The 64,693-nt window shown below is 37.5% G+C and overlaps 3 non-coding genes and 2 gene segments (V, D, J or C); 4 read left to right on the top strand and 1 right to left on the bottom strand.

Moving 5' to 3' along the window:
* Window positions 1-12,415: 12,415 nt before the first annotated feature.
* LOC131349994 (T cell receptor alpha variable 5-like) lies at window positions 12,416-13,195 on the top strand. The segment is given in 3 exon segments: window positions 12,416-12,455; window positions 12,608-12,897; window positions 13,190-13,195. Coding segments are annotated over 3 exon segments (336 nt in total).
* Window positions 13,196-31,009: 17,814 nt separating this feature from the next.
* Window positions 31,010-36,782, top strand: LOC131349993 (T cell receptor alpha variable 41-like; the record flags this gene model as incomplete). The annotated part of the segment is given in 3 exon segments: window positions 31,010-31,028; window positions 31,149-31,453; window positions 36,624-36,782. Coding segments are annotated over 3 exon segments (483 nt in total), but the record flags the coding sequence as incomplete, so codon positions are not given.
* Window positions 34,350-34,421, top strand: trnac-gca (transfer RNA cysteine (anticodon GCA)). Its single transcript has one exon. It is a non-coding gene; the product is annotated as a tRNA-Cys (tRNA).
* A 21,472-nt stretch (window positions 36,783-58,254) lies between the features above and the next one.
* Window positions 58,255-58,326, top strand: trnap-ugg (transfer RNA proline (anticodon UGG)). Its single transcript has one exon. It is a non-coding gene; the product is annotated as a tRNA-Pro (tRNA).
* A 2,892-nt stretch (window positions 58,327-61,218) lies between these two features.
* Window positions 61,219-61,300, bottom strand: trnal-aag (transfer RNA leucine (anticodon AAG)). Its single transcript has one exon. It is a non-coding gene; the product is annotated as a tRNA-Leu (tRNA).
* Window positions 61,301-64,693: the final 3,393 nt, after the last annotated feature.

Below are 64,693 nucleotides of genomic sequence, written 5' to 3'. Positions count from 1 at the left end.
AACTACACTTTAGAAAATATACTACACATGATTAATCAATTCTGTGGAAATGCTTTCTTTATATTTTGATGGTAGATAATCTAGCCATGGGGTCACAGTCCAGTGACTTCTGTGCCAGTCCCAAGCCTGGATAAATAGAGAGGGTTGCATCAGGAAGGACAACTGGCGTAAAACCGAATTTAATCATACGAATTGTCAGTGAATTTCATACCGGGTTGGTCGAGACCCGGGTTAACAACGACCAACCGCCATTGACCTACAGGGAAATTGAAAATTGGGCTACTGTTGGTCGAAGAAGTAGAGGAGGGAGGAGAGTGCGTATACAGAGAGAGAAGAGGAAAGGTAAGAGTGTAGAACTGAGAATAGGAAATCTGAATGTTGGTACTATGACAGGGAAAGGTAGAGAGCTGGCTGATATGATGGAGAGAAGGAAGGTGGATATACTGTGTGTACAGGGGACCAGCTGGAAGGATAGCAAGGCTCGCAGTATAGAAGCAGGATTCTGTTATGGTGTGGATAGTAAGAGAAATGGGGTAGGTGTGGTCCTGAAGGACAAGTTTGTGAGGAATGTTCTGGAGGTGAAGAGAGTGTCAGACAGGGTGATGAGTCTGAAGTTAGAGGTTGAAGGGGTGATGTTGAATGTTGTTAGTGGTTATGTCCCACAGGTAGGTTGTGAGTTAGAGGAGAAAGAGAGATTCTGGAGTGAATTAGATGAGGTGACAGAGAGTATTCCCACAGGTGAGAGAGTGGTGATAGGAGCAGATTTTAATGGACATGTTGGTGAGGGGAACACAGGTGATGAAGAGGTGATGGGCAAGTTTGAATTTTGGAATTTTTATCTAGTCTGTTTAACAGGGTTTTAGAGAGTGAGAAGATGCCTGAGGAATGGAGAAGAAGTGTATTAGTGCCGTTCTTTAAGAATAAGGGTGACGTGCAGAGTTACAGCAACTATAGGGGGATAAAGTTGATGAGCCATACAATGAAGCTATGGGAAAGAGTAGTGGAAGCTAGGTTAAGGAAGGTAGTGGAAATTTGTGAGCAGCAGTATGGCTTCATGCCCAAAAAGATGCAATTTTTACTCTGAGAATGTTGATGGAGAAGTATAGGGATGGTCAGAGAGAGTTGCACTGTGTGTTTATAGACTTGGAGAAAGCGTATGACAGGGTGCCAAGAGAAGAGCTGTGGTACTGTATGAGGAAGTCAGGAGTAGCAGAGAAGTATGTCAGAGTGGTGCAGGACATGTATGAGAGGAGCAGGACAGTGGTGAGGTGTGCTGTAGGTCAGACAGAGGAGTTCAAAGTGGAGGTGGGACTGCATCAGGGATCGGCTCTGAGCCCCTTCCTGTTTGCTATGGTGATGGACCAGTTGTCAGAGGAGGTCAGACAGGAGTCTGTAGTGAGAGCAGGGTGGAGAAAAACCTGGAGAGGTGGAGGTTTGCGCTGGAGAGAAAAAAAAAAAAAAACATGGAAATGACAAATTCAGCAATATGTGAAAGAGAAATATATGGGGGCTATGAAGACATAGGTATTTGTATAAATATTTCTTCCATATTCCAAAATCAGTGTCACACAGTGCAATCCCAAAAACCACCTACTAAAGAAAGGACTTATTTCATATTATTACAATTCCTCTATGTTTCTCCATTCAAATATTCTTATTTTTGTAATGTGTGTGTGTGTGTGTGTGTGAGAGAGAGAGAGAGAGAGACGAAAAAACAAGTGTTGTAACTTTTAATGTCAAAATATCGCAGAAAAAATGAGTAAATGGTACGAGTGAATCCACTGTTTCTCAAAACCACATTGTTTTATTAATACAAAAATATTTCTACAAGCTTTATATAAACAGTATTCAGAACAGCAGATCTGTCATGAATATACATAAATACAAGTAGGTGGAGCTAGAGGTGGAGATGTACATCAAATAGTAACACTGACATTCATTTCTAAAGCTAGAGGTTTGAACTAAACACTCAGGAAAACAATGTTGTTCCTCTTCGTGGTGTTTTTCACTCTTGCTGATGTTGGTAAGTCATATACACTGCACACAAAATATTATTTTTTCTAATTAAGAAGACACAATTTTCCATGTGAAATGTGTCATTTATGATTAAAATATCACAATATTGTTGTGTGTTTGAGTTATGGTGTAGTATATGTACTACATGTGTAGCTTCTGAGAAAATCCATCAGATATTACTGTGAATAAACTCTGGAAAACACTCAAACATTATGAAAAAGATTGTGCTTGATAAAGACCCATATTAACAAATCTAGCAGTAAATGCAGTCAGTCTGCCTAAAGATGTCTAAAACCTGGTTAGTTATGCTGCATTTCTTCAGTAAAGACTTTATCCTGATCAGGGTCACGGTGGCTCCAGAATCTATCATGGACACACTAGGCACAAGGAGGAAACACACCATATCACAGGAGTGGAAAAAGTACTGAGAATCAAGCACATGGACACTAACACACATCATGAAGCCTTGTACATTGTAACTATTTGTGTACACCTATTTTATGTTGGCTACTAGAACCAGTGCTAGTCTATAGCATTAGCAATGAAAATGGATTAACTTGTAACCAGTTAATTTTGGCCGAGTTTGTGAACACTGCAAGACTTTTGTCAAAGTTAGATGGTGTTTATACCTTCTGAGACAAATAGGACTCATTTTTCAAGTACTTGTTTACTTCAGCATCGTGAAACATTTTATTTGGGGGTGTTAGGGAGGCTCATTATCAGGGTAGATACTGCAGTCTGTCTTCATTGTGTAGCATGTAGCAGTACAGAATAATTTTAATTAATTTGAATATATGACTGAATGCTGTACAGACACAATCATACACAATATGTAGGCAATTATTGAAGAAGTTTTTATTCTATTGAACTGTTAATTGTATTATCGCTAAATGTATCAAAAATCAGCCTTAACGGATTGAAACATGACATAAAATATATTTTAAACGTTTACTGCTTTTTTCATTCAATTAATTTAAACAATAGATTTATTACATATGATACCAGAACTGACATGACTATGAGTAAAAGTGGGTGGAGCTAGATGTGGTAAGATACAGTTTAGAAAGGTTCACAGAGATCCTGCCATTTATACCTACTGCAAGAGAGACACAACAGTCATGTTACTCTTCTTTATTTTCATAGTTGTTAAAAACATTGGTAAGTCATTTATATTATACACAAACTTTAGGTGAATGTTGGAGATTTGAGTTGATACCTAAACATGATGATTCAGTTGTGGAAAAAAAATTGTTTATTTTGTTGTAATGTTTTACAGCAGGTGCTGTTGACAGCAGCATTACACCAGAACAAACCATCATATCTTCAAGTGAAGGCAGCAACATCACACTGACCTGCACATATGATGATTCAGCTTACTATCTCCACTGGTATCGACAAAAACCTCAATCAGGACCAGAGTTTCTTCTGCTAATTTTTGAATCCACAAAAAGTGTCACTAAATCTGAACATGACCCACGACTATCCACCAAAGTTCGTAAAAATGAGAACAAAGTAGATCTGGAGATCTTTCCTGCTGCAGTATCAGACTCTGCACTGTACTACTGCACCATGGAGCCCACAGTGACACAAAACTCAAACAGACTGTACAAAAAGTCAAGCTGCATGTTTTCCTCAGCAGGGGGAGATGTTTACCTGTTTCATTCAAGTACAGATTTCTGTCTTAGTTCTCAGACTTCACTGTTTATTGGTTGAACAACCAGACAAGATATCAGTTTAAAAGAAATGTTAATCTTTAATCAAAAATAATTATTTCATGCTGTTATTCCCTCGATGTAATAACAGTGTTAAACAAAGTTCAACATGCATTCAAATAATTTAAGATACTGAGTTTTAATGTAACACTAGTGAACTAAAGACTTCACTCTTCGTTATTTAGCAGTTTATAAAATAGCACTTGATCCAGCACTGATATTAGCCAGTCAGCTTTCTTAGGCAGCTGTGTGCTCCTTCTGTCTGTTAGTGTTGGTGTTACATGTTATTTGTGATCAGTCAAGAGCTGACAGCACAAGTTAGCAAGTTCATTAAAACACAAGGCCATGTTGAACAGAAAAGACTTCTCTGCTCTAACCCCTTTGAGCAGACAGAAAGATATTCAGCCAAAAATATCTTGCTAAATTACAGAATGGAAGAAATGGTTGCTCCACTCCAGACTCTCACTGTGCTGCCACGTTTTATATATATATATATATATATATATATATATATATATATATATATATATATATATATATATATATATATATATATAGTAATTGGTTAGTTTAGTTATAGTAATTATAGTAATATATAGTAATTGGTTAGTTTAGTTATAGTAATTGGTTAGTTTCTCTCTTGTGGTGATTGTCATGTATTTTGGAGGTGATGCAAAACTGCACACAAACTGACAGTAACCTGAACTCATCATCAAACTGGGGACCCTGAAGCTGTGATGCAGCAACACTACCTGCTGTGTCACTGTGCTATCACACTGTTAAAATCCTTCTGCTTAAAGTGTTTCTTGTAGTGTGGTGTTGTGTCATTGTTATTATAAAGAAAGATTTCTACCCTCATGGTACAATTCCATATTGACTGATAACAAGTGCACTAAAGACAAGGCTCAGGTCAATCCTCATAGCAGAATTCCACAATGCCAGTGGACTCATGATCCTCTCTGTTCTGTCTGGAGTAATTACACTGCAGATGAAGGGCATTTTATTGTCTAAGTGTAGTAACTTCAAATATATAATAGTCAAACTAATCAGTGATATCCCGATTTTCATCAAGAAAAATCTCAACAGATTGAGATCATCTCCAAAACTAAGGATTATCTTATTATCATCAAACCAATTCCTCATATTTTCAAACAAGTAACTAGAAACATCTTATTCATTAGTGCATTGTTGTCTTCTGCTCTTCTGCAGTGTTCAGTGTGAGAAAGAATCATTTCGTAAAAGTATGTTGGTTTAAAATATTATGTTGTGATTAATGATCAAGCATGTTTATAAGGTAATTTACATTAGTCATCACTGTATTGCATTTCATTCCTGCCACAATGCCAAATACAAAGTTTTTATTATTTATAAAACGTATCAAAAATTAAAAGGTCATCTTAAAATATTTTTTAATTGATTCCAACCTAATGGAATTGAAATATTTTTTTATTTGCAAACTAATGTCGTATCTTGCTAATAATTGTCTTTTGTTGTCATAAATTTTCCAGTAACACAACTAAATGATTATCATCATTATCATTATCAATGATTATATTTAATGTTTGGGAAAAAAGAAAGAAAAAAGAAATGTTTGAAACATTCCAAATACAACATTCTATGTTTTTGTTGTAAAATAAACATTGTTGTGGTCAGTAAATTGCCATAAATTCCCAGTGTATCAAATATGATACAAAAAAATTGTAATAGAATTGTAATAGGTATTGCTCCACATTTATCACCTTGAACTATATATAGCATCTAAGACCATTCACTCAGACCAGCAATGAGGAAATAAGGAAATCTCCAGAACTAAGGAATAAGTTTTAGGCTTTGCAGGAAATAAGAATTAGACCTCACATGTTTTGTCAATTCTGTTGTGATGGAATATATCTGTGTAATTTAACATGTTTAAAATGTTGTTGCTTCATTTTATGTGATGTGTGTACTTTAATTTGTTTGTATTAAAGCTTGACACAGGAAACAGACTTATTTATTAGTGCATCATTTGTTTTCTGCTCTTTTGCACAGTGTTCAGTGTAAAAAACTTTAACAATGCAAACAAGGAGACCATTTGCGTGCGGTGCTGCATGTGCCATTGTCACACCTTTATATACTTTTATTTAGGAATAAATATTTTACAATGATAAAATAACACATCTGATGCAATGGTTTGTGAAGTAACAGTGTTTTTGTTGTGTGTTGTACTGGTTACTCAGTTCACTGTCACTGATATTGTTAAGTGATGATCTGTAAAAAGTTTTGCTCCAACAGCATCACTTCCTGGGTGTGTCCTTCTAGAGACGTGTAAAGTTCAGCACATACAGCACTATTATACAGAATCCTCACAGAGCTGTGTTCAGAAATGGATCAACTATACAACTTACTGTACATAGTGAGATACATACCACTGATTCTCACTCTAGTTACAGGTAATCGTTGTTTTATTAACTAATACTCATGTCTTAAAGAATTAAAAAATAATACTTCATTATTGTTTTTATATTGTTTTTATATTTGTATTATATTTTTATAAATATTTTCATCTATACACAGACAGTTTTGCAGATAAAATCTGGCCGAAGGATGAAAACATTGCCATGAAAGAAAAAGACCCTATTACTCTGAGATGTTCATATGAGTCAAGCAGTGATTATGTTTGGCTTTACTGGTACAAACAATATCCTAACAGCGCACCACAGTTTTTACTGTATAAAGGTGCGAGGTCAAGAGCTTCTGATGGTTACAACCCCTCTGGCTCTCGATTCAATGCAGAAACATCCCCAGACTCTACTGAACTTACTATCAAAGATCTGCAGATCTCAGATTCTGCACTCTATCACTGTGCTCTTAGAGTAGTAGCACAGTGATACAGAGTCACTGAGAGACTGAACAAAAACCTATATAATAATTCATTTGAAGTTCAACGTTTAATATCAAAGATACTTCCTTTACCAACTTATCAGTTAACCACAGACACAAAAGACAGTTGTGGTAACATATGCAGCTGAAGAAAGAGAAAATAATAAAGAGGCATTGTATCACTTGTTGCTGGTGTGTACTGTTTTATATTCATTGTACTTTGCTGGCCAGTTTTTCCCCATGATTTATTTAAATTAATTTTTATTTAGTTAAATGTATAAACACAAACTAGGACAAATGTCAAATGTTCTAATAAAACAATTTTGTACAACTTGTTTGTGGAAATATTGTCAATATTTCACAACATTCAGAAGTGTCTGAATCAAAAGGTGTAGTATAATCTAGTGAATAAGAATATATTTTTTAAGTTATCATAAAGTAACATTGCCAATCTTTCAGAAAATCACTCAGTGTGGTGCAGTAATTGCAACTAAAAAATTACAACTACAAACCCTGGCATCACTCTGCCCCCTGGTGAGACATATTCTGATCAACAGTGTCAGCTGCAGGAAGTGTGGAGCTCCACACGCTATCACAGTAAACTCCACTCCTTCAGCTTTATCTTTTAGCAGATTACCATCTCTCGCCTACCAACACAATGGTGTATTCATATCCACACAATGTCACAGCCCATCTTTGAATGCGTGGTGAGGCCATTTGTGGCACTTCCCTCTGTTCATTGAACAATGAGATCAGTGGTTTGTGATCTGTGACAATGGAGAAATGTCTCCCGTACAAATGTGTGGAACTTTTTGACTCCAAAAATTATAGTGAGACCCTCCTTCTTTATTTGAGAATCATTTTTCTCAGCTGTATTCAGGGTACGTGACACAAACCCAATCGGGTGGTCTGTTCCATCCTCCATCCTGTATGAGAACACTGCCCCCAACCCATATGGGGACGCATCACAAGCCAAAATGAGTGGCTTATTGATGTCATAGTGCACTAATATAGCAGAAGACTGCAGAACACTGCAGAAGACTTTTTGAGTTTTTGAAAGCTTCTTGTTGCTCACAGTCGCAAGTCCAAGATGGTGGCACATGTGGATGCAGCGGCTCGGAGTTCCCGGACATACAGCAGCATTTTTATTTTATTTACTATTTTAAGTTTACTTTTCCAGGCACTCAGTCAGAGAATGATGGACGAGCTGCAGTGCACCCTCAGAGACCTTAATTCTATCCCCCCTGAGATTCTGCACCCCAAAGAGCTCAGTGGAATGATTATCATCCCGCCCGTGAGGCGCCGGAGGCAGTTTAGAGACAGGAAAAAAAAGCTAGGCTACAGGCTCATCCACACAGACCAACGCTGCCGAGTCTCTTCCTTACAAAATCCCGGTCACTCGTCAACAAGATGGATGAAATACGACTAAGGATTACTTCTCACTGCATGAACAGCTGCATGATGGTAATCACTGAGACTTGGCTGGATAGTGCTGTCCCCACCTGGATAGTGCTGGTAAGAACAAAGATGGAGGATTGTGTATATATGTTAACAATGACTGGTGTACATCTGCAGACATTATTAGCACACACTGCTCTCTTGATATAGAATATCTGGCTCTAAAATTCAGGCCATTCTACGTACCTAGAGAGTTTACTGATATTCTGGTCACAGCTGTTTACATCCCACCACAGGCTAATGCCAAGCTAGCCTTGAAGGAGCTGCATGAAGCTATTAACAGCCAGCTTAATGCTTATCCAGAAGGAGCTGTGATTATAGCAGGAGACTTTAATTATGCAGACCTAAAAACTGTGATGCCAAGACTATGTACACCAATGTACACTTCCCAACCAGACAGCAGAGTATACTGGATCAAGTGTACACAAATATTCCATGAGCCTACAAAGCTGCACCATCTCCACACCTTGGCTCTTCAGACCACATCTTCATAAAGGTGACTCCATCCTACAGACCTCTCATCTGCAGAACACAACCATCCTTCAAAATTGTCCAAGTATGGAGTGAGGAGTCTACTTCACAACTGCAGGACTATTTTGAAAACATGGACTGGGAGTTGTTTGCAAAGAGTGGAGACCTGAAAGAATACAGCTCATCCGTTTTGGCCTTCTGCACCAACACCGTGCTAACCACCAAGACTATCAAGGTGTTCCCCAACCAGAAAACATGGCTTGAAAGGAATGTGTGTACTCTGCTGAAGGCGAGAGACACTGTCTACAGGTCAGAGGACAGACTGGCTAATAGTAATGCCCAGAGAGAGCTGAAAATAGGCATCAAAGAAGCCAAGCAGAGATATCAGCAGCGAATCGAGGGCCACTTCATAAACAACAATCCCCACAGCATGTGGACGGTTATCAAAGCCATAACTAACTATAAGAGTAGCACCCCACTGACCAGCGATGACACCACACTTCCTGACACCATGAATGAGTTTTTGTGTGCTTTGATAATCAGACCAGCCAGCAGACAACACCACTGCCCAGAGATGAGCCAGCACTCGTCCTCGAGAACCATCAGATGAGATCCACGCTGAGAAAGATTAACATCACCAAAGCAGCAGGACCAAACAGGGTGCCAGGGTGCACACTGAAGTCATGTGCCGACCAGCTAGCAGGCGTGTTTACCAATATATTCAACCTGTCCCTGCAGCAGGCTGTAGTCCCCACATGTCTCAAATCCACCACCATCGTCCCTGTGCCCAAGAAATAAGTCAGGTGTCTCAATGACTATCGCCTCGTCGCCCTGAAACCAATTATCATGAAGTGCTTTGAGAGGCTGATTCTCCCCCACATCAAGGTCTGCATCCCTTTTGATTTGGACAGCCACCAGTTTGCCTACTGGGAGAACAGGTTAACAGAGGATGCAGTCGCAACCGCACTTCTTCCTAAGAAAACTCAGAAAAGCCAAAGTACCATCTCAGCTCCTAGTAAATTTCCACAGGAGTACAATAGAGAGCATTCTTTGTTTGTAATCTCCACAAATGAGAATTGAACCATCTAGCTTTCTCACTGGCACAATAGGAGCTGCCCATTCTGAGAACTGTACTGGTTTTATAACCTTCTCATCTACCAGTCTCTGAAGCTCTGCCTCCACCAGGGGTTTGACAGCAAAAGTTATTCATCAAGGCTTATAGAATCATGGCTTGGCCTTTGGGTTAACATGAATCTTTGCTGTGTTGCCTCTAAGCTGTCCCAGCATTCCTCTCTAGAACATCTTCCAATTTCAGTGCTGGCATGGCTTTTGATTTATTTACCAACTGTGGCAACAAGTTTAAATCTCTTAGCCAGCTACGCCCCAATAAATTTGGCCCTGCCCCTTCTACCACTATCATGGCCATTTTTTTTACATCCTTGCACTGCACTGCTCATGCTTTATTGTTTTTTACAGATCTTGTCTAATTTATTTTTTTACGTCTGATGACAGACCTCACACCTGGGACCTGTTACACTAGCACACACATTTTGGAAATACCCTGTCATTTATAACAACTGGAATTTAATCTTTAAATCACTGTCACACATCATAGGAAGATCACTCAATCCAGAGCCAATACAGGCAATACAGTATCTTTGGCGTCAAAAATCATAACCTAGAGTTGTCAAACAAAAAATCTAATATCATTGCATTTATCATTCTATTAGCACAAAGATTGATAAAACGTAATCGTAAACTCATTGTGCCCTGATGACAAATGTTATACAGTATAATACCTTCCTCCCATTGTTTATTTATTTATTTATTTATTTATTTTTAATTTATTTATTTATTTATTTATTAACTTAGTTAGTTAGTTATTTAATTGGTTAATTAATTATATTGCTTTTTACATTGCTCATTTTACTATGAACTGTTTAAAAAAGTAAAATAAAACAGTCTTTGCTATATGTTGTGCCTATACAGTAATTTCTTATTTGCCTGGAAAGTAGTTTGAGTTTCAAAAAGTAATGATGGACAGCAGAAGCTGGAGAGTAAACTTCAGCAAAACAACATCAAGTAGATGTGGATGGGCATGAAGCAGATCACAGGCTCCAGTATGAAGGACCATCAGCAGGGGGCAGATTGGACAGAGCCAACAAACTGAATTTGTTTTTTAAGTCTGATGCAGGAAAGGGTACCGGTACTGTGGAAAACACCTTGTCTAGTACCAATATCTAAGAAAGCCACCCCATCTGGCCTCAGAGACTACAGACCAGTTGCTTTGATGTCACATGTCATGAAGGTGTTGAAGAGAATAGTTTTAGCCCACATGGTACCCTCATGGTACAATTCCATATTCACTGATAACAAGTGCACTAAAGACAAGGCTCGGCTCAATCCTCATAGCAGAATTCCACAATGCCATGTGCCTCTTTGTTCTAACTGGAGTAATTACACTGTAGATGTCTTGTTAATACAATCTGAATATAGGTTGAACGTAAAATGTATAATAAAAAGTATATATGTTTGGCTGTCTGGGAAAACATGTCAGATATCACTGTGGCTGAATTCTGAATTCTGTTGTTTATTTTAAGTGTTATGTTTTTGACACCTCAACTTTAAAAAGCCATGAACTTATTTCACCAAAACAATGTTTAAATCTTTTAATTTCCTTTATAATAATGCCTAGGCTGTTGTCACTGACCCTTTCATACTACACAATTGTAATTGCATGTGATAAGTTTATTGGTGTAATAGGGGTGTGTTCACTACATGCTCACTTACAGATAATGTTCATACACTACACTATCTTTTACCTGCTGAAGTGTGTCTGACCTTTAAATCCCACTTTCTCATGGAAATGTGTGTGTGAGAGAGAGAGAGAGAGAGAGAGAGAGAGAGAGAAAGAGAATAAACAATGAATATTTCTACAAATATATTAATTTGCTAAATTAAAAAACTGTTTATTATTGTGTTTAGTTTTTTCTCTTCAGTGAACACAAGATGGCGCAGTCACTTATCTTATTGTGGGTCTAGAACTAGAGCACCACACAACCTGCTCACATTCTCTGAGATGATGGAAGCTACTTTTCACAGGAAAACCTTTGTGACATAGAGTTTACTTGTTCTTCTATCATACATACTGCTGATATAATATCCTAACCCCTGCCCTGGTTACTCTTAGTGCCTAAGATAATTTCAGAGAAGAAATACTAAACTGTTATAGGAATAAATACTCATTTTATCTAATTTTACATCATCTTGAGTACAGTAAAAAGTTTAATTTTTCATATTTAACTGTTAGCTGGTATTAGGTTAATTAAGCCCTAATAATCAAATTTTAGAGAAATTCTTATTCTCAAATAAATCTTATTCTCTTCCACTTAGTGGTTCTAACATTAATCTGCCTGCTGGTGTCTACACAACAATTGTCTAATTTAGAGACATCACTAACATATATAGTTAAACCGTCAAGAATCTAATTATTAGAATATATTTTACTAAAATAAATTATTCATTTTCATCTGGACAGGTTTCCCATATGAGGCTGAATGTAAAGCCAGGATGTTTCAGTAAGAATCAACAATCTGACAACAACATTGGTGACACTGTCATGTGATGCTGTGGGGTGGAGCAAAATTGAAGCTTTATGGTGTTAACATATTAGATTACAGAAAGATCTCTACTGTAATCTACTACTACTGTAGTATTTTTTATATGTAACTACCTTTAACATTGTGTTGTTAGAGCCTTCCAGTCCACCTCACTCCTGAATGTAAAGCCACACACTGGTGACACTGTCATGTGATGCTGTGGGGTGGAGCTTCATGAACTTAACATATCAGTCTTCATAAAGACTTCAAAATATTTTCATTCAGTGAAAACCAGTCATCATGTTTACTGTTATCTTCATGTGTCTGTGGCTTTCACTAGGTGAGTTTTGAATTTTTGTTATTTTAAAAATATTTGTTGAATTAGTGATTAATTAGTCTGTGTGTTGTAAAGGCAAAATATGAGTCAGATTTATGCAATTCTGGCTTTATTATGTAAAGCTTAAAAACAATATATTCTCTTCTCCATGACAGGTGACTCCATGGCAGATTCAATAAAGCCACTTTTCCCTCATGAAGTTGTAAATGAAGGTGATGATGTTACTCTGTCCTGCAGCTACAAAGACTTCAGTGGTACTGTACAGAATCTGCAGTGGTACAGGCAATATCCAAAATCTAAACCTGAGTTCCTTCTTTATATTTTTGAAAATGGAGATCTAAGTCCCAACACTCCCCCAAGAATGTCTGTTAAAGTTCATGATGATAAGAAAGTGGATCTGAACATCTCCTCTGCTGCTGTATCAGACTCTGCTCTATACTACTGTGCTCTGAGGGCCACAGTGACAGGAAATCCAGCTGCACTGTACAAAAACACTGACACAGTTTTGTTATATTGAAAGCAGTTCTACTGATAATTTCGACTTCACAGGCCATATTTGGGGAAAATCTATTTCTATTGTGATTTATGAAGAGTTTATATTTTGAGACATGTTAGATTATTACTTGCTATCCTCAGTGATCAATCTGTTGCTGATTTTTTTTATTTTATATTACTATACTGTATGATAACTTTCAAGTTGCTAATCTTTACAAGTTTTCTGTTTCCACGATTCGTAGGTATGAACTGCTTAATCTGTCTGAATATCATAAAAACTTTGCTGAAGCACAAATCTGCTATAAAGCACAGCGAAAATATATCAAGTATGCTGATGGCAATACAGTGTTAAGTCTCATCAGCAAAATATTGAGTTTACAAAGAGAGAGAAGGTGGAGAAGTGCGAGGACAAGTGTAGAAGGATTAATCCATAGGCGGAACTCTTAATTTCCTGGAGACATGTACGAGAGAAAACATAAAGAAAAGAAATAAAAGGCATCCTGTGCAGCTGAACCATTGTATTATATAAAAAGTACATGCTGTCTCAATGCCCAAGGCACTACAGCAGATAGTGAAAATCACTGAAAAAAAAGAAGAAGCCATCTTGCAGAAGGTATAAGAACATGTGGACAAAAGATGATGTGGAAATTTCCAACCTGAAGTTTTGATCTCTGTAGCTAATGTATTTTTTATTCACTTTAATAATTAAATAGGACAGATTAGTTAAATTGCAGGTTAAATTTAATTCAATATTTATTTATTGTTCTTAGCAAACCAAGATTTCATCCTGAACATCAGCACTTCCTGGGTGTGGCCTTCTAGAGAGGTGTAAAGTTCAGCACATACAGCACTATTATACAGAATCCTCACAGAGCTGTGTTAAATGTTGAAAAAGACGTGTTATTCTCATGTAAAGATATGCTGAAATGCTGTAATTATTACAAATGAAACTGTAAACTATTCCCAGCGTGGTGAGCAATACTTTTGTTTTAAATACAGTATATTGATGGTTCTTGATGTAAACAATGTATATGTCTATTTAAATTTAGCTCCTGCAGATGGCAGAACATGACATGAAAAGACTCTAGAACTGAACCTGATTGGACCTGGACACAACAGAACCATGTGGAGTGTTAAAGTAGCCATGAACATTAAACCTGAACAAAGCTTCAGCACAGATACATGGTGTGTGGAGTGTGGAGTTAGGTGTGTGTTTCAAGAAGCCACATGTTCACTCACTCTGCAGTTCACTCACTGACTCTTCACTGTTCACATATATCACTCAGATTCCTAACTGCTCACACTATTTCACACAACAGAAAATGTCTAAGAACAGAAAATATCAAGAAATAGCAACACTTCCAATAATTCACAGTAAATACAAATATCTGGTTTCTACAAAGTGCAAATATTTGTCATCTATTATCTAGCTCTTAGTAATCACACAAGCTGGCAAACTGTTAGATTATAACACATAGAGGGCAAGTGTTTCAATGCAAAGGAGTGTGGAGAGAGAGAGAGAGAGAGAGAGAGAGAGAGAATAGATTCTTACAACCACAGTTTTTGTTAACACAAAACAGGGACGTAATTTCCACTGGGGACAGAGGGGACATGTCCCCCCACTTTTCAAACTTTTTGTTTTCAGTAACGTCGCGTGCACACTCTAAAAATATCTGACTGAAAGGTGTAATGAACAGGTATCACGGTTGCTGCACAGTCAGCGATGAAACACTAGAAGCAGCAACAGATGACTTTAATGTCATCATGGATGGACAGAAAGAAAAGAGATGTGAGTTGTGGTTGATTCAGTAAATTAATCAGGATAATCATATTTTCATAAACATTCTGTGTAGCATAAAAACGAGTTGACTTTAAACCAGGCATTTTCTCTCAGCAATGTATGACAAGCAGACTCTGGATGCTAGTTTAATGTTAGACTTAATATGATCATAACTCAGTGGTTTTCATATCAGAGGACAGATGAGGTGGACAGTTATGATGCATGGAAAGATGTGATTGAATGGATAGATGGAGAACAATGAAAAATCTTCTTTGTATATATATATATATATATGTATATATATATGTTTGTGATTCCTACCCTGGTGTAGTACAGTGTTGGAGACATAAAAATGATTTACCTTAGGTATTTGTGCTGCACAGAAAATAAGCACAAGGAATGTAAATATTTTAATTTATTCATTAACTAAGGGTGGTGGTTTATGCATGAAAGACAATTATTAAAGTAATCATCAACATCTTCATATAAGTACATATTAATTTTACTGCTGTCTATCTGCACCTGATATTACACAATAATGCTGTAACACACACAGTTCATAAAAGCTTTCTGCTTTTTCTATTCTAAACCCCTGAGGTTTGGTGGATGTGTCTCTGACAGACGTCCTGTTAAACAAGTCATTTATTTTACATTTTCAGGTACAGCAGTCAGTTTAAAATAAAAGTTTCTTTAACAGAGGAAATTGAGTCTCACATTATTTACATTTTATTCACACATAAAACATTAATGATGAACATTTTTGACTTTATAAAATGATTTTCTCAAGTCTTGGTGATCAGCCCCTATTAAACAATAAAGAAAGTAAGACATCTTTTTATATACACAGTTTAGTAGCCTACTATTCTTTTTGGCCGAATTTATCATTATAATCAACTTCATTATTTCCTGGATTTTGTATCACCAAAGTCTCTAAATGTATGTAAATGCAGGAAATGGGATTCAAATCAAAAATATTTTCCCCCATTTTGTGCCCCCCCCCCTTCTCAAATCCAAGTTACACCCTTGATGCAAAAACATTTCTACAGATTTATATAAACAGTATACAGAACAGTACAGTTATCATGAATATACATAAATACAAGTAGGTGGAGCTAGAGGTGGAGATGTACATCAAATAGTAACACTGACATTCATTTCTAAAGCTAGAGGTTTGAACTAAACACTCAGGAAAACAATGTTGTTCCTCTTCGTGGTGTTTTTCACTCTTGCTGATGTTGGTAAGTCATATACACTGCACACAAAATATTATTTTTTTCTAAATAAGAAGACACAATTTTCCATGTGAAATGTGTCATTTATGATTAAAATATCACAATATTGTTGTAATATTTTTATAGCAGAGGCTGCTGACAATAACATTAAACCAGATCAAACCAATGTATTTTCAATGGAAGGCGGCAACATCTCACTGTCCTGCACATATACTGGATCAGTTGACAGACTCCACTGGTATCGACAAAAACCTGGATCAAGACCTGAGTTTCTGCTGCTAACTGATGAAAGTGGTAGTTATGTCACTGAGGCTCAACCACCTCATCCACGATTGTCCATAAAACCAGATAAAACGAGTAAGAAAGTGGATCTGATCATCTCCTCTGCTGCTGTATCAGACTCCGCTCTATACTACTGTGCTCTGAGGCCCACAGTGACAGGAAATCCAGCTGCACTGTACAAAAACTTTCACACAGTTTTGTTATATTGAAAGAAGTTTTGCCAATGATTTAGAGAAAGTTACATGTCCTTTTGGGGGGATTCTCTCTTTCTCTCTACTGATCAGGGTCATGGTTGATATGGAGTCTGTCCCACACATGAGGTAGGAAACACCCTGAATGGGATGTCAGTCCTTTGCAGAGCTCCATACACAAACCCTTTCACATACTTATTTACACATAGTGAATTTATTAGTAAATTTACTACTGTCATGTTTTTTGGAGGTGATGCAAAACTGCACACAAACTGACAGTAACCTGAACTCATCATCAAACTGGGGATCCTGAAGCTGTGATGCAGCAACACTACCTGCTGTGTCACTGTGCTATCACACTGTTAAAATCCTTCTGCTTAAAGTGTTTTCTTGTAGTGTGGTGTTGTGTCATTGCTATTATAAAGAAAGATTTCTACTCTCATGGTACAATTCCATATTGACTGATAACAAGTGCACTAAAGACAAGGCTCAGGTCAATCCTCATAGCAGAATTCCACAATGCCAGTGGACTCATGATCCTCTCTGTTCTGTCTGGAGTAATTACACTGCAGATGGCTTGTAAATGAAATTTAAATATAAGGTATATTTATATATTTATCTATAATTTTATATTATATATTAAATTATTAATCCAGAGCATATGTGTGGCTCTCAGGGAAAACATGACAGATATCACTTTGGCTGAATTCTGGGGTTTATTTTAAGTTTTATGTATTTTGACACCTCAACTTTAACAAGCCATAAACATATTTCACCAAGCAATATTTAAATCTTTTATTTACTTTATAATCTTGCATAGGCTGTTGTCACTGAACCTTTCATACTACACAATTGTAATTGCATGTGATCAGTTTATTGGTGTAATAGGGGTGTGTTCACTACATGCTCACTCACAGATAATGTTCACACACTACACTATCTTTTACCTGCTGAAGTGTGTCTCTCCCTTAAATCCCTTTTTTTCATGAAAATGTGTGTGTGTGTGTGTGACAGAGAGAGAGAGAGAGAGAGAGAGAGAGAGAGAGATTTTAAATTGCTAAATTAAAAGCATATAAAAGTATTATTAATGTGTTGTGTTTTTCTCTTCAGTGAACACAAGATGGCGCAGTCACTTATCTTATTGTGGGTCTAGAACTAGAGCACCACACAACCTGCTCACATTCTCTGAGATGATGGAAGCTACTTTTCACAGTAAAACCTTTGTGACATAGAGTATACTTGTTCTTCTATCATACATACTGCTGATATAATATCCTAACCCCTGCCCTGGTTACTCTTAGTGCCTAAGATAATTTCAGAGAAGAAATACTAAAGTGTTATAAGAACAAATACAGTAAAAGGTTTTATTTGTCATATTTAACAATTGCAGCTGAGTATTAACTTAAGCTTAATTAAGCCTTAATAATCAACAATCAGTCATGTGATGCTGTGGGGTGGAGCAATTTTATAGCTTTATGGTGTTAACATATTAAATATTAACATATTAAAATGAACACTATAGCTTTATGGTGTTAACATATTAATCTAGCCATGGGGGTCACAGTCCAGTGACTTCTGTGCTGGTCCCAGATAAATAAAGTGTCATAAAAAAACATAAAGCATCAGGAAGGGCATCCAGCGTAAAACATTGCCAAATTTAATGATGGAACGGTTCTTGGGTATGAATTGTAAACTGATCAATCTGTCTGAATATCATAAAAACTTTGCTGAAGCACAAATCTTCTTTAAAACACAGCATGAATCATATCTTCAAGTATGCTGATGACAATACAGTGTTGAGTCTCATCAGCAAAATATTGAGTTTACATACAGAGAGAAGGTGGAGGAGTGCGAGGACAAGTGTAGAAGGATTAATCCATAGGGGGAACTCTTAATTTCCTGCAGACATATATGAGAGAAAACATAAAAAAGAAATAAAAAGCATCCTGTGCGGCTGTACCATTGTTTAATATGAAAAGAGTATTCTGTCTCAGAGCACAAGACACTACAACAGATGAAACAGATGAGGTGAAAAACACAAAAAACTTCATCACTCTTACTTCAATCAAGGATCCTTACCAGAAAGTGTACAATAAATACAGTTTAAAATAATAAAGTTTGTGCATCGAGCCACTAGCTTTGTTTGTTTATTGATTTAATGTTTTCAACTATCTAACTGAGTATTAAACTTTTACTCACCGTGTTTGTGCTTTCTTGGGAAATGTCCGTCATGTTCGGACACGTGCTTTTACGGTCATGTGACCTGAATATATTTGCATACATAATGGTGGTTGGGCGGGGTATTCAAATAAATGAGCTTGTTTCATGTTTGTGTTATTGTTTTATATTGAAATGTCTCAAAAAGACTTTTTATGTCCTGACACTTACATCTGACTATAAAAAATCAACAATTAACATATCATTTTTTTCAGTGGGAGTACATATATTACTTTAAAGGTCCTGGTCATGGCTTGAACCCCATTCTGCCATTCAACAAACCAGCAACCCTTAACTACTTGAACCACCACAGCTGACAGAGTCCTTTCAACATACAACAGACTTCTGTACAGGATCACAACACAAAGGAAAGAAACCAGTGTCAGAAGTGGGATTTGAACCCACACCGCCAGGGGAGACTGCAACCTAAATGGAGTTCAGTTCTGAGTGAATGAGCATTTATTAGGCTGCAGCTACAGGTCAGGGTTGAGTGTGTTTCTGTGTGATCATATACTGTCTGATAGATTTAAATTTACGCTTCCAGCAGTATCCATAACCACAGGTAATGAGGTAATAAATAAAATAAGCTACAAATATAACAAAAACACAAAATACCTGAATTTAAGGGTACAAAATATAACAAAAAAATATAACAAATATATAACAAAATATAAAAAAAACCTATAATAAAATAAATATAACAAAAAATACTAAACACAGATTTAAAGGTATATGAGATAAGGATTGTGGAAAAACATGATTCTGAAAGTACAGACATAATGAGGTAATGTACAAAAACTGGGTATGTGCAAAAACAGCATGTTTATAGGTCCTGTGCAAATTTATCTATCTATCTATCTATCTATCTATCTATCTATCTATCTATCTATCTATCTATCTATCTATCTATCTATCTATCTATCTATCCATCCATCTATCTATCTGCAGATGTTAAAGGACGCCAGCCTTCTAAGGAAGTCCAGGCGGCTCTGTCCTCTCCTGCACAGAGTTTCTGTGTTGGCAGTCCAGTCCATTTGATCATCCAGCTGTACTCCAAGGTATCTGTAGGTCTTGACAAACTCCACACAGTCACCGTTGATGGTCACAGGCTCCGGTTGAGGCCTGGGCCTCCTGAAGTCCACCACCATCTCCATGGTCTTTGTTGTGTAGAGGTGCAGATGGTTACAGTCGCACCATGCAACGAAGTCCTGTATCAGTTTTCTGTCCTCCTCCACCTCATAGCAAGGTTGGGGATTTTTCAGGGTGGATCTGGGGCTTGGTTCCACAAGGTTTAAAGCTGTAGTTTTTTTCATTCTAGGCTGTGCTAATGGTGTAGTAGATGAGTGAAATATTACATTGCAGTATGTAATAAATATGAATAAATATGAGTGGGCAGAGCTACATTTGGAGACATCTGAGATCCTACATACATAGTGCTAGACCTATATGTAGAATTTGCAGTTATTACATACAATATCATTAAAAATGTTTGTCTTATATTTGTGATATATTTGTCTCCAGCAAGGACAAGCACATTACAGCTGCATTGAATAAAATGGGCTCTGGACAGATTCTCTCATCATAGGATAAGAAACTTTACCCTTTCTTTATAAACACAGTTTCATGTTTAAATGACCAATCAGCAGATATGAGATCAAGTCAACTAGTTTTACACAGCGGTTTTATTAAGCAATGAGTTAAATGTCAATAAAGAATAATAGATAACAGAATGAAAAGAGCCTGGTTTGTTCCTCACATAATAAAATACCACCCCATGAAAATGTAATCCTATTTAATAAACATGCTTTCAAATACCTTATTGTCCAGACACCACTTATAAAATATAAACAATAATAAAATAAAATATATTTACTCATTTTAATTATTAGTATTATTTTTTCTTGCTGTCAGTTTTTGTTTGTTTACAATGTGAAGAGTTTCAGCACAGTTTCCAAACAAGGCTTAATGTAAAGCCAGGATGTTTCACTGTCATCAACACTGGAGACACTGTCATGTGATGCTGGGGGGTGGAGCTTCCTGAACATTTATCATGGTAATATATTAGAGTACAGAAAGAGCTTTTTCATTCAGCTAAAACCAGTCATCATGTTCACTGTTATATTCATGTGTCTGTGGCTTTCACTAGGTGAGTTAACACCTTTTGTTAGTTTAGATATTATGTATTGTTTATTAATTGTCTGGTGTTATAGAAAGCATGATTTCTGTGTGTAATTCTGGCTTGATTGTGTTAAACTTTATGTTCTCTTCTCTATGACAGGTGACTCCATGGCAGATTCAATAAAGCCACTTTTCACCCATGAAGTTGTAGATGAAGGTGATGATGTTACTCTGTCCTGTGAATATGAAACAAGTGATACAGGATTCTCCCTGCACTGGTACAGACAATATCCAAAATCTAAACCTGAGTTCCTTCTTTATATTCACCAATATGGAGATCTAAGTGCTAACATTCCCCCAAGAATGAATGCTACACTTAAAGATAAGAAAGTGGATCTGATCATCTCCTCTGCTGCTGTATCAGACTCTGCACTATATTACTGTGCTCTGGCGCCCACAGTGACAGGAAATCCAGCTGCACTGTACAAAAACATTCACACTGTTTTCTTTCTCTCTCAAAATGTATATTTTTAATTTAGTTTATATTACTGGTAAATGTTGTATTATTTAGAGACAGCTCCTTTCTTGATGGGATGCCAGTCTTTCACAGTGCATCATGCACACACATTCACAATCTCCTTCACTCTTAGGAGCAATTTCTAATTAAATTAGTGCACTAAAGACAAGCTATGGCTCCAGATATATAACATTGAACTATATATAGCATCTAGGATAATTCACTCAGACCAGTGATGAGGTAATGAGGAAATCTCCAGAACTAAGGAATGAGTTTGAGGCTTTGCAGGATATAAGAATTAGACCTCTCATGCTTTGTTGCTTCTATTGGGATGGAGTATATCTGTGTAATTTAACACTGCAGTGTTTTGTCGATTCATTTTATATGTTGTGTGTACTTTAATCTGTTTGTGTTAAAGCATTACACAGGAAACCTGCACTTCACATAGAATTATCTCTTCAGATGGTATAACCACTACAGACCAATTCCTGGTATTTTTACACAAGTGACTAGAACTGCCTTATTTATTAGTCCATCTTTTTTTTTTCTCTTGTGCACAGTGTCCAGTTTGAGTTCAGTTCAATTCAATTCAGTTTTAACTCTGAACTCTGTTACAAACCCAGAGACCACAGATATTAGGTATGCTCTTGTCATGTAATGTTTCTGAAACAACCAATACAGTTTAGTTATTGAGGTTTATCACTGTTTTCAACAACTCTTTAAAACAATAACATGCCCAAATACAAACTCAGCAACATTTCAGATAGAAATACATTGGGAATTATAAATCCATCACACACTACCCAGTGCTGTAAATGCAATTTAAATATATGATCTAATATAAAATAATACAAATACAGAAGATCTGGATGACGTGGATGACCAGAAAAAAATGAACCATGTCAAGCATGTCATATAAACATTCATACATATATGAATATGTCTAGGGATGTAGTTTCTTTACAGTTTATACGATTCATTGTAACAAATGTTTATTCATCTATTCAGACAGTCATTATGCATGTACACACAACTGCATGTTACTTTGCTGCATTTAAGCTAAGACAATGTCCTGATAATATTTGACCTGATTATAATACTAGTACTCAGGCTTTACTGACAACATATTTTCATCCGCTAACATTTTTAAGCTGCAGTTGCAGCTTAAAAACAGTAAGCAGCTGCTTATATTGTTTATGAAACAATAAAACAATTTATTGAAACAAAAGCCAACAACAGTGGTGGGTATACCACAACAAAAAATGTCAGTGTCTCAATAATTTGTCATGTGCCCTTGACCATCAATTACAGCTTGACAACGAAGTCTCATGCTGTTCACGAGTCGACTTCTTGTCTGCTGAGGCATGGCATTCCACTCTTCTTGAAGGGCGGCCCTCAGGTCATTGAGGTTCTGGGGTGCAGGGTTACGAGCCTCTACATGGTGACTCAGATGATCCCATAGGTTTTCTATGGGATTCAGGTCTGGAGAAAGTGCAGGCCACTCCATTTGAGGTACCCCAGCCTCCAGCAGTAGTTTCCTAATGATGCGACCTCGATGAGCTGGAGCATTGTCATCCATGAAGATGAAATTAGGCCTGTGTTGTTCATGCAGGGGCACAATGACTGAATTAATGATGTTATTCATTTAGTATTGGCTTGTCACTGTACTATTCACAAGATGTAGGGCAGTTCTGTATTGAGTAGACACACCTGCCCAGACTGTAACACCACCACAACAGTGGCTGATGCATAGCGCTCTCCTTGAAGTATCCAACATCATTGGCAGCCATCATTTCTGCTCAACGTGAATTGACTTTCATCAGAGAACAGCACTGAGGCCCACTGGTCCCTCGTCCAGCATAAATGCTTCCTGGCCCATGAAAGACGATGACGCCTGTGCCTGGTGGTGTGGTCAGGTACTCTTGCAGGTCGTCTAGCACGCAGACCACGCTGATGTAAACGGTTTTGAATGGTCTGATGCGACACATGGGTGTCTCTCACCTCCCTTAAATGTGCCTGGAGTTGAGTGGCATTCATCATCTGGTTCCGCAGGGCACTCTTCACAATGAAGTGGTCATCAACGTGTGGGATGTGGCCAAAGGACGTCCACTTCTATGCCTTTCTGTGACTCTTCCAGTCTCTCTGTATCTCTGTCGCAACCTGCTGATGACACTCTGTGACACTCTAAGCTCAGTGGCCACTTCCCTCTGAGAACATCCTGTTTGAAGCCTCGCAATGGTGATCAATTGTTGATCACTTGTTGAAAACTGTTGATCAATTGTTAGGTGTGGTCTTGGTCTCATGATGTCAAAATGTGAACAGCATGATGAAGAGGACTGTTTAAATACCAATTCTAATTGAACCAGAAAATTTATTGGTCGATTCATGGATCAAACACCAGTTGTGAATTTTGCCATTAAGCACCTTGTTAGAGAACAGCAAGTTCTGCAAAAAGTACTGAAACACTGAACAGTTGGACATGTACATTCAAAAGTGTAGAGAAGGTCAAATTAAGTTCACCTGTAAAGGTTATAGTGCATTTTAGGTGCATCCTGAAATTTCACCCGGAAACTGTATATCCTTAATTTTTTGTGAGTAGTGTATATGAGCCCTTGTGTGCCTGCCTTTGCCAGTCATTGTTTGTTTGTTTGTTTTATCATGTTTCCACGTTTGCTGGTCCGTATGATGGACCGTTCATGGTTTGTTTAGTTTGTTTTCTGTTTTGTTTAGTCCTGTCTCCCCCCTGTGAATAAAGCAGTGCTTTGTTTAATCCTGCACATGGGTCTGCTTTTCATGGTGTGCGGGGGCATGTGGTGTCCACAGAGATCCAGGTTCGAGCCCTGTTGGTAGGCGGGGCACACGGATGTTACAGGTAGGTCATTTATATTATTCATTATATTTTTATATTAAATAAAATGTTTCTTTGCAACAGTGAATGTAGATATAAATCTGTCATTTATATAAGAGAGTTCTGTGCTGACAAAACAATGTTACTTATCCACCCTGTTATAACAGCTGTTATTAATATCAATAAATCTATATTAACAAGATGTACTAATTTCTATTTGAATGTTTTGAAGTGATTCATATTGTATGTGTATATTCATGTGTAAACAAGATTCAGACAAATTCATCTGAAATGCATTTAAATACAGACAAATATTTTAATAAGAGAAGCTCTTAGAAAGCATACTACAGAATACATGAGCAAAGAATTGTGTTTAATAGAGAAAATGTATTCAGTCATAGCTTTATTAACTGCTGTTTATATTCTTATTGTATTATCTGACTGCAAATGAAAGAGAAAAGAACAATAATTCCCGACTGTGGTTATTCAGCTATACTGGAATAATGTTGTATTGTGTTGGTGACAGTTCAGTGATACTGTGTGAAGTGGTGATCTGTATACAGTTACAGCACAACAGTGTCACTTCCTGGGTGTGGCCTTCTAGCGACGTGTAAAGTTCAGCACATACAGCACTATTATACAGAATCCTCACAGAGCTGTGTTCAGAAATGGATCAACTATACAACTTACTGTACATAGTGAGATACATACCACTGATTCTCACTCTAGTTACAGGTAATTCATTTCATCACTTACTTAATTGTATTAAATAATATTTATGTTTTTAGAGTATATAGTAATTTTCTGATTTTCAGGTCAATATCTGTTTTTGTAAAATGCCTTACAGTTTTCTTCTTAATGTTCTTTACAACAGGTAGTTTTGCAGATAAAATTTGGCCAACAAATGAAGATACCATCGTTAGGAAGGAAACAGAGACTGTTACTCTGAAATGTTCATATGAGTCAAGCAGTGAAAATATTCGGCTTTACTGGTACAAACAATAACCTAACAGAGCACCACAGTTTTTACTGTATAAAGGCGCAAGGTCATTTTCAAGAGAGCACAAACCCACTGATACTCGATTAGAGACTCAAACAAGCAGAGACTCTACTGAACTTACTATCAGAGGACTAAAGCTCTCAGATTCTGCACTCTATCATTGTGCTCTAAGAGTTGGAACACAGTGATACAGAGTCACTGAAAGGCTTTACAAAAACGTATAAACCAGTATAAATGAAGATTCTAAAACCACATCAAAGATCCTTCCTTTACCAACCTGTTATCAGATAACCACAGACACAAACAATGTTTGTAGTAATTCTGTGGTATAAATGAATAAATAAAAAAGTAAGCAAGCAAGCAAACTAATAAATAAAAATAAAATGTGTTTAAAAACCACATAAGCCGCATTGTTATGAACAAACAGTATTTTATAGACACAGATCCATTGTTTTGGATGTTTGGGTGCATATGACATGAAATTAAGTTTATTGATCTTTTCTTGCCAGTTTTTTCCATGACTCACTGTAATTAATAGTCATTTAAAACAAACAAATAAACAAATAAATAAATAAAATGGTAGATTCATTTATTCCTTCAGTCTTGTGTGTTTTATGTTTGTACAGATCACTGTTACTTTGTTGGATGTGAGCTAGAGCAATGACCTTTTACAAACCCCTCAGAACAGATGTGAGTGATTGTAGAACAATGAGATTAATTGTACAGATACAGTTGTACAAATGAAATGGATAAATAAAAAAACTCCTATAGAGAATAGAACGTTCAGTAGAAAGTTCATTGTCACATTAACTGCATGTACATTTGATTAATAAAGCTTAATGTGTCTTTTACTGTATATATACTAAAACATGACTGTGGGATTATGGATGTCTCTGACATTTGAGTTAACTCTATTCTGTTCCCACTAGAACTGTGACATTCAGGATTTCCTGAACAGATTCTTATCAGCCAGTATTTGTTATGTTGCAGCTGCAGGACACTAAGCACCTGTTTATGATGTTTAGAAGGTAAAGTGGGTTTATATGTGATTATATAATATGTTTATGTAGTTTTATTAATGTCAGAGACACACTGATAGAAATTAAGCTACACATCTAATATGTTTAAGATAAAATAACTTACTTTTGAGGAAATACTTGACACAGTTATGTACATTTGTCAATTTCCAACAAACAGTACCACTAATTGACCTCTTATAGCCAGCAGTGAATAAAGTCTTAGGGTTTAACAGAAGTCAGACAATAGTATGATGTTAAGGGTGACTTTATGAAACAGCTGAAAGGACAGTGTTCTGTACTGATACATTGTGGCTCTGGTGTAGTGGGATATCTTTATTGCTCTGGTAACTGCATCCATTCAAAGGTGAAACTATATTATTGCTCAGTACATGTTGAATTGTATTCATCAAGAAAAACTATTTTCCATTATGTGCGACAGAATGAATAGAAAATTATGGACACCCATAATTTTATATCATACACCTATAATCAATTCCAATCCTTCTTTTCTCCTGAGTGAACAAAGTTATCTTGTCCACCATGTAATCCTTTGGACACAGTGGTTTAAAGTAATATTTTGAGTTTAATGTGAAATAAAAATATTTGTAAAAATATGCTTCAAGTGTCCTGTATTGATCATTTATTTTTCATATAAAACCTCAGATGGAGTGGTGAGTGAGCCTGTTGGTCACATTAGGTGTTTTCAGGGTAAAATAATGAACAAAGCCTGCTACTGCTTTCAGGTCAGCTGTGTTGAGCAAAGCTATCACCCCACTCAAAATACCAGTGACTGCCTTGTCACACTCAGTGGACTTGGGGCCGTCAAATTTATAAATGATAAAACCCACCCCATTTTTCTTTGTGTTTAGAAAATGCTTAAGACTGGTTGTGTGGTGCAGTAATTACAGTTAATAAACCCTGGTGTCCCTCTGCCCCCTGGTGACACATATTCTGATCAACAGTGTCAGCTGCAGGAAGTGTGGAGCTCCACAGGCTATGACAGTAAACTCCTTCAGCTTTATCTTTCAGCAGATTACCATCTCTATCGTGCTGCTCTTTAATCTTATTCTCTTAATACTTCTACTAGGTATGTTTGTTTTAATAGAATAATTACATTTTTTAATATTTCATTCAGTTTTTACATTTTTCTTTTCTCTTTTTTCCACAGGGAGCACATCAATGTAAATGACTGAGCATCTTATAGCAGAAGAGCATGTCTTGGAAGATAATTATGTCATTCTGTCCTGCAATTTCACTGCTACTGCAGGTGATTATATACCAGAGTTTTGTGTCTCCATCCATGTATTTGATTCTGGAAAGCAGTCAAAGCTGAGAGATTGTGATTTTTTTTTGACATTGATATTTTTTAAATAAATAACGTACTTGTAAACATATTCTGTATTTTAATTTTGTTATTCAGTGTAAAGAATGTAAACTCACTTTTATGCTGATGTATGCCAGGCAGCTGTGGAATTGTGTAAATAATACCTTACTTTGGATAAAATTAAAGGAAAGTTGAATAAAAGAAAACTGCAGTTTACCAATGCATGAGTTATGGTGTAGTATATGTACTACATGTGTAGCTTCTGAGAAAATCCATCAGATATTACTGTGAATAAACTCTGGAAAACACTCAAACATTATGAAAAAGATTGTGCTTGATAAAGACCCATATTAACAAATCTAGTAGTAAATGCAGTCAGTCTGCCTAAAGATGTCTAAAACCTGGTTAGTTATGCTGCATTTCTTCAGTAAAGACTTTATCCTGATCAGGGTCACGGTGGCTCCAGAATCTATCATGGACACACTAGGCACAAGGAGGAAACACACCATATCACAGGAGTGGAAAAAGTGCTGAGAATCAAGCACATGGACACTAACACACATCATGAAGCCTTGTACATTGTTACTCTTTGTGTACGCCTATTTTTTATGCTGGCTACTGGAACCAGTGCTAGTCTATAGCATTAATGATGAAAAGAAACTTTTTTCAGTTATTTGTTAGCTGAATTTGTACATATTGTAAGACTTTTTCAAATTTAGATGGTATTCATACCTTCTGAGACAAATGGGACTCATTTAGTCAAGTATTTGTTTACTCCAGCATAGTGAAACATTTTATTTATGGAGTGCTTTATCAAGGGGAGGCTCATAGCATTAATTACATTGTGTAGCATGTAGCACTACAGAATAACTTAAATTAATTTAAATATATGGTTGAATGCAGTTATTAAATACAGACACAATATGAGATTAATAAAGGGTGTCTTATTCTAGTGAACTGCTTAAAATTATCATTAAATTTAGCAAAAATCAGCCTTAACAGATTTAAACATGACATAAAATATATTATGAACATTCATTGCTTGTTTCAGTCAATTAACTTAAACAATGGATTTATTACATATGATACCAGAACTGACATGACTATGAGTAAAAGTGGGTGGAGCTAGATGTGGTAAGATACAGTTTAGAAAGTTTCACAGAGATCCTGCCATTTATACCTACTGCAAGAGAGACACAACAGTCATGTTACTCTTCTTTATTTTCATAGTTGTTAAAAACATTGGTAAGTCATTTATATTATACACAAACTTTAGATGAATGCTGGAAATGAGCTGATACCTAAACATGATTAATTAACTTACACAATGAAAGTAGAAATGTTTATGTTGTTGTAATGTTTTACAGCAGGTGCTGTTGACAGCAGCATTACACCAGAACAAACCATCATATCTTCAAGTGAAGGCAGCAACATCACACTGACCTGCACATATGATGACTCAGCAGACTATCTCCACTGGTATCGACAAAAACCTCAATCAGGACCCGAATATCTCCTGCAGATTCATAAATCCACAGATGGTGTCACTAAATCTGAACATGACCCACGACTATCCACCAAAGTTCATAAAAAGGACGAGAAAGTAGATCTGGAGATCTTTCCTGCTGCAGTATCAGACTCTGCACTGTACTACTGCACCATGGAGCCCACAGAGACACAAAACTCATACAGACTGTACAAAAAGTCAAGCTGCATTTGTTTTTTTTCTCAGCAAGGGGAGATGTTTACCTGTTTCATTCAAATACACTTTTCTTTCTTAATTCTCAGACTTTGACGTTCATTTGCTTGAATATCAACAATGATCGTCTTGGATATGTTGCTAATGCTTATTGGTTGAATAACCAGAGAAGAATAGATCCGTTAAAAATAAATGTTAATATTTAATAAAAAAAATATTTTTGCTAATGCTCATGGTGTTATTTTGTTATTCTCCTGATGTAATAAAATATAACACAAGGTTTACTAACAATATGTATTTAAGTATTTTAAGGTGCTGATTTTTAATGTAACACTAGTGAACTGAAGACTTCACTCTTCATTATTTGGCAGATTATAAAATAGCACTTGAAATCACAAGTTGTGGTTGAAATGGAAATGGTTGCTCCACTCCAGACTCTCACTGTGCTGCCACATGTTCACTCAGTCTCCACAGCACTAAGTGCAGTTCTCATAGTCAGTGGTGGCAGCTTTATTAATATTAATTCTAAAATATGAATTCTTTGATGAACAGTTATTTCTGTGTTTATTGTGCTTGAGATCTGACGTGTTCAACATATGTTCCTGTGCAGGTTTACTTTGGTCTTGAGTCTTGAATAATAAGAATGTCCACAAGTTTGATTTCCCAGTGTGTTTTTGACATTGATTGAAATACTTCAGCACTTAATTGTTGTGGGTTTTGGGAATATGTCTGTTACCCTCTGAGACCCTGCATCTGCAGAACTTGTAAAAAAAAAAACCTGTCTGTTTAGGAAACTCAGTCAGATTTTTGTTTCAGGCCCCAAGTCACAGATGATCCTAATTATATTTGATAATAAATCTGTACTACTGTTAATAATTAGGGGTGAATCAATACTTTTCTGTGAACTGCAAAGTGCAGCTGCTGTGCCTGGATCCATCAGCTAAACAAATTTTTTCACAGTGGCTTTATTAAGCAGATGTCTATATCAATTACATTAAAATCAAAGTCAGATCAGAGTCAAATGACATTCTTAATGGCCAATTCAGTGGAGTTGAGTTTTATAGCTGCTTTCAAACATGAAAATGACAAATTCAGCAGTATTTAAAGAGAAATATATGGGGGTTATGAAGACATACTTTTGTGTGAATATTTCTTCTGTATTCTCAAATAAACCTTATTCTTTTAATGGTTCTAACAATAAGCCACCTTCTGCTGCACAAATGACACACAGAGGAAGGTAAATACACAAAACAGATTTCTACACATAGAACCAATAAATACCACTGCTAAGGACATTTAATCCAGTAAAACTGTCTTAGATAGAATTTCACAGAACAATTAGGCAATAGAACAATCTGTAAAATTACAAATGGAAAGTAACACTATGTAAAAGACACTGTGAGAACCGTGTGACCCAGTGATGGGTTTAGTTTACACACCAACAAAACCAGTGTCACACAGTGCAGTCACAAACACCACCTACTAAAGAAAGGACTTTACTGAATGTCCATCTCCTTTTATTAATGAGAGAGAGGGAGAGAGAGAGAGAGAGATCCAAAAACAAGTGATGTAACTAACAATGTCAAAATATCACAGGAAAATTGAGTAAATGGTACGAGTGAATCCATGGCTTAGGACCTTAATACAAAAACATTTGTACAGATTTATATAAACAGTATACAGTATAGAACAGTTATCATGAATATACATAAATACAAGTAGGTGGAGCTAGAGGTGGAGATGTACATCAAATAGTAACACTGACATTCATTTCTAAAGCTAGAGGTTTGAACTAAACACTCAGGAAAACAATGTTGTTCCTCTTCGTGGTGTTTTTCACTCTTGCTGATGTTGGTAAGTCATATACACTGCACACAAAATATTATTTTTTCTAAATAAGAAGACACAATTTTTCATGTGAAATGTGTCATTTATGATTAAAATAATCAAAATATTGTTGTAATGTTTTTATAGCAGAGGCTGCTGACAATAACATTAAACCAGATCAAACCAATGTATTTTCAATGGAAGGCAGCAACATCTCACTGTCCTGCACATATACTGGATCAGTTAACAGTCTCCACTGGTATCGACAAAAACCTGGATCAAGACCCGAGTTTCTGCTGCTGATTGATGAAAGCAGTGAATATGTCACTGAGGCTCAACCACCTCATCCACGATTGTCCATAAAACTTAACAAAGAGCAAGATAAAACGAGTAAGAAAGTGGATCTGATCATCTCCTCTGCTGCTGTATCAGACTCTGCTCTATACTACTGTGCTCTGGAGCCCACAGTGACAGGAAATCCAGCTGCACTGTACAAAAACTCTGACACAGTTTTGTTATACTGAAAGAAGTTCTCCCAATGCTTTAGAGAAAGTTACATGTCCTTTTGGGGGATTCTGTCATGGTCATGGTTGATATGGTATGAACTTTGTTCACATGAGGTAGGAACACCCTTTGGAGAGCTCGATATACAAACCATATACTTACCCTTTCACACACTCATTCATACAAAAGCATTATTTCTCCTAGAAAAATGTCCTACTGTCATGTTTTTGGAGATGATGTAAAACTGCACACAAACTGACAGTAACCTGAACTCCAGTATGAGTTTACTTAAATGTGCTCTGGACAGGTTCCCCATATGAGGCTGAATGTAAAGCCAGGATGTTTCAGTAAGAATCAACAATCTGACAACAACATTGGTGACACTGTCATGTGATGCTGTGGGGTGGAGCAATTTTGAAGCTTTATGGTGTTAACATATTAGATTACAGAAAGATCTCCACTATTTTCACTGAGCTAAGACCAGTCATCATGTTCACTGTTATATTCATGTATCTGTGGCTTTCACTAGGTGAGTTAACATTGACTTTTTGTTATTGCAGAAATATTAACTATATTATATTAAATATTAGTCTGTGTGGTGATGCAGTGTGAAAATGCAGAGTGTGTGTCTGACTTAAGTATTTCCTGTTGATTATTTCAAGGTTAAATGCTTTATGTTCTCTTCTCTATGACAGGTGACTCCATGGCAGATTCAATAGAGCCACGTTTCACTCACAAAGCTGTAGATGAAGGTGATGATGTTACTCTGTCCTGCACACACAAACCCAGCACAAGTTCAGCAAACAACTACCTCCACTGGTACAGGCAATATTCAAAATCTAAACCTGAGTTCCTTCTGTAAATTCACCAAAGAGGAACACCAATCAGTCCCAACAATCCATCAAGAATGTCTGTTAAAGTTGATTATAAACAAGTGGATCTGATCGTCTCCTCTGCTGCTGTATCAGACTCTGCTCTATACTACTGTGCTCTGAGGGCCACAGTGAAAGGAAATCCAGCAGAACTGTACAAAAACACTGACACAGTTTTGTTATATTGAAAGTAGATCTACTAATAATTTTGCATTACCATGGCATTTTGAGAAATTACTCCTCTGCTGGTCTGTGGTATGGGGGTGCAAATCACCTAGGATCTTTTCTGGGCCAGAAAATCCCAAAAGCGATTCAATTTCCTGCAGAGACAGAACAACAGACATCTCCCTCAGTCTCTGAGTCCCCGAGTCTCAGAGCACAAGTACCTACAGCAGAACAAAAAAAAACTAGAAACATCAGGGTCTCTTGTTTAAGATAAATATCGTAATGAGTAATGCAAACCTTTTAACCAGTAAACAAACCTTTCCTTTATTTTACTCAAGCTGTTTTTACTGTAAGGAACGTGACAGAATGTTAGATGTGTTATTATGAAACTGCGATGAGAAGAAGCACTTATGATGGGGCGGCGGGAGGAAATGTACAGTACATCATCTTTTTTGGAGAACAGGACATGTTTAGGCTTACATCCTGCTTCGTGTTAAGGTGTAAATTAAGTAGCCATCTAGAACACCATAAGTGAATTACAGAGATTTTTTTTGTTTTCTTTACGTTTTAACAAGGTGCAGATGGCGTACAGCTGGCCTCCGTGGATCCGATTCGGTTCCTTGAAAGATTCGTTCATTTTGAATGAATCCGTAATATGACTCGGGAGAGATTCATTTTTTATTGACCGCGCATGCGCAAGATCCTATCTGGTTCTGTGCGGGGAAACTTGCTCGTCACGTGACAGCCTCATAGACTTCGGCTCTGTAGTCAGTACCGTCTTCGGATCTGATTCGTTCGTTCGTTCATCACGTGACCACTTCCTGACTCAGTATCTGACAGTCAATATTACTAATGTAATGTTGTATGATATTTAGGAATGATCATAAAATTATCAAAACTTCCGCGGATTTCTGCAGGACTTGAAGAGCTGGACACTGGGTGAGATCGCCTGTGCTGCGGGTCTGTCAGTGTGTGTGTGTGTGTGTGTGTGTGTGTCTAAATAGTGCCCTTTGCACTTACCCATTTGTTTTGGGTTTTCTGTTTGTTAATGTATTAGTTATCACAGTATGCATTTGGGGCTGCTATTTTATTTTATTTCATTTTTAATTGGACGGGTTTTAAGCTGTAGCTGGGCTGGAAATCTTAGGTCCAATCCGGAAATCACTGGTTACTATGGTTACCGCTCCCTGCGGGGAGAAAGAGCTCCTTCTGACAATACTCAGCCCCTCACCTCAACATGGTGAATTTACAAAGATGGGTAAATTGTGTCCTTGAAGGGATGCTCTTGGATAGCAAAGATGCTCAAATAGGCTTTGGATTTCAAGGGGCGATTGATTTGTGTTAAGGTGCCCAGAGTCTGCTATGAACAAATGCTACACACCCTGCACCAACAAGGACTGTCTTCGCAATATATTGCCCTGATCATTATGCCACGTCTACCAGCAGGGACTGTTTTCATTGTAACAAATAATTCCCACACCAGTAGACCACCTAGACCAGTTGACACTCTTTTCATTGGGACCAAGCAGAGTGCATGTTATAGAATTTTATTGCGGCTCAGAAGGCCCCCTGGATGAATCCGTGTACCCCTGCCTGACTCCGCTGATTCAGGTATCCTTAACTGGTTAACAGTTTACAACATTAAAAGTCGTCTGGAAATGACCCAGCCTACAAATGATATCATGTGTAGATAATCCCATGGCAGTAGGAAACTGCGGATTGACTTTTAATCTATGAATCCTTGGTCCAATATTAAAATGACATCCATTTAGAACACACCTGTTGTCAGTTGCTAGCACTTACTTGTGGGGGTATAGCTCAGTGGTAGAGCATTTGACTGCAGATCAAGAGGTCCCTGGTTCAAATCTGGATGCCCCCTGTTGGGCTTGCTTTGCAGTACCTTTAACCCTCTGGGGTTTGAGGCCTTTTTGAAGACCTGCAGTGAATCTGGGCTCTTCTTAAATTTGTGTAAATTTCAAATCTTTACCAATGTAGTATCTAATACATTTCAACTTTACATAGAGCACAAACTGGGCTTTCATAATATGGCTGATGTAAGTATGTTAGATTCATATGTGACTTTTAAGCTTATGTCAAATTACATATACACGAAAATAGAATTTTGAACTCTAGCAGAAAAAACAGTGAAAATGGAGAATAAACAAACCTTGCAGATTGTTTTGAACACAGGACTGAGTTCATGAAAGTCTTGGGTGTGGGCCCATAGAAAAACAGCTAAATTATAACACTCAGAAAGACCTTTTATTTGGAGTAAAGTGACTGATGTGCCTAACTTTTTTCAACAGAGCCTCTGTTTCACTGAATAATCAATGACTATTTATGAATATGTAACGGCTATTGACACCTGGCTCAGGTGACACCAGGTTTCCCCAGGACTCCTATTGATGTCTCAGCTGTTCGCACCTATACATTCAGATTCCTCCTACAAAAACAGGGTACACTGAGGCCAGGTTTTGTTGAGAGAAACAAAAAATAAAGCATGGTTTCTGAAATTTTCATTGAAATGCAATTCTTTTAGAACGTTTGCTAAAAGGCATATTCACAACCACATTGAAGCCATTCACAGGTAACTATGTTGGTTTTTCTGGGATTCTATTATATTATTTGTTTTACATTTTGTCTGCTTAGCAAAAGTTGCCACTGTTTATGACTGAAATAAAGCTGTTTATATCGTGCTATTTTTTTGGGTGATCTGAGTATATGATGACTGGAATACAGCTGCTCACATCGGCGCATGCTTTCACTTTTATTTAGTGTTTATTTAGCAAGTATATATTTGTGCTATGTTGTTTTTCTGTGGTACTATTATTGATTTTACATTTCGTCTGCTTAGCAAAAGTTGACTGAAATAAAGCTGTTCGCATCTGTGCACGCTTTCTGACTTTCTGACAGCTTTGTTTCAGTCATTATATACTCAGATCACAAAGAGTGGAAACTTTTGCAAAGCAGACGAAATGTAACATCATAATAAAATCATGGTAGGGGAGAGCAGGGACGGTTGCAACATGGGGCAGTTGCAACAAGGCTTATTTCTCCAATCAGGAATGAGCTAGAGTGACAATACTCATACTGCACATGCTCAGTGAGCCCCTCCCCCCATCTGCAAGAAATCAGCCATGTGTGACCATTCCTTCTAGAAAAAGCAAAATTCAAGGTAAAAAAGTATTTTTTTTTAATGCTCAGAATTTTTCTCATACTGTCTAAACTGTTTTTGTGAAGCATTATTCATTCATATAATTTAAATCAGTGTTTTCTTAGCTTCTAATAGGCATAGCTAGGAAGTGTCAAAGTTGTTGTGTCTAGCTAGAATAGCAAGTTTTATCATGGCTGTCAGAGTAGGGACAGTTGCAACAAGGTGTTGCAACCGTCCCAGCTTGCTGTTGCAACCAATTTCATGCAAAAGATGTGTGGAACATGGATGAAACAGGGGTAACAACTGTACAAAACCCAGAAAATATTGTTGCCAGGCATGGCGGTAGACAGTTTGGGTCATCCACATCAGCAGAAAGAGGGACACTTGTGACCCTTGCTTGTGCAGTCAGTGCACTGGGGAATATGATCCCACCTCACTTTGTATTCCCTCGTGTCCATTTCAAAGAACATTTTATCCGTGATGGCCCACCTGGGTGGATGCTGGAAGAAGACTTTATCGTGTTTCTGAAGCATTTCCAACAATACACTAAGTCCTCAGTGGATGCTAAAGTCCTGCTTATACTGGACAACCACTCATCCCATTTGTCTCTGACAGGAATAAATTAATGTAGAGACAATGGAATTGTCTTGCTTTCCTTTCCACCTCACTGCTCTCACAAACTACAGCCACTGGATCGTACTGCTTATGGTCCTCTAAAATGAGCTGTGAACTCCTTCTGTGACTCATGGATGAAGAGCCACCCAGGGCTGACAATGTCAATTTATGACATTAATGGGATTGTTAGGTTGGCCCTCCCTTTGGCAGCAACACCAGCAAATGTGCAGTCAGGTTTTAGGTGCACTGGCATTTGGCCATTTAATCGGGAGGTCTTCCAAGATGTTGACTTTTCACCATCTTTTGTGACAGACCATCCTCCTCCACCCACTGCAGCTACACCAGTTCCATCTGCCCTGCCTACACCTCCTGCAGATCCTGTCTCCAGCTGCTGTTGCTCAACCACTGCCACCTGCTGGAACTGCCCAAGAGACACCTTCCCGTATCGATTTCTCACCTGAGACCCTATGACCTCAACCTATGACCTCTGTTATTTTATTACTCTTTGTCTTTATCAGTTTAACCAATTTAACCCTGTCTGTTCACAAATAAAATAAAGAAATTGCAGTATGATGTTATATAATGTATTTTTAATTACATTTTAATGAATGTTGCAACTGTCCCTGTGGACTGTTGCAACCGTCCCCTGTTAGGGGGTCAGTTGCAAAATTTCACTTTGTCTGTTAAAGTTTATATTGTTCATATATTATTACACGTACGGATGTTACAACAATGTGGGTGAGTATCTGACAGATTTAAGTGTAATATATTAAAATTTTGGCTTTCTACTAAAAACGGTCACTGAGAAACTGAAGAAAATACAAAAAGTGTTTCAACCGTCGCCGCTCTCCCCTACTCTAGAAAAACAACATAGCACAAATACATACTCGCTATATAAACTCTGCCTTTTGCAAAGTGAAAGCATGCACCGATGTGAGCAGCTTTATTTCAGTCATAAATTCACAACCACATTCCAGATATTCACGGTCAAATAATTATTCGATGCTGGACACAAACAACGATATGGAAGATTTTTTTTTGGTTTGTTTCTTCATTCAAGCCCTTTTTTTCTGTTAGACATGGGCATGCATTAGCACATCACTCCCCCCAAACAACACAGCAATTAGCATTTACTTCCATCTGAATAGAATCGTTTACATAAATCCTGCATGTGAATGGAGCGCTAAGTGCGGGGGCGGGGCTCCGGTGAGTGTGGAGACGAGAATTTGACATACCTTTGCTTTTTATTTTTAACATTAATTTAATAACAAACATTTATTTGGCAATAACCTTTTTGGAAAGACAACCGTCTACCGTTTGTGTGCATATTTTTTCTGGGTTGCTACAATATAATTTCATTTACAAAAACACTTTCAAAGAGAAAAAAAGTGATTGGCATCGTCTTCAATGCCGTCGACCCCAGAGGGTTAAATCGCTCGACCTGTCCGTCTGACTGAGGTCAGAAAGGTGTTTTGTCAATGTATAGCAACTCACACATGCTCTGGAAGACCTCTGATTCAAAATTGGTGCCTTGGTCACTATGGAGTGTAAGTGGTGCCCCATAATGGCAGACCCATGTGCATGTGCGACACCAAAGTGAAACATCTTCTTGCATTTGGTACCAACAATACCTGGTCCACAACCGAGACAGTGTTCGCTCCACACCGAAATGTCCACCCACTGGCTCCTCGTGCATCTGGCACATTACATCTTCCCAGAAAACTCGCGGCAGGATTATCTGGGGATAAAACTCAGGGCCCTCATTCAGGTACAGTCTTTGCCATTGGCTTCAGTAAGCTTTTGTTGCTGGGCCATAGGGGGACACATTCTCCCAGGAAGGTCATTCATTGCCTTCCTCCATCCACCTCTTGATGGGAGTAATTTCCGGATCGGCTGTCTGAGCAGAACGCAGTTCGTCGGTAGTCCACCCAGAGAATGGAAGGGTACTGGCAGTAATGGCAGGTTGTACTACCCCCACTGGACAAGACTCCGGGGTAATGGCTGCAGGTTCATCATGTATAGGTTTGCCATCAAGGTCACACTGGACCGCTTGGTGACAGAGCTGAGGGCTACTCAAGGTGGGATTCTTAAGGTTACATGGGCAAGTTGAACAGCATGGCCTCAGAGAAAGCACATCAGCATTTTTGTGACAGTGCCCCGGGTGATGAACAACTTTGAAGTCATACTACCCAAGCTTCTCGAGCCAGAAGCCTCTCTGGCCAAATGTCCCTCTGGTTCTCTCATCCTCAGGAGCCAGTGTAAGGTACTATGGTCTGTGTGTACAGTGAAGGATCTGCCCAGCAGGTACTGATGAAAATGTGCTGTGAACTCCACCACAGCTAAAAGTTCTCTACGCGTTGTGCACTAATTCTGCTCAGTTGGCGTCAGACTCTGACTCCCATATGCTAGTACATGTTCTTCCCCTTGCTGTAATTGAGAAAGCACAGTTCTGATTCCGAAATTGCTAGCATCTGTGTCCAGAACAAGATCACCACTGTCCATAGGGTAGCCAAGGATGGGGGTGGTAGTGAGCAGCTTCTTTAACTCATCAAATGCCTGTTGGCTCTCAGGGGTCCAGTGAAATCGGGCATGTTTCCTCAACAGGTTGTGAAGTTGCTTTGCAACTGCAGCAAAATCTTTGACAAACCACCTGTAGTAGGATGCGAGACCCACAAACTGTGGCCATTCTCGAATTTTCTGCACCTTCTCTGGGTCGGCGGCTATACCATGCTCTGAGACGACGTGGCCAAGGTAGACTACCTGGTGGCAGAAGAGACAAAATTTGGCGGGTTTCAGCTTCAGGTTCGCTTGGCACAGCCTTTTGAACACCTGTGCCAGCCGCTGGAGCATTTCCTTTACATTCCTGCCCAGGACGATGATGTCGTCTACGTATACCAGGCAGATTTCCCACTGCATTCCAGCCAAGACACGGTCCATTAATCACTGGAACGTCGCAGGAGCATTGCAAAGGCCAAACGGCGTGATGTTCCACTCAAACAGTTCCTTCCTGCTGTAGAATGCTGCCTGTCTCACCTGTGGGGTCAACTCCACTTGCCAGTACCCGGAAGCAAGGTCCAATGTGCTAAACCATTTTGCCGTGGACAGTGTGTCTAGTGTGTCTTGGATTCTTGGGAGTGGATAGACGTCTTTTAGAGTGCGCTCGTTTAGTGCCCTGTAGTCTACACATAGTCGGTACGTTTGATCTTTCTTTCATACCATTACAATGGGTGAAGCCCAGCGGCTATTACTTTGGGAGGCTAAACCAGCATCTAGACTCTGTTGGATCTGCTCATCTGCACTTTGTTGTTTTTCAAATGCCATTCAATGCGGTTGCTGTTTCACAAGCGAACCAGGCTGGATTTTAATGTCATGTTGGTACATGCCATCTTCAGTGTATATTGCAATAAAAAGACTACTGATGGCTCAGTAACAATGAGGAAATCTCCAGAACTAAGGACTGAGTTTTAGGCTTTGCAGGATATAAGAATTAGACTCACATGCTTTGTCACTTCTGTTGTGATGGAGTATATCTGTGTAATTTAACACTACATTGTTTTGTCGCTTCATTTTATATGCCATGTATACTTTCATTTGTTTGTATTAAAGCTTTACACAGGAAACCTGCTCTCCACATAACATTATCTCTACAGATGGTATAACCACAACAGACCAGTCACTAGAACTGCCTTATTTATCAGTGCATCATTTGTTTTCTGCTCTTGTGCCCAGTGTTCAGTGGGAGAAAGTTCAATTCAATTCAGTTTTCTTTATTTAATTCTCTGATATGACAGAAAGTATATCATGTGAATTGATAGATTTTTTAAATCCAATGCAGTTTAAATGTTGAGATTTATGGCTGTTTTCAACAATTGTTTCCTGTTTGGTTTTACTTTTTTTACAGTTACTATTGAATAAATTATTGCTTTTCATTTAGAAATGTTATTGTTTTTATATAAAAAATACAAAAACAACTGTGCAGCATTTCAGATAGAAATACATTGGGAATTATAAATCCATCACACACTACTGTAAATATTAGATCTAATATAAAACAATTAATACAGAACATCTGTGTGGATGTCTAGAAAATAATGAACCATGTCAAGTGTATATACATGTATACATATGAATATATTAAGGGATGTAATTTCTTTACAGTTTATATGATTTATTGTAACAAATGTTTATTTATCTATTTAGACAGTCATTATGCATGTAAACACAACTGCATGTTACTTTGCTGCATGTGAGCTAAGGCAATGTCCTTTTACAAATCACTGAGTCATGATTGAGTATGATTGTATAAACAGATGAAATGGATGAAAAAGAAAACTCTCAGTGGAATTTGCTTTCCGTTTGTTTTATGATCATATTTGACCTGATTATAATACTAGTACTCGTGCTTTATTGACAACATATTTTCATCAGCCAACATTTTTTAGGCTGCAGTTGGAGGACACTAAGCAGCTTCTTATATTGTTTATGGGGTAGAGAGGGTTTGTATGTACTTATACATGATTATACATACATAGCTATAACTGATGTTAGTAGGTCATTTATATTATTCATTACTTTATTTTCATATTAAATTAAATGTTTCTTTGCAACAGTGAATGTAGATATAAATCTGTCATTTATATAAGAGAGCTCTGAACTGACAAAACAATGCTACTTATCCACCCTGTTATAACAGCTGTTATTAATATCAATAAGTCCATATTAACATGACATACTAATTTCCATTTGAATGTTTTTAAGTGATTCATATCGTATGTGTATATTCATGTGTAAACAAGATACAGACCAATACATCTGAAATGTATTTATGTGTTTAAACAGTTTAATAAGAGAAGCTCTGAGGAAGCATACTACAGAATATATGAGCACTTGTGTGGAAATGAATTGTGTGTAATAGAGAAAATGTATTCAGTCATGGCTGTTGTGTACATTCACATTGTATTATCTGACTGCAAATGAGTGAGAAAAGAACAAAAATAACTGTGATTATTCAGCTATAGTGGAATAATGTTGTATTGTGTTGGTGTCTCAGTTCACCAGTGTTGTGATGATCTGTATAAAGTTATGCTCCAACAGCATCACTTCCTGGGTGTGTCCTTCTAGAGACGTGTAAAGTTCAGCACATACAGCACTATTATACAGAATCCTCACAGAGCTGTGTTCAGAAATGGATCAACTATACAACTTACTGTACATAGTGAGATACATACCACTGATTCTCACTCTAGTTACAGGTAATTTTCATCAATTCATCAATTTACTATTGGAATTAACTAAATTCATGATCTATAGAATTAATGTAATTTAATGTCTTGCATTATTTTTGGGGTATGTTGGGTATTACACAAAAATATTTTTAGAATGTTTTGATATCTGTATTATATCTTTATTAATATTCTCCTGTATAACAGGCAGTTTTGCAGATAAAATTTGGCCGAAAGATGAAGATGCCAATATTGTCATGAAGGAAACAGACAGTGTTACTCTGAACTGTTCATATCAATCAAGCAGTGATAACATTTGGCTTTACTGGTACAAACAATAACCCAACAGTGCACCACAGTTTTTACTGCTTAAAGGAGCGAGGTCAAGAGATTATGAAGAGCACAACCCCTCTGGCTCTCGATTCAATGCAGAAACATCCCGAGACTCTACTAAACTTACTATCAAACATCTGCAGATCTCAGATTCTGCACTCTATCACTGTGCTCTTAGAGTAGTAGCACAGTGATACAGAGTCACTGAGAGACTGTACAAAAACCTATGAAATAATTCATTTGAAGTTTAACGTTTAATATCAAAGATACTTCCTTTACCAACTTATCAGTTAACCACAGACAAAAAAGACATTTGTGGTAACATATGCAGCTGAAAAAGAGAAAATAATAAAGAGGCACTGTGTCACTTGTTGCTGGTGTGAACTGTTTTATATTCATTGTACTTTGCTGGCCAGTTTGTCCCATGTTTCATTTAAATTATATATATTATTTTTATTTACATGTATAAAAACAAACAAAGATTTGTCGTCAACAATTCACAACATTCAGAAGTGTCTAAATCAAGAGGTGTAGTATAATCTACTGAAGAAGAATATTTTTTATATTTTAAGTTATCATAAAATAACATTGTCAATCGCTCAGTGTGATGCAGTAATTACAACTAAAACATTACATCTAAAATAAACCCTGGTGTCCCTCTGCCCCCTGGTGAGACATATTCTGATCAACAGTGTCAGCTGCAGGAAGTGTGGAGCTCCACAGGCTATGACAGTAAACTCCTTCAGCTTTATCTTTCAGCAGATTACCATCTCTATCATGCTGATCTTTAATCTTTTACTGTTAATGCTTCTTCTAGGTATGTTCATCTTAATATTAGTTCTTATGACCAAGTTGGGACATGAAGTGTGAGAAATAGCACAGGTTTATATACACTATATTGCCAAAAGTATTCGCTCACCCATCCAAATAATCAGAATCAGGTGTTCCAATCACTTCCATGGCCACAGGTGTATAAAATCAAGCACCTAGGCATGCAGACTGTTTTTACAAACATTTGTGAAAGAATGGGTCGCTCTCAGGAGCTCAGTGAATTCCAGCGTGGAACTGTGATAGGATGCCACCTGTGCAACAAATCCAGTCGTGAAATTTCCTCGCTCCTAAATATTCCACAGTCAACTGTCAGCTGTATTATAAGAATGTGGAAGTGTTTGGGAAAGACAGCAACTCAGCCACAAAGTGGTAGGCCACGTAAACTGACGGAGCGGGGTCAGCGGTTGCTGAGGCGCATAGTGTGAAGAGGTCGCCAACTTTCTGCAGAGTCAATCGCTACAGACCTCCAAACTTCATGTGGCCTTCAGATTAGCTCAAGAACAGTGCGCAGAGAGCTTCATGGAATGGGTTTCCATGGCCGAGCAGCTGCATCCAAGCCATACATCACCAAGTGCAATGCAAAGCGTCGGATGCAGTGGTGTAAAGCACGCCGCCACTGGACTCTAGAGCAGTGGAGACGCGTTCTCTGGAGTGACGAATTGCGCTTCTCCATCTGGCAATCTGATGGACGAGTCTGGGTTTGGTGGTTGCCAGGAGAACGGTACTTGTCTGACTGCATTGTGCCAAGTGTAAGTTTGGTGGAGGGGGGATTATGGTGTGGGGTTGTTTTTCAGGAGCTGGGCTTGGCCCCTTAGTTCCAGTGAAAGGAACTCTGAATGCTTCAGCGTACCAAGACATTTTGGACAATTCCATGCTCCCAACTTTGTGGGAACAGTTTGGAGCTGGCCCCTTCCTCTTCCAACATGACTGTGCGCCAGTGCACAAAGCAAGGTCCATAAAGACATGGATGACAGAGTCTGGTGTGGATGAACTTGACTGGCCTGCACAGAGTCCTGACCTCAACCCGATAGAACACCTTTGGGATGAATTAGAACGGAGACTGAGAGCCAGGCCTTCTCGTCCAACATCAGTGTGTGACCTCACAAATGCGCTTCTGGAAGAATGGTCAAAAATTCCCATAAACACACTCCTAAACCTTGTGGACAGCCTTCCCAGAAGAGTTGAAGCTGATATAGCTGCAAAGGGTGGACCGACATCATATTGAACCCTATGCATTAGGAATGGGATGTCACTTGGGAAGTTCATATGCGAGTCAAGGCAGGTGAGCGAATACTTTTGGCAATATAGTGTATATAGGAGGTAGAACAGAACATGTATGTGATGCCCCAGAGTTAACAGGAATGAGTCACAACACAGCAGTGAGTTAAGGTGATATATTGTGATGTAGTGATATGTACAGCACAGTGAACTGAGAAGACTTCAGGGTGGACCAAGACCAAAAATAACAAAACAGAAACAAACTGAGATTAGCTATCTGACCTAAACAAAAAGAAAAAAGAAAGAAATGAACATCTCCAACAAAAATGACAGTCATAGCCCTCATGCCAGTGAATACATACAATGTCTCAATATTTACATGTGCAAAGAAAGATTATATACACAAGGCAGCAACGATTAACAAGAAGCAGATCAAACTTGTAGTCAAGGCAGGCAAAGGTCAAAATCAGAACAGTAAAACACAACACTGAATCTCTACACACACGCAAGCACAACACACCAAGTGAGCATTGAAGTTGGGGTTACTGGCTTCCATCCCAGCCTTGGCAGAAGTGTTAACTGCTGGAGCTGAAGCAGTAAGGAGGGCTAGAGTACAGAGGGGACCAACCTGAAGGACTAAACACATATAAGACAGAATATACAACACAACCTCACAGGATGTAACACTTCATATTAGTTCCAAGATGTTTTCATATTTCATTTACTTATTAAAATAAATCTTTTCTCTTTTTAGCACAGGGAGCACATCAATTCAAATGACTGAGCATCTTATATGCATTTTGGCGAGAGGCTTCATGTGGATTAGAGCTGACCTATTGACCTATTTAGAAGATGGGACATTTAGCCAACAGAACATAATTCCCAGGCTGTGACACAAATATGTTAATATGACGAATTACAATTTGCATTAATATGTGTATCATTGCATAACTAAAATCCACAAAGGATTCATTCATTAATCTTCAGTAAACACCTGAGCAGGATCAAGGTGATGGTGATAGGGTCACTGTCACTATATTTAGTAAAAATCAGCCTTAAACAACATTCAATAAATTCTATTATGAAAATTCATGTGACAGAGCTGACATGACTATGAGTAAGTAAAAGTGGGTGGAGCTAGATGTGGTAAGATACAGTTTAGAAAGTTTCACAGAGATCCTGCCATTTATACCTACTGCAAGAGAGACACAACAGTCATGTTACTCTTCTTTATTTTCATAGTTGTTAAAAACATTGGTAAGTCATTTATATTATACACAAACTTTAGATGAATGTTGTAGGAACCTGATACCTAAACATCATTCTTTTTAAAAAAAATTAACACCCTTAAGCAATGAAAGTAGAAATGTTTATGTTGTTGTAATGTTTTACAGCAGGTGCTGTTGACAGCAGCATTACACCAGAACAAACCATCATATCTTCAAGTGAAGGCAGCAACATCACACTGACCTGCACATATGATGATTCAGCTGAATATTTCCACTGGTATCGACAAAAACCTCAATCAGAACCAGAGTTTCTGCTGCTGACTTCTAAACACACAGATGGTGTCACTAAATCTAAACACGACCCAAGAATATCCACCAAAGTTCTTAAAAATGAGAAGAAAATAGATCTGGAGATCTTTCCTGCTGCAGTATCAGACTCTGCACTGTACTACTGCACCATGGAGCCCACAGTGACACAAAACTCAAACAGACTGTACAAAAAGTCAAGCTGCATGTTTTTCTCAGCAGGGGGAGATGTTTTATCCAGATACAGTACTTTCTTAATTCTCAGACTTTGACGTTCATTTGCTTTGAATTTCAACAATGATCCTGTTACATATGTTGGAAATATTTATTGGTTGAATAATCAGATAAACAAATCCTTTAAAAATAAATATTAATCTTTAATCAAAAAGAATTATTAAGGTTCATGCTGTTATTTTCCTGATATAATAATCAGAAGGTAACAAAAATTCAATAACAATACATATTTAAATAAGTTAAGATGCTAATTTTAATGTAAGACTTCACTCTTCATTATTTGGCAGTTTATAAAATAGCACTTGATCCAGCACTGATATTAGCCAGTCAGCTTTCTCAGGCAGCTGTGTGCTCCTTCTGTCTGTTAGTGTTGGTGTTACATGTTATTTGTGATCAGACAAGAGCTGACAGCACAAGCTAGCAAGTTCATTAAAACACAAGGCCATGTTGAACAGAAAAGACTTCTCTGCTCTAAACTCTTTGAGCAGACAGAAAGATATTCAACCAAAAATATCTCACTAAATCACAAGTTGTGGTTGAAATGGAAATGGTTGCTCCACTCCAGACTCTCACTGTGCTGCCACATGTTCACTCAGTCTCCACAGCACTAAGTGCAGTTCTCATAGCCAGTGGTGGCAGCTTTTAGCCCACTGACTTTAGCTAGCTTAGTAAATGACAGTGTAAAGTTCACATGTCTTTTGGTGTTAGAGTCCTATGACACAGCTCTGACCTCTAACTCCAAAATATGTAAAATGGGTGTAGGAAAACATATTTTGAGGTCACTCAAAAATCTATTCTAACATATAGCACTATTATACAGAATCCTCTGTATACAGAGACTCAATTTAACAACTTTTTGTTAAAACTCATTTGTGAAAACATTTGCAGCTGAAGGAAACATGGATTACTGAGCGTTTAACACAAATACATTGTTCTTCAAATGAGAGACAAAAATTCTTTGTGCAGTTGTAAAGTTTATTGCCTCTAATATAAAGGCACTACAAAGCTATAAAAACACACAAAAAAGAACATTAAGTTGATTGTTCACCTCAGAAGCATATTTGAGTTATTATAAATCCAACTATGAAAAATTGAGAAGACAGAATATAACTAGCAACATTGCTACAAAAATGTGGAAGATAGTTAGCGTGCTGTCTGTTAGCTTGATGATAACATGTATTGGGAAGCGCCATAGACATGCTAACAGAAATAAGCATTGGCGTCACGACCGAATAACACGTAAAAACCAGAGAGTGAAAATGAACCATGATTCAAAAATGAATTCAGGATGTTGTTGTACTTACAAGTATATGTTTCTATGATCTAAAATAACTTTAAAGTCTGTAGTTGTGTACCGCTGACAGTTTATTGTGTCTTTCATTACAACTGTAACTCTTCACTGTTCACATACATTACTCAGATTCCTAACTGCTCACACTATTTCACACAACAGAAAATTATAGTATTAGCTATTATAAATCACACAAGCTGGCAAACTGTTAGAATATAACACATAGAGGACAAGTATTTCAATGTAAAGGAGTGGAGAGAGAGAGAGAGAGAGAGAGAGAGAGAAAGAAAGAAAGAAAGAAAGAAAGAAAGAAAGAAAGAAAGATCAATTAATATTTTTTATAAATATAAAATTTGCTACTGTGTTACTTTTTTAACAACTATTTATTATAAGTTACTTTTCACAGAAAAACCTTTGTGACATAGAGTATACTTGTTCTTCTATCATTCATACTGCTGATATAATATCCTAACCCCTGCCCTGGTTACTCTTAGTGCCTAAGATAATTTCAGAGATACCATTCTGATTAAACAACACAACTGTCCACTTAACACTAAACTGTCATAAGAATAAATACTCATCTAATGTCATTTCTTTGGCACCTGCTGTGTCAGAAACACTGAAAACTGGAAATATATCTGTAAATCTGCCTTTACTCTTCTTTCTCTTCTTCTAATGCTATTGTGAGTACAGGAAAGTTTTATTTTTTAGATTTAAAATAGAGCTTTATTTCCTACTTTCAGTATGTGTTTACTTAAATGTGCTCTGGACAGGTTCCCCATATGAGGCTGAATGTAAAGCCAGGATGTTTCAGTAAGAATCAACAATCTGACAACAACATTGGTGACACTGTCATGTGATGCTGTGGGGTGGAGCAATTTTGAAGCTTTATGGTGTTAACATATTAGATTACAGAAAGATCTCCACTATTTTCACTGAGCTAAGACCAGTCATCATGTTCACTGTTATATTCATGTATCTGTGCCTTTCACTAGGTGAGTTAACATTGACTTTTTGTTATTGCAGAAATATTAACTATATTATATTAAATATTAGTCTGTGTGGTGATGCAGTGTGAAAATGCAGAGTGTGGGTCTGACTTAAGTATTTCCTGTTGATTATTTAAACATTATGTTCTCTTCTCTATGACAGGTGACTCCATGGCAGATTCAATAGAGCCAGATTTCCCTCATAAAGCTGTAGATGAAGGTGATGATGTTACTCTGTCCTGCACATATAAAAAAAGTAGTGCATCAGACTACCTGCAGTGGTACAGACAATATCCAAAATCTAAACCTGAGTTCCTTCTTCAGATTGTTCAAAGAGAAACTACAACTTCCAACACTCAATAAGAATGTCTGCTGAATTTGATGATAAACAAGTGGATCTGAACATCTCCTCTGCTGCTGTATCAGACTCTGCTCTATACTACTGTGCTCTGCAGCCCACAGTGACAGGAAATCCAGCTGCACTGTACAAAAACTTTCACACAGTTTTGCTACATGCCCTTTTGGGGAAGTCTCTCTTTCTTTCTCAAGATTTATAAAGAGTTTATATTATTATAATATTTGATTATTAGTAGACAGCTCATTCATTCATTCATTCATACATTCATTCTTCTTCAGACTGCAGAAATTTTATTTTCATTTATAAGCTCATCCATCATGTTCACTGTTATATTCATGTGTCTGTGGCTTTCACTCGGTGAGTTAACATTGATTTTTGTATATTCAGAAATTGTTTTTAATTAAATTTAATTAGTCTTATTAGTTATGTAGTATATCTGCGTAATTTAACACTGCAATGTGTGTACTTTCATTCGTTTGTATTAAAGCTTGACACAGGAAACCTGCTCTCCACATAGCAATATCTCTACAGATGGTATAACCACTACAGAACAATTCTGGGGTTTTTAGCAGTGACTATAACTGCCTTATTTATTAGTGCATCATTTGTTTTCTGCTCTTGTGCACAGTGTTTGCACAACTTAGCTCCAAGATATCTCTCCGATTTACTCACCACTTACAATCCTGCTCGGTCACTTGGATCCCAAGATGGTCATCTTTTGTGAATACCATGGTCTCGCCTGTAACGCAGGGGAGACAGAGCCTCCGCAGTAGCTGGTCCTAAGCTGTGGAACAGCCTGCCATCACCCATTAGAACTGCTTCCACGTTAGCTGAATTCAAATCTATGTTAAAAACGCATCTCTTTTCTTCTGCTTTTAATTGTTTGTAAATGTGTATGTGTTTTCCTGCTTTCATCCTTTTTATTTTTATTCCCTTTATTTTTGTTCAGCACTTTGGCAAACTAAGGTTGAATTGAAATGTGCATTAGAAACAAAATTGAATTGAAAATTGAATTAAATTGATGTATACAGATGTCGGCGCTTTGGTATTTAAATGCATGTGTTGTACTTCACAGAATCTCCACCAGGTGGCACATGGTACACCTCTGGCCTGAGCACATTATACAGTATAATCACTCAAAGTTTGCTATGTAGTCTTCATACTCTTGTTAAATACGCTTGTAATTTATCACGTTACATTAAAAAGTGTCCAGTAAATTTGTTAACTGCACATGTAATGTAGTGATTGTGAGAAAACATCCACAATAAATTCTGAAAGACATAAACACAGTTTCTAAAGTATATATTTTAATACTTTAATACATATATAATAATATTTACATTTTAAATGAATATGTATAAATTTACCCGTGACTGTGTGAGTGTAAAGCTGCGAAGTATTTTATGTGCTTTGTAAATACTTAATTGCGCTGGTGTTGTCCTGCCATTTGCACATAACTTGTTTTTGTTCAACTTTAAAGATGCCTGTGCAAAGATAAAAATTAAAATGGAAAACCTCTTCAGATTAAAGTCATTATAATGCAAAATTTAACTGGTAGTTATTCCAGAAAAAAAGTCAAACTAAATAAAATTGTGACAAAGTAGTAATATTTCGCGAACAACGTTAACACTATGAGAATAACGTAAAAATCACGAGATTCGTAGCAACACGGGATTAAATTCGTGATATTTTGAGAATAATGTCATTATTTACATTAACACGTTTAGAGTGATGAATAATATATTAGGCCTATTTGTGTATAGTGAAATTAAGGTATTAATAAAACGACTTATACATATGCATAAAAGTGCATAAAAATGAAACTTGACTCATTGCATGCACATCCATCTGTTTTAATAATAAGGTAGGTATAACTTATCTGCTTCGAACATTACTCCAAACACGTTGATGTATATGGCCTTATAAATAAAACATTATAACTTAATCCCTACAGTATATTGCATGAGTTTAATACTGTTGCATGAAGTCAAACACATTAAATGATGTGCAACAAAAACAAGCAACAAAGAAAGTAAACGTGTGGAATTCATATTTAACATTTTCAGCTGTGAGTTTTCAATGTCATAACGTCATGGTTAAAAAGTTTAAAAAGTTAGTATGAAAGGTTAAAGTATTGTAAGTTATTGTGTCTTTTGAGACACAGCCCTGACCTCTAACTCCAAAAGATATGTTTAAGAGGTGAAGTCAGATGCACTGATTCTCACTCTAGTTACAGGTAATTCATTTTAATCAGTTTACCAAAAGTTTTAATTCTTACAATCATATTTAATGAGTTAAACTACATATTAATCAAAGTAAACTAAAGAATCTACATTTTTATAATCAAAAAGCATTTTACATTTTAGTACATTTTTACATTTTAGGTGCATATGATAATTTAGCTTATTAACCTTTTCTTACCAGTTTTGTCCATGATTCACTGTAATTAATAATAATTTATACATTTATAATTTATACATTATTTAGACAATGTTTGTTTAGTCATTTCTGCTAACATTCACACAGTTATGAATAAAAGCATATTATATTTTCTTATGCTACACTGTAAAACCTGATAAGTTAGGTTAACTCAAACCATTTGAGGAAACCAATTGCCTTAAACCATTTAAGTTTTGAAACTAATAAATATAAGAGCTGTAAACTTATATGTATTGAGTCATATGCAATTTTATTTTAGTGTTGGTATAGTCAGTCATTTAGAGTATTGGCAACTTAAACATTTTAAGTTCAAAAAACAGATCTGTTTGTGTTCAGTTAATGGATATAATTAAGTTCGAATAACTATATAGTTACTTAAATGGTTTGAGGAAATCGATGGCCTTAAATGGTTTGAGTTGACGGAACACAAACTGATAAAGTTAGTCTTGATTAATTTGAGTTCAGTCAACTCAAACCATTTAAGGCAATCAGTTTCCTCAAACCATTTGTGTAGCTAAAAAGTGATTTGGACTTAATTACATCTGTTACCTGAACACAAACAGATTTAAAGACTAAGCAAAATCTAACATGTATAAATCAATAATGACAGAATCAGCAAGTATTTTAAGAAATAGAATTTATTGAAATAAAACACTAATTTGTGTCACATATAGAAAGTTTAACACTGCACAAACAGCACAAAGGTTTTAAAATCCTAAAATTTCAACTTGAAAATAGAACCTTCTTCCCTCTTAATGGTACTCAAAACAGTACAAATTCTATGACACTAATTCAGCAGTTCATTTTTAAGTGCCAGCAACTTTAGCCTAGCCGTGCCGTCACCAAGATTCAACAGTACCTTTTGCAGGAACCAAAAAAAACCTGTCAGCTTCTTGGGGTAGCTGATATGAAGGGCATAAAGCAGCCCAAAAAGCAGCATCAGAGCACTGACCCAGGATTTTGAAGACATCACCATGTCATCTTCAAGGACAATCAAGACATACAAACAAAAAAACAAAGAGGCAAAACAAAATTAATACCAGTGGTTCCCATTAGAATGAACTAAACCTTATAATTACAACATAACAAGCCTCTGCAAATAGTGCAGATCATGTTCATGACTTTGGAGTATGAGCTTTACATATGACAATGATATAAACATACAGAAAACAATGCACATCAAATTTAGATATTATATTTAGATAATGTGTTTAATGTGTGTGTTGAACCATGTTAATATTTTAGTAAAGTCTAAATCAAAGTAATTTTTGAAGCTTGAAAATACAGATTGCCTTTAATTGGACAGACAAAAGGAGAGAAAAAGATTTAAACGTACCTTTAACAAAAATCTAATGGAATTACACAAGGGTGAGTAAATGAATTATATAATCATCATTTGAGTAAACCTTTCCTTTAAGATTACTGAAATGATCAACTGTACAGCTACTCTAGCTGTATTTTTTTCGATGTCGACAAAAAGATCAAAATGTTTCAGAAAGTAGTCCTGATGAGCCTTACCGTGTGTGTCTTGAAAACATCTGACGAGTCTTCCTTCAAGTAAAGCGGCAGTCCAGCCAGGACAAGAGTTCCAATGACACTGATGTCATCCTGATCCTTAAAGACAAAACAAAAAATGACCATACTTTTAATTCCCAACTAAGCAACATTTTGAATTTATTAACATGATTAATGATGAGACAACATTCTAACACTGCAAACCTAGCTACAACATGTAACAGCACTAGTTATTACCTGGCACTTTCTTACTAATCCACATAACAGGCAAATTCCTTTAGGCAGTTTAATAACAGCACAAGCACATTTTAAGGATTAGTTCATCCACACACAAAAATTGTCATCATTCACTTACTTGCATGTTATTCTACACTACTTTGAGTAATTTATTTATTTTGTTTGTATAGACTACTGTTTTAGAATGCCTTCATGTTTTTGTCTTTTCTGGCAACTGAAAACATTCATCATTATTATATTTAACTGATTTTAATTATTGATAATGTTTTTAACCTGTACAGCCCTTGAGTATGTTCAATGGGAATTCCACTTACTTGTTCATGATAGTCTTTTAATATTTTAGCCATCTGGTTGCCAATGGTACCATCCTTCGATGCCTTAGCTCTGAAAAGTGTCAGGAGTTGTGGAGTGTGCTTGTCCAGGGAAATGTAAAAGGTTTGCTGCGAATTACAGGACCTGGTTACAGATGTATGTTATCTAGCTAGCGAACCTCGCTAATCATTTCATTTACACAATATCATATAGAGTGTAAAGCTTGCTGAACTCGGGTGAAGGTTTTAATAATTATTCCGTATAATATTTAGATAGATTTCGGATGATGGACTGGGACAGGAGGTTTTTGAGACTTTAATCAGTCACCATGTACGGTGAATTTACACAAGCTAATGCTAAAAATTGTCTGTTTATTCTCAGCTTAACTAGTTTACAAACTCACAGGTTCATTAACGTTTCGGCGTTAAAAAGGAAATTTTTGTTTTTTTACTTCTCCCTTTTTTTTAAAAAAAAACAAAACAATCAAAATCCTCTATTTCTGGGTGTGGGTGAAAAAAACACTGGTTTATCTACACTGTTAGCAAGCCTGGATAATTAACTTGGTAGCATCATTAAGATAAATATCGTAATGAGTAATGCAAACCTTTTAACCGGTCAACAAACCTTTCCTTTATTTTACTCAAGCTGTTTTTACTGTAAGGAACGTGACAGAATGTTAGATGTGTTATTATGAAACTGCGATGAGAAGAAGCACTTATGATGGGGCGGCAGGAGGAAATGTACAGTACATCATCTTTTTTGGAGAACAGGACATGTTTAGGCTTACATCCTGCTTCGTGTTAAGATGTAAATTAAGTAGACATCTAGAACACCATAAGTGAATTACAGAGATTTTTTTGTTTTTTACGTTTTAACAAGATGCAGTTGGCGTACAGCTGGCCTCCGTGGCTCCGATTCGGTTCCTGAGGACTCCTTCTCATCGGGACTCCATCAAAGCAGAGCTCTCCGGGTCCTATGTAAGCTTTTGAATGCCTGTGTAACATGACAGCTGTTTAAATCTGAAAGACTTTGATAATAGAGAACTCCATTAGGACTCCATTATGTAAAGTTAATTTCTTTTTGTAACTTTTCTGCTCTCTGCAGGCCTACCACTACAACCTCATGGACGTGTTTTACGAGCTGCTTCTCTGCGGATACTTCACAAAGGGCTTAACGCCTCAGCCAGTAAGCGTCTTATCGGGAGATTTAAAAGCGATGCTTGAATGTAGTTTGAGAACAGGATCTATTTTATTTCATTTTGTTTTCCCATATTTTAAACCCTGACATTAACGGAGCTTGTCGTCTCCCTTTCCTAAAGCTTCAGGGAGGACTCTCGGAGCGCCTGCTTGCGCTCATCAAGTGGGATGTAGACGTTCGGGAGCCTGGAGCAAAGATCTACTTCACAGTGCTTATTGTAAGTGTTCAAATATCTTCTGATGCCACGTTACACAAATGGTCAGCATTGTATCTCTAAGACAGTGACATTACACTGGATTTGTGTTTGTGTAATTTGTTGATAGGATCAGCTTACAGGCCTTTTTGTGGTACTGTTCTCTCAGCCCCTGGAGCTCTACACCGACCCGCCAGCTTTAGCCAGCACGGTTAGGCATCTCCTCAGGCAGCATGTCGAGAAGAAGATGGTGAAGACTTTGGATAGGCTCTTGGCAATGTCCTTCCCTTACTTCTACACCTTCCCAGTACCCACCAACACAACACACACACACAAACACACAATTTATTGCACAAGTTCCCATTCCATACTTTATTACAGTTCATATTTTGTCCCTACATTGCTCAAGCGCTCCACAGATGAGTATTAATTGATTTTGTAACATTTCAATTGTCACATTTTAAAATATCTCTCTTCTTTTTCCCCTTGACAGGTCTGCACAACGATCCCAGGACTTTAGGACCAGAATTGCACAGTCAGTTGTAGCCTGTGTAGCATTTTATCATTCTCACCAGAAATAATTGCTTTCTCGTTACATTTCCAGGTTTAGTGTTAATGAATTTTCTGTGTTTGTCATTTCAACCAATATTAACCCTCCTCTCATCATCCTCCTGTCCTAACTCTAATAAATTATTTCATTTGCATCTATTACAGCCTCGGTCAGATCATTTCTATACATCAAGATATGTGTATATATATGAAATGTTGATTTTCAACACAACTCCAATACATGACATTAGGTTTAAACTTTAATTCATGATAAAGGCACATGGTTACTTTTTGTTTATTCAGTACACTGTTACTCTGAAATGTTCATATAAGTGAAGCAGAGATAACATTCTGCTTTATTGGTACAAACAATATCCTATAATTATATATCCTGTAATTTTTTTCCATTCATACATTTATTTATTCTTTCATGTGTTTATTATTCCTGTGTGTATAAATGTATGTTACTTTACCAAATGTGAACTAAGATCCAGAACAAAATGTGAGCACTCCAGACCATAATTCCATTGTATAGTTACAAGAAGTTAAAATGGATGAATAAGGAAAGTGTTAGTCAAATTTGCTTTCCTTTTATTGATCATAATGAAATTCATCAAGATTGAGTGAAAATGAAATGAAAATGGAAATTGTGTATTAACATTTGTATTTTCAGTTAAATGGATGTACAATGTCTGCCAAATTTTAAATGGATCAGCAAAAATCCATTCACAGTTGCATTTCCCTGGTCTTAAGTGTTACGACCCTGACCTGTGGAAACAGCACTTACTCTTCACTTAAGCACTTAAGAAGCCCTTTCTCTACAAAAAAACATGGCAGCATCTTAACAAATTTGGGAACAATATTTTTTTGGACTGATGGTTAATCATTATTCATAGTTTCATGTTTGGTGAAGGTCAAACAGAGTTTATCACAACAAACACCTCATACCAAGTGTCATGTTGGTGGAGGGGTGAGGATTCGTTGTTTTGCAGCCACAGGCTCTAGAAAACTTTGAATCATTTGGACATTGATGATCTCCACTTTATATTAGAATATTATTGAGACAAATGTAAGACTGTCCATGAGCTTATGTTGTGCTGAAACTGGGTCATATTAAAGGACAATAATCACAAGCACACCAGCAAATTTGTCTCTTTAAGGATGCTGAATCTGAGGACTTGTTTTTGTCTAGGTTAATGTCAGAAATACAGATAAAAAAGAAAAAGACGGGTTATTCTTGTGTTCTGATATGCTGAAATGCTCTAATGATTCCAAATGAATCTGTGAATTGAAACTGTGAACTATTCCCAGCGTGGTGAGCAATACTTTTGTTTTAAATATATTGATGGTTCTTGATGTAAATAATGTATATGTCTATTTAAATTCAGCTCCTGCAGATGGCAGTACATGACATGAAAATACTCTAGAACTGAACCTGATTGGACCTGGACACAACAGAACCATGTGGAGTGTTAAAGTAGCCATGAACATTAAACCTGAACAAAGCTTCAGCACAGATACATGGTGTGTGGAGTGCAGTCCGACTGAAACACTTGAATTACTGCAGAATCTTGAGCTTAATACAAGATGCTTATGTATTTGTGCACATGCTCTCAAACACCACCTTGTTAGGGGTTTTATATTGTTATAATTTGGTGTTTTGTTTAGACTTTAAGGGTGTACTATAAATCTGCTGAAGAATTTAATTCCACAATAAGAATTGTTTGTAATTGCAACAATATATTTTGTAGATTAGAAAAGGTTTAAGTTCATAGAAATAGGAAATACAGGAAGTAAATATATGAATCTTTTACTCATTATATTCTTTTAGAACATGTGTGTGTATTTTACATAAAGTGGCAAATCCTGCACTCTGATTGGTTAAAACAGAGGGAAGCTACAGTTGAGGCTTTGTACACAAGAAATGTTTAGATGCTTCACTGAAGACAGAGTAGAAGGAAACTTGACATTTACTGTAACATAAAAAGGAAACTTTCAGAAGAACAGAGGAAATTAAAACATGATGGTTTTCTGTGTTTCTGTTTTTTACCATGTTCATAGGTAAGCTTATATTTTATATATCCCCATATATCATGTTTAAATGTTTTATAACTAGTAAAGAAATGTTTCCATGTGTGAGTGTTTTAGATTGTAAGCATGTACTGTATGTATACTGTATAATATAAAATGATAATATTCTGAAATAAATGTCCTCTTCAGGTGAGAGCACACAGGACAGCATTACTCCAACATCTTCTGCTGTCTATGGTAAAGAGGAGCAAGCAGTTACACTCTCCTGTGATTATAAATACACTGTTTCTATGAACAGTCTACAGTGGTATCGACAATATTCCAATGCAGCACCAGAATTCCTCGTTCTGTTGACGGAATCGGGAGGGAATCAGACAGGTGATACTCCTCATCCTCATTTGTCTGCTAAAGTTCATAAGAGTCTGAAGCGTGTGGATTTGGAGATCTCGCCTGCTTCAGTATCAGACTCTGCACTGTACTACTGCGCCTTGCAGCCCACAGTGACAGGAAAGTCAACTTCACTGTCCAAAAACCTACAGAGACCTCAAACATGAAAGTGTTAAAGAATCACAATAAGAAGAAAAGACTGGAAGCTATGCATAACATCAGCATTCTGATTATTGATCCAATAGAAATGTATGTATATAACCATATATGAATACTTTATTTGAATTGAATAGACAAAACATTCTAAGTGAATCCAAATACAGATAGAAAAGTTAGGTGTGTGTTTGAAGAAGCCACATGTTCACTCCCTCTGCAGTATTAAGTGCAGTTCTCATAAACAATAGTGGCAGGTTTGATGGTTTATTTACTTAATGACAGTGTAAAGATCACATGCTGGAATTTGATTCTGTTCTAGGAATAAAAATGTGCATATTGTACAACTCTTTTGACAAGCAGCTGATTTCATTTATTTTTATTTTATGTTTGTTTGTTTGTTTATTTTACTGAGAATGAGATTTAATGTGTTCATCATGTGTGTCTTTGCAGGGTCTTTAATATATTTTTGAGAATTACAGGATACCTGAAAGTATGTATAACTAAGAATAAGAATTGTGGAAAATAAAAACACAGTTTCCATCACACAATCAGGAAATAAATAAGCTCTACTGAAATAGTGCTCCATAATCAATTCTTGAGGTAGATGAGCTACAACAGCTAAAGACCACATCGGGTTTCATTCCTGTTCACCAAGAACAGAAATCTAAGACTACAGTAACAACCCTGTAAATGACATAATTTGGCCCAATGGCAAGAGCTGCTTACTTGGTTCACACTTAGCATCTGGATTCCAAAAAGGTTTGAATCCCACAGGAGCCCTCGCTTTATTGTTAACTTGACTTTGTGTAACCGAGTTCCTTTTACTCGGACCCCAGTCCATATGAGCAAGAAGGTCATACAGTTACAGAGTACAGTGAACCTCCATTGGCGCACATCAAGCTGACAGGGACGACCTGGCTCGTTGGTCTAGGGGTATGATTCTCGCTTTGGGTGCGAGAGGTCCCGGGTTCAAATCCTGGACGAGCCCTGGTTTTACATGGAATAGAGTGGTTGGAACAAAACTAATGGATACTTGCACTGCTGGCTTGGTTCTCGCTTGGAAGCTTGTTTCTCCAGAGGTCCAAGAAGGTTCAAATCCCACTGTAATTACCTCTGAAAATTATCTCTGGAATACAGGGAGCGGGATGGAGAATGTCACACTTTGTGGAGACATGAACCTCTATGAAATATTAATATAATAGAGTACAGAAAGACCTCAGAATATTGTCATTTTACTAACACCATTCATCATGTTCACTGTTATATTCATGTGTCTGTGGCTTTCATTAGGTAAGTTAACATTGACCTTTTCAGAAAGGAGGGTAAAAGGTAAATCCCTATGCCACCACGTCTGTCTGCTAAAGTTGATGATAAAACTAAACAAGCGGATCTGATCATCTCCTCGGCTGCTTTTAATGTTTGATAATATACAATTAGAAGGTAATTTATTCATAATCACACTCTCTGGTATCACCCAGATGAGGATGGGTTCACATTTGAGTCTTCCTCATATCGTCTCAGGGAGTTTTTTCTTGCCGCTGTTGCCTCAGAGTTGCTCATTAGGGGTAAAGTTAATTTTCAACTTTGTAATTTCTATTCTGAATTTCAGTTTTTCTGTAAAGCTGCATTGAGACAATGTCCATTGTTAAAAGTGCTGTACAAATAAAAATGAAGTGAAGTGAATTTAATTACCTTTTGGGAACAGACACAGCAAATTTACTTATGAGAGATTTGGTTTAAATCTGGATCCAGTTTCCTATGATTTTCCACAGCAAATTATCATAATTATTTATAAATGTACAAATAATTTAAAAACCACACAAACAGATAAAGGCTTATAGTATTGTATAGATGATAAATCTTAAAATACAACACAGACATATTAATGACTCTACACTACAACTGCATCACTTCCTGGGTGTGTCCTTCTAGAGACGTGTAAAGTTCAGCACATACAGCACTATTATACAGAATCCTCACAGAGCTGTGTTCAGAAATGGATCAACTATACAACTTACTGTACATAGTGAGATACATACCACTGATTCTCACTCTAGTTACAGGTAATTCATTTTCATTTGTTAATCAACTGTATTAATAATTACAATGGATTTATAATCAGTTACTTAATTATATTAATTAATACTCATGTTTGTATTAACCTAGTAATTTCTTCAATCAATATTTGTTTTACAAAAACTACTGATACACACTGATATATTTCTTTATGTTACCTACAGTTTTGCTGATAAAATTGGACCAACAGATGAAGATGCCAACATTGTCAAGAAAGAAACAGAGACTGTTACTCTGAAATGTTCATATGAGTCAAGCAGTGATCGTATTTATCTTTACTGGTACAAACAATATCCTAACAGCGCACCACAGTTTTTACTGTATAAAGGAGCATGGTCAGGACCTGATCAGAGAACTCTTGATGATCGTCAATTAGAGTTAAAAACAAGCAGAGACTCTACTGAACTTAATATCAGAGGACTAAAGCTCTCAGATTCTGCACTCTATCATTGTGCTCTTAGAGTAGAAGCACAGTGATACAGAGTCACTGAAAGGCTTTACAAAAACATCAAATAGCACATACACATACAAAAGGTTTCTAAAAACTACAGCAACTTTTTATCAGTTAACCGCAGACATAAATAAAAAAATATGGCAACATGCAGCTGAAAGAAATAGTAAATGAAAACAAAGTGTTTTCAAACATGACAACTACACATTAATTACAATAAATTCACAAATCTATATGTTTCAGGCTTAAAAAATATTTTACTGATGCTATCTGAGCCATTGGGTCACATGTTGTTGCTGTCTATTTTTAATAAAAGTTATTGACATTTTCTCTTGCATTTTCATTCATTATTTTTTTTGTTCATGTGTAATTATGCATGTACATCCTGGAAATGCATGTTGCTTTGCAGGATGTGTGCTAAGGCAATGGCCTTTTACAAACAATCAGACCAGATGTGGGTTTAATCATCCAGATTTATTCATATTAATTATCCAAATGTAGGGAAATGTGATCTGACTGAGTTTGTGGCATGTTTTTTGGTTTAAGATGAGAATTTTGAGTATTTCTGAAACTGTTCTGAACAGAATTTTTTGGGATTTTGATACACAACAGTCTATAAATAATCCCTCTTTACAATCACAGTGAAGAGAGAAGCATCTATAACAATAAAAGATGTCCAATCTTGATGTGGATGAGCTACAGGACTTCAGGATCCTCTGCTGTCATTGAAGAGCAGGACTCTGAGGTTACACTGGAAACAGACTTACAGCAGAAGATTGGACAGTGACAGTATTCACAACTTCAGTTGAATACAAAACTGACAGATTCTAGCCTGAGCAACGAGGTGCAGACTGCATTTATCAAAGGATCCTGAAAAACAGAAATCTCTAAACTATATAATTTATCTGTTTTTAAACAGCAAACAGATTATTTTTGGGTTAGATTTGTATCATTTTCATAGGAAATCCTTGGACAGTTTAATGTTTTTTTTGTATTTCTTTAAATATTTCATTATTTTCCTATTTATTTCTTATTTTTCTATACTACTTGCTATGCTCTTCATTGTATTATATTTCAGTGCACTGTTGTTGAGAAGAGCACCCACAGTTTCGTTGTACTCCTTATGTGCAATTACAATAAAATTTATTCTATTCTATTCTATTCTATTCTATTCTATTCTATTCACAGAAATAAAGCCGATAGATAGTCGTGCAGTGTGAAAACAATGGTGACCCAACAACTTTGAAAATCTTGCATTGTGAACTCAGCATTAAGGCCTCGCGCTCAACCGCACACCCCTGAAGATGTGGGTGAAGGAACAACCTTCTGCTGTTGTCGACCCAAAAGTTCAGCTGGCAGCGGTGGGATTCGCACCCACGCCCCCGAAGAGACTGGAGCCTTAATCCAGCGCCTTGGACCGCTCGGCCACGCTACCCATGCAATTGGAAGGTTGTGGGGCTGTGGTCAAGGGAGGCCTGCCAGGTCGGGAAAGAGAGGCACTCTGGCAGGCGGTAGCAATGGTTGTACCACGCACGCTTCCATTACCAGACGTGATTCAAGATCCAAACCCAGGAAAGGTTTTGCAAAGTGGATTGAGAGCCTTAGGCTCTTGTTGACAAGGTTTGCTGATATGAACTTGAATCCCAGTCTGTTGCAATCAAGGTGCACGATCCGTGCCGCTGTCTTCGGGACTGAGCACTGCATTGATCTGCGTGGATCTCCAGTGGCGACCCGTCAGCCTTACAGCATCTGTGTCCAACCAACATGGAAATACAGCCCACGGTTGCGAAACACCTAGACCCAGGGCTAGCTTTTCTCGCTCCCCTCTAGCACGGTCTCACAGACCAGGTACGAAGCATTCCGCATGCAGGACTTGTGGTAAAGAGGAGGTTAAAGGGCATACAAGCGACAAGGAAGGGATTCAAACCCACACGTGCAGAGCACAATGGATTAGCAGTCCATCGCTTTAACCTCTCAGCCACCTCATCAGGTGCAGGTGTGGCACCCACGGCCAAATGTCCACAGAGACCGCGACAATTCTGTAGAGGAGCTCCGTAACCCAACGCGTTTAAACAAGCCTGTTCCCAAAACAACTGGAGCCCATCCCACTTGGATTAGCAGTCGGTCTCCTTAACCTCTTGGCATCCTAGTTCACCCACATGACTTTACACCTCAGTGCACCTGGCACTTGCACTCCATTGCCCAAACCACTTGGCCACCACTTCTTATGTCGATTTTTTATTCTTGGTTGAATTGTTGTTTTGTTGGTAGCTCGTAACCATGGTAAGGGCATGACTGATGTGGCTCACACACGCGGAAACCGTGTTTTGCGTACCGTTCTCTGGTTGTTTTACTTGCTGTTTGAAAAAGCAAGGTGTGAAACAGAGCAGCGTCTCAAAGCCAGGCGGTGACACCAGTTGCCGAAACCTAGGAGCTATTTCAGCACCCGGGTCTGGGGGCTCCGGTACCGTGTGAGCATGTTCATTTTTTTTTTCCAGCCAGGCAGCACATTTGCAGAAGGCACAGGAGCCACAACCCCTGTAAAGCCTTTGTGGTGCCAGAGCCCACAACTGCTGCCTTGAAAAGACTCAGCTGGCAGGAGCAGGATTTGAACCCACCCCTCCATAGAGACTGAAGCGTACATCCAACGCCTTAGACCACTCGGCCACACTACTCGAGAGCACAAACCTTATAGACCTCTGTGGAGAGCACACTGACATACTGTCTGGGTGTGTGGTACACAGGCTGCACAGATGAGGACAGACAAACTGTGCAGAGGGTGAAAAACAGCTCAAAAAATCATCGGCTGCCCTCTGCCCTCCCTGGATGACATGTCCAGGTCCCGCTGCCTCAGCAAAATCAAGGCCATCACAGGAGACTCCTCACATCCTGCTCATCACTTGTTTGACCTGTTGCCATCTGGGCGGTGCTTCAGGTCAACAAAGTCTCACACCACCAGACTTACAAACAGCTTCTTCCCCTGGGCCATTCGGACTGCAAACAATCACTGAACACACACACACACACATTCTACCTAATAAAATGTGCAATTCTACTGTGCACTTTAATCTGTCTGTGAATTGAGTACAAGTTATAACTTAATATTGGCTTTGCACAAATTAGATTTCAAGCAAATATATAATTGGGAACATTTTGTTGCAGCTTTATGAATGTTCTGCTTATATTGCAGTAGCCCTTTAAAAAAGGGTACAAGTATGCATACACTATATTGCCAAAAGTATTTGCTCACCCATCCAAATAATCAGAATCAGGTGTTCCAATCACTTCCATGGCCACAGGTGTATAAAATCAAGCACCTAGGCATGCAGACTGTTTTTACAAACATTTGTGAAAGAATGGGTTGCTCTCAGGTGCTCAGTGAATTCCAGCGTGGAACTGTGATAGGATGCCACCTGTGCAACAAATCCAGTCGTGAAATTTCCTCGCTCCTAAATATTCCACAGTCAACTGTCAGCTGTATTATAAGAACGTGGAAGTGTTTGGGAACGACAGCAAGTCAGCCACGAAGTGGTAGGCCACATAAACTGACGGAGCGGGGTCAGCGGATGCTGAGGTGCATAGTGCGAAGAGTCAATTCTCTTTCTGCAGAGTCAATCGCTACAGACCTCCAAACTTCATGTGGCCTTCAGATTAGCTCAAGAACAGTGTGCAGAGAGCTTCATGGAATGGGTTTCCATGGACGAGCAGCTGCATCCAAGCCATACATCACCAAGTGCAATGCAAAGCGTCGGATGCAGTGGTGTAAAGCACGCCGCCACTGGACTCTAGAGCAGTGGAGACGCGTTCTCTGGAGTGACGAATCGCACTTCTCCATCTGGCAATCTGATGGACGAGTCTGGGTTTGGCGGCTACCAGGAGAACGGTACTTGTCTGACTGCATTGTGCCAAGTGTAAAGTTTGGTGGAGGGGGGATTATGGTGTGGGGTTGTTTTTCAGGAGCTGGGCTTGGCCCCTTAGTTCCATTGAAAGGAACTCTGAATGCTTCATCATACCAAGACATTTTGGACAATTCCATGCTCCCAACTTTGTGGGAACAGTTTGGAGCTGGCCCCTTCCTCTTCCAACATGACTGTGCACCAGTGCACAAAGCAAGGTCCATAAAGACATGGATGACAGAGTCTGTGTGGATGAACTTGACTGGCCTGCACAGAGTCCTGACCTCAACCCGATAGAACACCTTTGGGATGAATTAGAGCGGAGACTGAGAGCCAGGCCTTCTCGTCCAACATCAGTGTGTGACCTCACAAATGCGCTTCTGGAAGAATGGTCAAAAACTCCCATAAACACACTCCTAAACCTTGTGGACAGCCTTCCCAGAAGAGTTGAAGCTGCAAAGGGTGGACCGACGTCATATTGAACCCTATGGATTAGGAATGGGATGTCACTTAAGTTCATATGCGAGTCAAGGCAGGTGAGCGAATACTTTTGGCAATATAGTGTATGTATGAAAGGAGAGTACATAACCTGAGGTACTGAGATATTGAGAAGGGTTCAGTATTTATATTAACATATTTTTACATATGTTTCTTTATTGACATGCACAACCAGTTATTACAACATTATTACAACAATACTAATTCTAACAAAGTCCTGAATATGTACAATATGGCTATATTTGTGGACACCTAACCATCACACCAGTATGTGGGTATTCTCCAAACTGCTGCACAATTGTAGGATGTCTTTATATTCTTACAAAAACATGTTCCAGCTCAATGAAGATGTTTATTACAAGTTTGGTGTGGAATAAATTGAGTTACCTGCACACAGCCCTGAATTCAAACCCACTGAACACTTTTGGGATGAA

The sequence above is a fragment of the Hemibagrus wyckioides genome, unplaced genomic scaffold (genome assembly GCF_019097595.1).
Source record: "Hemibagrus wyckioides isolate EC202008001 unplaced genomic scaffold, SWU_Hwy_1.0 Contig2, whole genome shotgun sequence".
Classification (NCBI taxonomy): domain Eukaryota; kingdom Metazoa; phylum Chordata; class Actinopteri; order Siluriformes; family Bagridae; genus Hemibagrus; species Hemibagrus wyckioides.
Note: the sequence above shows the minus strand (reverse complement) of the source record. Positions and strands in the feature narration are given on the sequence as shown.